The 70,829-nt window shown below is 48.2% G+C and overlaps 2 protein-coding genes and 2 pseudogenes across 2 annotated transcripts; 1 reads left to right on the top strand and 3 right to left on the bottom strand.

Moving 5' to 3' along the window:
* Positions 1 to 11,636: 11,636 nt before the first annotated feature.
* Positions 11,637 to 12,206, bottom strand: LOC139005252 (translocon-associated protein subunit gamma pseudogene; annotated as a pseudogene).
* A 15,949-nt stretch (positions 12,207 to 28,155) lies between these two features.
* ISLR (immunoglobulin superfamily containing leucine rich repeat) lies at positions 28,156 to 32,464 on the top strand. Its single transcript, XM_070430478.1, has 2 exons — positions 28,156 to 28,365; positions 29,164 to 32,464. The coding sequence occupies exon 2, from the start codon at positions 29,172 to 29,174 to the stop codon at positions 30,435 to 30,437; it is 1,266 nt and encodes a 421-aa protein (XP_070286579.1). The 5' UTR covers positions 28,156 to 28,365; positions 29,164 to 29,171; the 3' UTR covers positions 30,438 to 32,464.
* Positions 32,465 to 33,929: 1,465 nt separating this feature from the next.
* Positions 33,930 to 56,306, bottom strand: STRA6 (signaling receptor and transporter of retinol STRA6). The gene is made up of 17 exons (XM_070407551.1): positions 56,197 to 56,306; positions 51,114 to 51,180; positions 50,705 to 50,790; positions 49,358 to 49,497; positions 48,341 to 48,507; positions 46,836 to 46,958; positions 44,521 to 44,588; positions 44,272 to 44,348; positions 43,947 to 44,008; positions 42,872 to 43,034; positions 39,252 to 39,327; positions 37,923 to 38,056; positions 36,691 to 36,808; positions 36,507 to 36,608; positions 35,614 to 35,777; positions 35,145 to 35,294; positions 33,930 to 34,633 (listed from the first exon to the last, which is right to left on the bottom strand). Exons 1-17 carry the CDS (start codon positions 56,304 to 56,306, stop codon positions 34,464 to 34,466), a joined length of 1,977 nt encoding a protein of 658 aa, XP_070263652.1. The 3' UTR covers positions 33,930 to 34,463.
* LOC138999497 (U2 spliceosomal RNA) lies at positions 46,501 to 46,608 on the bottom strand (annotated as a pseudogene).
* Positions 56,307 to 70,829: the final 14,523 nt, after the last annotated feature.

Here is a 70,829-nt window from a genome sequence, read left to right as displayed (position 1 = left end):
CAATCAAGATGAACCTCACAAGACCCACACCTAGGCACATAATTATTAAACTGGCAAACATTAAAGACAAAGAAAGAATCTTGAAGGCTTCAAGAGAATTCCCATTAGACTGTCAGCTGATTTCTCAATAGAAACACTTCAGGCCAGAAGGGAGTAGCATGAAGTATACAAAATAATGAAAACCAAGAAACTGAACCCAAGACTACTCTATCCAGCAGGACCATTGTTCAAAATTGAAGGTGAAATAAAGAACTTCATAGACCAAAAAGGCTAAAAGAGTTTATTACCACCAAACCAGCACTGCAAGAAATACTAAAAGTACTATTGTAAGAAGAAGAAATAGAGAGAAAGAGAAGAATAGAGACATAAAGAATAGGATGGCAACAAATAAGTACCTATTAATAATAACCTTAAATGTAAATGGCTTAAATGCTCCAATCTGTAATAATAAAAGTGTAATAGGCTAATTAGATCCGACAGCCGAATGACCTTCCGGATGACCTTCTGGATGAAGCCGGGGCTGCGAGGGTTGAGCTCCATACATGAATTTCATGCATCGGGCCTCTAGTGTGTGTGTGTGTGTGTGTGTGTGTGTGTGTGTGTGTGTGTGTATGCTGTCTACAAGAGACCCACCTCAAAACAAAACACTCACATAGAATGATAGTGAAGGGATGGCAAAAAATTTTCCAGGCAAATTAAAATGAAAAGAAAGTTGGGGTGGCAATACTCATATTTGACAAAATAGACTTCAAAATGAAGGCCATAACAGGAGACAATGAAGGTCACTTCATAATACTAAAGGGATCAATACAACCAGAGGCTATAACTCTGGTAAATATATATGCACCCAATACAGGACCATACAAATATATATAAAAAACAAATGTCTGGAGGATTTTAAGGGAGAGATTGACAGCAATACAATCATAATAAGGGACTTTAACACCCCACTGACATCACTGGAGAGATCTTCTAGACGAAAAATTAACAAGAAAACAGTGATCCTAAATTACACACTAGATAAGATGGAATTAATTGACATTTTCAGAACATTTCACCCCAAAACTATGGAATATACATTCTTCTTAAGTGCACATGGGACATTTTCAAAGATAGATCACATGTTAGGATACAAACTAACTCTCTACACGTTCAAGAAGATTGAAATCGTATCAAGCATCTTCTCAGATCACAATGGCATGAAATTAGAAATCAACTACAATAAAAACACTCAAAAACATTCAAACATATGGAGGCTAAATAGCATGTTATTAAACAACTAGAAGCCTGTTGCACAAAATTTGTGCATGGGTGGGGGTCCCTAGGCCCAGCCTATCAGGGCCATCAGAGCCTATCGGGGCCATCTCACCCAGTCACAATCAGGACTGGGCTGGCCAGGGCCTGCCAGCTGCCAGCCAGGGCCTGCCGGATGGGGTAGGAGGGAAGTGGGGAGGGACTGGGGAAGATTGGCTGGCTGTGGGAGGTTGGCTGTGGGAGTGCACTGACCACCAGGGGACGGCTCCTACATTGAGCTCCCCCTGGTGGTCAGTGCACATCATAGCAACTGGTCAGCTGGTCATTTAGCTTAGGCTTTTATATAGATAGATGAATGGGTTACCAAAGTGATCAAGGAAGAAATAAAAAAATTCCTGGAAACAAAGGAAAATGAACACACAACAATGCCAAATCTATGGGACACAGTGAAAGCAGTCCTGAGCGGGAAGTTCATAACACTACAGGCCTACCTCAAAAAACAAGAAAAACTTCTAATAGGCTGTGTAACCCTACAACTTATAGAATTACAAAGAGAACAAAAAGAAAAGCCAAGAGTAAGTAGAAGGAAGGACATAATAAATATGAGAGCAGAAATAAATGGCAGCCCTAGGCAGTTTGGCTCAGTGGAGAGAGCAATAGAGCATTGGCCTGCAGAACAACAGATTCTGGGTTCAATGCAGGTCAAGGGCACGTACCTTGGTTGCAGGCTCCTACCCGGCCTGGGCCATGGTCAGGGCTCATGCAAGAGGCAACCAATCAATGTGCTTCTCTCCCATCAATGTTTCTCTCTGTCTTTCCCTCTCTCTTCCACTTTCCCTAAAAATCAATAGAAAAATCCTCGGGTGAGGATTAACGAGAGAGAGAGGGGGGGGGGAGAGAGAGAGAGAGAGAGAGAGAGAGAGAGAGAGAGAGAGAGAAAGAGAGAGAGAGAAATGACATACAGACAAACAAAACAAAACAAAAGATCAATAAAACCAAGAGTTGGTTCTTTGAAAAGATAAACAAGATTGATGAACCTCTAGCCAGACTCATCAAGAAACAAAGAGAGAGGTCAGAAATGAAAAAAATACAAAGGATCATAAAAAATACTATGAATGACTATATTCCAACAAAGTGGACAAAATGGAGATATTTCTAGAAAAATACAATCTTCCAAAATTCAACCAAGAAGAATCAGAAAACCTGAATAAGCTGATAACTACTGATGAAATTGAAGCATTAATCAAAACTCCCAGCAAACAAAAGCCCTGGTCTGGATACCTTCATAGGGAAGTTTTACCAAACATTCAAAGAAGAATAAACACCCATCCTCCTCAAACTATTCCAAAAAAATTCAAGAGGAAGTCACACTTCCAAGCTCTTTTTATGAGGCCAGCATTACCCTAATTTCAAAACCAGACAAAGACACTACAAAGAAAGAGAACTATAGGCCAATATCCCTGATGAACATATATGCTAAAATCCTCACTAAAATTCTAGCAAATTGGATCCAGCAACACATTAAAAAGATCATACACCATGACCAAGTGGGATTTATTCCAAGAATGCAAGGCTGATACAATATCTGCAAAGCAATAAGTGTGGTACATCATATAAACAGATTGGAAGACAAAAATCACATGATCATATCAATTGACACAGAAAAAGCATTTAACAAAATTCAACAACCTTTTTTGATAAAAATTCTCAGCAAAGTGACAATAGAGGGATTATACCTCAACATAATAAAGGCCATATGTGACAAACCTACAGCCAACATCATACTTAATGGGCAAAAACTAAAACCATTTTCCCTTAGAACAGGAACAAGACAGGGATGTCCACTTTCACCACTCTTATTCAACATAGTACTGTAAGTCCTAGCCACAGAAATCAGACAAGAAGAAGAAATAAAAGGCATCCAAATTGGAAAGGAAAAAGTAAAACTGTCATTATTCACAGGTGACATGGTACTGTACATAGAAAACCCTAAAGATTCCACAAAAACACTACTAAATTTAATAAACCAATATGGCAACATAGCAGGATACAAAATCAACACCCAGAAATCATTGGCATTTTTATACACCAATAATGAATTCTCAGAAAGAGAAATTAAAAAAACAATCCCATTTACCATTGCAACAAAAAAATTAAGATGCTTAGGAATAAACTTATCCAAGGAGGTAAAAGACCTGTACTTGGAAAACTAAAGGACGTTGAAAAAAGAGATAGAGGAAGATATAAACGAGTGGAAGAATATGTCATGTTCATGGATTAGTAGAATCAACATCATTAAAATATGCATACTACCTAAAGCAATCGACAGATTCAGTGCAATCCCCATTAAAATACCAACAACATATATTACAGATCTAGAACAAACACTACAAAAATTTATATGAAACCAAAAAAGGCCCTGAATAGCTGCAGCAATGTTGAAAAAGAAACACAAAGTTAGAGGAATCACAATACCAGATATCAAGTTATACTACAAAGCCACTGTAATCAAAACAGCCTAGTACTGGCACAAGAACAGGCATATAGATCAATGGAACAGAACAGAGACCCCAGAAATTGATTTAAGCCATTATGATTAATTAATATTTGACAAAGGAGGCAAGAGCATACAACGAAGTAAAGACAGTCTCTTCAATAAATGGTGTTGGGAAAACTGAACAGGTACATGCAAGAAAGTGCAACTAGACCACCAACTTACACCATACACAAGAATAAACTCAAAATGGATAAAAGATTTAAATGTAAGTAGTGAAATCCTAGTAGAAACCATAGGCAGTAAAATCTCAGACATCTCTCATAGCAAAATGTTTACTGATACATCTGCTAGGGTAAAGGAAACTAAGGAGAAAATAAACAAAAGAGACTACATCAAAATAAAAGGCTTCTGCACAGCAAAATAAACCATCAACAAAATGAAAAGAGAGCCTATTGCATGGAAGAACATATTTGCCAATGATACATCCAATAAGGGTTTAATTTCCAAAATATATAAAGAACTTATACAACTTAACAAAAGGAAGACAAACAATCCAATTTAAAAATGGGCAAAGGACCTAAATACACACTTCTTCAAAGTGTACAGAATGCCAAGAAACATAAAAAAGTGCTCAGAGTCACTAATCATCTGAGAGATGCAAATTTAAATGACAATGAGGTATCTCCTCACACTATCAGACTGGCTATCATCAATAAATCAATAATGACAAGTGTTGGTGAGGATGTGGAGAAAAGGGAACCTTAGAACACTGCTGGTGGGAATGCAGACAGGTGTAGCCGCTGTGGAAAACAGTATGGAATTTCCTCAAAAAATTAAAAATGGAACTGCCATTTGACCCAGTGGTCCCACTTCTAGGAATATATCCTAAGATATATTCCAGAAACACTAGTCAGAAAGAATACATGCACCCCTATGTTCATAGCAGCACAATTTACAATAACTAAGATTTGGAAACAGCCAAGTGCCCATCAGCAGATGAGTGGATTAAAAAACTGTGGTACATTTACACAATGGAATACTACACAGCTGTAAAAAAGAAAGAACTTTTACCATTTGCAACAGCATGGATGGAACTGGAGAGCATTATGCTAAGGAAAGTAAGCCAGTCAGAGAAAGATGAGCATCACATGATCTCACTCATATGTGAAACCTAATGAACAAAATAAACTGATGAACAAAATAGATCCAGAGACATAGAATCATGGAACAGCCTGATGAATTTCAGAGGGAAGGTGGGGATGGGTGGGGAGTGATTAACCGGGAGCTTATGATGCATATAAGCATAGCCCATGGACACCCACAGTAGAGTGGTGAAGGCCTTGGCGGGGGGGAGTTGCAGGGTGGAGGGGGTCAATGGGAAAAAAGCAAACAAAGAAACATAGGGGACATCTGTAATACTTTCAATAATAAGGATAATTTTTTTTAAAAAAGTGTCCACACAATCAGTAATTTTTCTGAGTATAGAATTCTAGATTTAAGACCATTTTCCCTTAGTATTTGAAAGGTCTATTTTATAATATCTGGTATGTTCCTCTCAGGAGAGACTATTGGCATTGACCAATCTTCAATGAGAACTGAACCCTCTCCTTACAATTTTGTACATCTGATGATGGGAAGAATGTTCCACAGACTAGCTTTGGGCTCCATACATTTCAAACTTTGTTTTTTCTCTACTATTCATATGCATAATTGCCAAATACCATAAGACAGAGTCACAGTATGACACATGTTTGGCCTTGCCTCTTCAAGTCACAGTGTCAAGTGGGTCAGCCCAGTGGGTGAGGGGAGTATTCCTAAACATTGTTTGTACAATCACATGACTATATAAGGAAGTGACTGAAAACCACATATACATTTGTCACTAAACCCAAACTAAATGTATCCCCAGCTCAATGTATTCTTTGTGTGTGTCTGTGTGTGTGAATTATATAATTTATTCATTACAATAACTCTCTAAGTAATCTGATAAATTAGGAGTACTATATTCTCCTCTCATCCTTTTATTACAGAAAAGAAAACTAAATCATAGGCAGTGCGAGTTCAGTTTTTTAAGATCATTTTTTTATTTTTCAATTACAATTGACATACAATATTATATTAGTTTCAGGTGTACACCCCAGTGATTAGACATTATATAACTTTCAAAGTGATCATTCTGATAAATCTTGTACCCATCTGACACCATGCATAGATATTGGAATGTTATTGACTATATTCTTATCTGATCTCAAATAATGCCTGCAGTTCCTCTTACACCAGTGGACATGAGCTAGAAATGTGACTGTTTTGACTAATCAAATGTGGCAGAAGGAGCATGTGACTTCTGATATTGGGTCTTAAGAGGCTTTGCAGCTTCCTCTTTCATTCTTTTGGAACCCCCTGACCACCATGCTATGAAGAAGTCCTATCTAACCTCCTACAGGACAAGAGGCCACATAGAAGAGAACATAGGAGACCCAGCCAATAGCCATGACCCACTGCCATGTAGTTTTGAGGACATCCTGGACTTTCCAGCCCCAGTTGAGCCATCAGCTGACAGCAGCCCTATGAGTGATCCCAGCAAGATCAGCAGAACTCCCTAGATTGCTAACCACATGATTGGGAGAGGAAGGGAGAGAGAGTTCCATTTATGTATGCATTCATTGGTTGATTCTTGTATGTGCCCTGACTGGAGATTGAACCCACAACCTTAGTGTATCAGAACGAAGGTCTAACCAACTGAGCTACCTGGCCAGGGCCAATTATTTTTGTCCTTAACCACTAAGTTTTGGAGTAGTTTGTCATGGAGCAATAAATAACAAACTTGTAAATCACGCACAACTGGATTTAAGCTCAGTTGCCATTGGTAACAACTTATTCACAATATATTGTACTATGTTTGGATCGCTTCCTAACGCCTTATTTTGAGTTTCCTATCTACCATACTTTTCTGTTTCCTCCTATTTCTTGCCGTTTTGTTAGATAGGTCAAGTTTATTGTGAGATGGGTTCCAGTCAGATGGCAAAGTAGGTAAACACTGAGCTCACTTCCTCCCATGAGCACAGCAAAATTACAACTAGATTATAGAACAGTCAACCTGGAGAACCTGATGACTAGTGAAACAGATGTCCCATTGTTAGAGGCACCTCTCACAGACATCATAAAGGTGTTATAGGACAGCCCCCTGACTTTGAGGGAGAGGGCTGTCCACAACCTTGATTGTGTCTTTTCATATAAATGAATTTATACAACAGACCTTGATTGTGTTGTGATTAAGCCAACTTATTAAAGCAATTAAAGTAAGCAAATTTATTAAAGAAGCAAGGTGAGCAAATCTCTATATCTGGTTTATGAAGCATAGACGGGCTCTCAGCTAATCTGAAGCTTTGGATGGTGGGGTTTGAGGCATTATATACCCTCCTGTCTATAGATCTTAAAATTCCTCTTCTGAATAATTCTCCAGGCCCCATTTTACTTTGCTGTGGCCCTTCCAGAATTCATGAGAAGCACCTAGCAACTTTAACTTGCCAAGGCTTTTTTCCCTTTCTCCTTCCCCTCTCCTTTCCTGCATTCTCTTGTTAGGGAGGCTTTTAACCATTTGTTCTCAAGTGTCCTTGGTTGTGGAAGATAATGGCTTGTTATTTACAAGCTGGCTGCAAATTGCCCACACTGTTTGGTCTTGTTTTAACTTTTCTGTCTCAGTTTCCCTATTCCTCCTGCCCTGGAATCCTGTAACACTATAACTAAGGATAAAAAAGAAGCCACATTGAGACTGGTAGGAGTGGAGACAAGAAAAGGTTTCCCCCCACACCCACATGTGGCAGTTGAGAATTGGGAGGGATATCTCAGCTACAGAGGCTCCCCTCTGGGGACAGAGGGTTCCCAGCCCCACAGTGGACTCTCCAGCCCAGGGCTCCAGTATGGGAAGAGGAGTCACCATAACAGGTAGCTTTGAAATGCAGCAGGGATTCTATCTGGGTGAGACAGAGGGCTGCGGGTGGGTCAGACATCCTCTTAAAAGGCCCACACAGACTTACAAACACTCACCCTAAGTTCCAGCAAAGGAAAACCAGCTTTAAAGGCACAACAGACATATGAAGAGAAGCTGAATTGTGTGGCTTCAGGATGTGGAACATCATTGTTCATGTGTTCAGCCCTCCACCCACACACCCAGCAGACCGGTGCCAAATCTGAATTTGCATTAACCTAGTGAATACCACTCACCCCATCCTGGTGACTCCCTGAGACACAGGCACCCAACTCATGCCCTGCCATTGGCTATTTCAGTGTCTGTGACACACAGGCCAGCCATTGCCTATGCCACAAACTTTCTTAAAAACTCTCCTTGCCTTGGCCAGTGGTTCAGAGGTTAGAGTGTTGGCTTGCACACCAAAGGGTCATAGGTTAGATTTCCAGTCAACGACATGTACCTGGGTTGCAGGTTCAATCCCCGGCCCTGGGCAGAGCATGTGCAGGAGGCAAAAAATAGATGTGTCTCTCTCACATTGATGTTTATCTATCTATCATCTATCTATCTATCTATCTATCTATCATCTATCTATCATCTACTATCTTTTTTTTTTATTTTTTTTATTTTTCGCTTAAAGTATTACAAAGGGTATTACATAAGTGTCCTTTTTCCCCCCCCCCGCCCTTTTTTTTTTTTTTTTTTAATTTTTCGCTTAAAGTATTACAAAGGGTATTACATAAGTGTCCTTTTTTCCCCCCCGCCCTTGACAAGCCCCTGCCCTCCCTTACCCCCCAGTGTCTTATGTCCATTAGTTATGGTTATATGGGTGCATACAAGTCCTTCGGTTGATCTCTTACTCCCCTCCCTCCTGTCCCTCAACCCTCCCTGGCCTTCCCACTGCAGTCCGACAATCAGTTTGAGGCAGCTCTGCCACTGTATTTATTATTGTTCAAAAGTTTGTAATGGTCTTAATTATCCATGAAAGAGTGAGATCATGTGGTATTTTTCCTTCATTGACTGGCTTGTTTCACTTAGCATAATGCTCTCCAGTTCCATCCATGCTGTTGCAAATGGTAGGAGTTCCTTCTTTTTAACAGCAGCATAATATTCCATCGTGTAGATGTACCACAGTTTTCTAATCCATTCATCTACTGATGGGCACTTAGGCTGTTTCCAGATCTTAGCTATGGTGAATTGTGCTGCTATGAACATCTGGGTACATATATCCTTTCTGATTGGTGTTTCTGGTTTCTTGGGATATATTCCTAGAAGTGGGATCACAGGGTCAAATGGGAGTTCCATTTCCAATTTTTTGAGGAACCTCCATACTGCCTTCCATAGTGGCTGCACCAGTCTGCATTCCCACCAGCAGTGCACAAGTGTTCCTTTTTCTCCACATCCTCTCCAGCACTTGTCGTTTGTTGATTTGTTGATGATAGCCATTCTGACAGGTGTGAGATGGTACCTCATTGTTGTTTTGATTTGCATCTCTCGGATGATTAGTGACTTTGAGCATGTTTTCATATGTCTCTTGGCTTTCTGAATGCCCTCTTTTGAAAGGTGTCTATTTAGATCCTTTGCCCATTTTTTGATTGGATTGTTTATCTTCTTTTTGAATCATCTACTATCTTTATCTCTCTCTCCCCCTTCCTCCCTGCCTTCCACTCTTCTCTAAAAAAATCAATGGGAAAAATATCCTTGGTGAGAATGAACAAAAACAAAAAACTCTTTAAGTTCTGCTGGCCCCAGCCACGCAGTGGCTGGCCTTGGCATACCTTGTACCTCTTGCTAAGCAGCCTTAGGCCCAGTGTGGGTGGCAGCCAGTCTCTGGTCACAGTGTATCCTCTCACAAGCACCTCGAGGCCTAGCACAGGCAGCTACCAACTGCAGATGGCTTTGTAGCTCCTAAGAGATGGCCCCATGATGGGCATAGGCAGTGGATGACATCAGTCTGCACCAGGGCCCCTCCCAATAGGCCCCAGAACTAACACACCTGGTGGCCTTCTTCAGACCACAACAAAGCATCATCTGATTAGTTCCACAAACAACATATCCAAAGGTTGATCTTGGCAGGCACCAGAGCCCTGCTGGGGTGGGTGAATTCTGCTCCATGTGGTCATCCCCTCTTTGAGGATCTACCCCACACACTAGTATGTAAAGAGCAATTAAGACTCAACTAAAACAGGAGGACATATACAAACCACAAAAGGAATATTCCTGGAGCACCCAGCTCAGGTGACCAGGGAGACTGCACCACGGGGCCCTATAGGACACCTACTACCTAAGGCTACCTTGCCAAGACTGGGAAATGTAGCAATCTACTTAATACACAGAAACAAACACAGAGAGGCAGCCAAAATGAGAAGAAAAAGAAACATATATCAAATGAAAGAACAAGAGAAAAATCCAGAAATATAACTAAATGAAATGGAGGTAAGCAACCTATCAGATACAGAGTTCAAAACACTGGTTATAAGGATGTTTGATAAACTTAGGGGGGGAAAGGTCAATTCAGTGAGAACTTTAGCAAAGAGAGAGAAAACAGTAAAAAGGACATAGAAAACATAACACAGTCAGAAATGAAGAATGCAATAACCTAAAAGAAGCCTACGCTAGAAGGAATCATCAGGAGATTACATGAAGCAGATGATTCAACAGCAATTTCAAATATAAGGTAGCTGAAAACACCCAATCAGAATGCCAAAAAGAAAAAATAATTTTTAAAAAGGAAGATAGTTTAAGGGACCTCTGATGCCGGAGGCTAAGAACAGTAGTTAGCATAATAAATGAGAGAAGTTCTGATGGACATCTTCAGCAGGGCAGAAGATCTACATATTATTACCTGCTTCCAAACAGCTGAGGGCAATTCCCCTAACATGATTATCCTTTATTGTTTACCAAACCTTACCTTTGATATGTATATCTGCTTTGCTAAAGGGCAAAATGTGTGAATAAAAAGCCGTGGGTCCAGACATTCAGAAAACCACTCCACTAGAGAGCTGGTTTCCTCCTGGCTCCCCAAAAATGCCTTCCAAATTTACATTTCTTGTCTAGTATCCATTTATGTCACAGTCCCTTCTCCAGATTCCTGAACCCTTGCTGCAAAAAGACTGCGGTACTCTGAGACAACTTCAAGTTTACCAACATTCACAATATAGTGGTACCAGAAGGAGAAGAGAGACAGCAAAGGATTGAAAAACCTATTTGAAAAAATAATGATGGAAAACTTCCCTAACCTGGCAAAGGAAATAGACACACAAGTCAGGAAAGTGCAGAGTCTCTAAAGAGATGAACCCAAAGAGGTTCATCTAAGACACATCATAATTAAAATGCTAAGGGTTAAGGACAAAGAGATAATCTTTTATTTTTAAGTTTCTTTTCCCCAAACTGGAGAAACCATGTTTTTAACTTTAATTGAGTTATTTCAAATCACAAATTCAGAGATTTGTAAACATGCAGTTCAATCCCACCCCCCAGGCAGAGGTAAGGGGAGAAAAGAGGATTCACTCTGATATTTATGGTTCCCAAAAAGTTGTAATATTGTACTTGGAACACACAGAACCAGCTATTAACTTCTTGCTACTATAGCTAATACTTATAGTTCAGTCCAGGTTACTGTGATCTCTGACAGATCAAGGAAACAAGTTATTTTCTCCTCTTGTGATTATAGCACATTGCCAGACACATTTGCCTTTTTAATAAATGTCCTGGTACTCTGAGTTTCCCTTTCAATTCATGTAATTTCAACAGTTTGTCAAAAAAAGAGCCATTAAACAAATATTGAATTACATTTTGTTGGGTCTTTCAAACCCTCAAGCTCCAGACTATAAAAACATCTTATGTGTCTCCCACCCCGACCACCCAGCTACTTTTCCATATACCAAAGACCACCCATAGATACAAAGCCAAGGGTGAAGCTGACATGGTCTATTTGGAGCCAGTAGACAGGAAGGTGATGAGACCTGATGAAGCACTTATGGACAGAATATAGTTCACTGTGGGGTTGAAGTTCTTCAATATAAAGAAGGATTCAATAATGACCAAGACCAGGAATAGAGTGTTGTTATAGAAGATGGAAAATGTTGTAGCTTCATAATCAGCAATTTCATTCTTCTTCCACAAGATTCTTTGATTTTTTTCCTTCTGAGACATCTTTCTATTATCAGCTTCAGACAGTTTTTGAGTCACTTCTTTGGAAACAGAATCTTCCCTCTTCTGTGCTACTTTGTGCTTGAGTACAAATTTCACATTTTTGTAGGCAAAGGCTACCAAATAAGTGCTTACAAGTGTCATCACACTGTACAGAACAGCAGACTGAATAAGATCCATATGCCATATTTGCCAGTATAACCAGATGGGGATGGCAGACACAATGAAGGTGTTCCCAAAGAAGAGTGCAGAGGACTTGGCTGAGAAGTTGCAACTGAAATCCTGAAGGAGCAGGTCCTCCTCGGACTTCTACTTGGAGCTGCCTTTCAGAGCCATGGTGGAGCCGTAGCTGGGAGCAAGCCAAAGAGATAATCTTAAAAGCAGTGAGAGAAAGGCAGTTAGTTACCTACAAGGAACTCCCATAAGACTGTCCACTGATTTCTCATCAGAAACTATGCAGGCCTGAAGTGATTGGCCTGAAATATTCAAAGTGATGAAAAGCAAGGACCTACAACCAAGATCACCTACCCAACGAAGCGATCATTTGGAACTGAAGGACAAATTAAGAGTTTCCCAGACAAGAAAAAGCTAAAGGAGTTCACCACCAAACCAGTGTTACAAGAAATGTTCAAGGGACTGCAGTAAGAAGAAGGGTGAAACATAACATAAATATCCTATATAATAAAAGCCTAATATGCAAATCGACCGAACAGTGGAATGACCGGTGAAACGACAGGTTGCTATGACACACACTGACCACCAGGAGACAGATGCTCAATGCAGGAGCTGCCCCCAGCCTGCAGGCCCCAGGCCAGCCAGGGCGGATTCTAGGCGGGAGCCCCCAATTGCCCCGCCAGTCGCCCTGCAGAGGGAGGCAACCGGTGGCAGCGGCAGGGGGTGGGGCCGGTGAGCAGGTGGCGCCAGGCTGGCCAAGGCAGGTGCCAGTGGGCTTCCGCCCCCCCGGCCCCGCCCATCAGTCTGCTGGTTGCCCCAGAGATTGGCCCTGATGGCTGGCCAGGCCTAGAAACCCTACCTGTGCACAAATATTGTGCATCGGGCCTCTAGTGAATAATAAACTGACAATAACTACATACCTCTCAACAATCACTTTAAATGTAAATGGATTAAATGCTCCAATCAAAAGATGTAGGGTGGCTGAATGGATAAGAAAACAAGACTCATTCATATGCTGTCTACCTGAGATCCACTTCAGATTGAAAGACACAGACTGAAAGTAAACAGCTTGGGTTAGGCTGCAGATTGAATGGGGTAGGATCTCAGGGAGTCACCAGGGTGAGGGTGAACAGTGTGAGCCAGGTTGATGGGGACTCACATATGGTGACTGCCTGTCAGCACTGTGACAGGGAGGTCTCAGTAAAAGAACAAAGACCTCTGTCAAAAACTTTTTGTCTGATAGAAAGCTGCCCCTGGTTCTTGCCCTGATGCCAGACAATTTAGTTCCTCCCTTATGTCCCTGGATCCTTTCAGGCTGCTGCCCCAATGCTGGAGCTCAGAGGGAATGAAACTGAGTAAGTCCCTGCAACAGCCCTTTAAACAGAACTGCCTGGGCCTCCAGTAGCCTCCTTATCACTCAGCCACAATCCCCGCTGGTTTTTACAGATTGAAAATCTGTGGACTTCTTTTCCCAGCACTGGAACCCTGGGCTTAGGGGTCTGGTGTGGGCCTGGAACCCCTTGCTCCTTATGAGGAGAGAGGGAGCACCACAGTTGAGATATACCTCCTGATTAAAAAAATACTGCATGTGGGTGTCAGACCAGCCTGGTCTGTGCCTCTGTCCCTTCTACCAGTCTTAGTATAGTTTCTTCTTTAATTCTCTAGTTGTAGGACTTCCATTCAGCCAGATTTCAGGTGGTTCAAATGATGGTTATTCTGTGGTTTAGTTATAATTTTGATGTGGTTGTGGAAGGATGAGTATTGCATTCACCTATGCCACCATCTTTCATCTAGACCAGATAAATTTAATTGATATTTTTAGGATATTCCAGCCCCAAAAAGCAGAATATACGTTCTTTTCAAGTTTATGTGGAGCATTTCTCAGGATAAACAACACGTTAGGCCACAAAACAAGAAGACTAAAATTATGTCAAGCATCTTCTCTGAACACAATGGTATGAAACTAGAAATCAATTACATAATGAAAACTAAAAAGCACACTAACCAATGGAGGCTAAAAAACATGATACTAAACAATTAATTGGTTTACAATGAGACTAATGAAAAAATCAAGAGATACCTGGAGACAAATACAAATGAAAACACAATTATCCCAAATCTCTGAGACATAGCCAAAGCAGTCTTGGGAGGTAAATTCATAGTAAGACAAGCCTACCTGAAGAAGCAAGAAAAAATCTCAAATAAACAATCTAATCTTACACCTAAAGGAATTGGAAAAAAAAACAACAACAAACAAAGCCCAAAGGGAGTAGAGGAAAAGAAATAATAAATATCAGAGTGGAAATAAACAAAATAGAATCTTAAAAACACCAATATAACAAATCAATGAAACCAAGATCTGTTGGTCCTTTGAAAAGATAAACAAAGTTGAAAAAAGAGAGAGGACCCAAATAGAATTAGAAATGAAAGGAGATGTCATAGCAATATCTTTACCAATACAGTGCCTAGGACAATGGAAACTAAGGAGAATATAAACAAGTGGGACTACATCAAAATAAAAAGCTTCTGCACAGCAAAAGAAACCATCAACAAAACAACAAGAAAGTCCATTGCATGGGAGAACTTATTTGCCAATGTTGTCTCTGATAAGGGTTTAATCTCCAAAATTTACAGGGAACTAATACAACTTAACAAAGGGAAGATAAACAATCTAATCAAAAAATGGGCAAAGGACCTAAATAGACACTTTTCAAAAGAGGACATACAGAAAGCCAAGAGACATATGAAAACATGCTTAAAGTCACTAATCATCTGAGAGATGCAAATCAAAACAACAAGGAGGTATCATCTCACACCTGTCAGAATGGCTATCATCAACAAATCAACAAACGACAAGTGCTGATGAGAAAAAGGAACCCTCTTGCACTGCTGGTGGCAATGCAGACTGGTGCAACCACTGTGAAAAACAGTATGGAGTTTCCTCAAAAAATTAAAAATTTGACCCAGTAATCCCACTTCTAGGAATATATCCCAAGAAATCAGAAACACCAATCAGAAAGGATATATGCACCCCATTGTTCATAGCAGCACAATCTACAGTAGCTAAGATTTGGAAACAGCCTAAGTGCCCATCAGCAAATGAGTGGATAGAAAAGTGTGGTACATCTACACAATGGAATACTGTGCTGCTGTAAAAAAGAAGAAATTCTTACCATTTGCAACAGCATGTATGGAACTGGAGAGCATTATGCTAAGTGAAATAAGCCAGTCAGAGAAAGATAAATATCACATGAACTCACTCATTTGTGGAATATAATGAACAACATAAACTGATGAACAAAAATAGAACCAGAGTCATAGAAGCATCGAACAGACTGTCTCCAACCTATGAGGGAAGGCGGGGGGTGAGGGGGTAAGATATCAACCAAAGGACTTGTATGCATGCATATGAGCATAACCAATGGACACAGCTGGGGGTGGGGGTAAGGGGATGTGCTGGGGGTTGGGGAAAGCTGGGGAGAGGTCAATGGGGGTGGGGGGAGGAAGGAGACTTATATAATACAGCCTATATAATAAAAGGCTAATATATAAATAGACCAAATGGTGGAACAACCAAATAACTGGTCGCTATGATGTGTGATGACCACCAGGGGGCGCAGGCGGAACATGGTGGACGTCGGCCTTGGCAGGTGGAGAAGGGGGGGGGGGGGGGGGGTGCGCCAGACCAAGGCAGGGTGCCGGTCACTGTCATTGGGGCAAGCCTCTGGTAGTTACTGAAAATTCTTTGCTCCAGCATGCCACGGTCCCGCCTGGCACTTGCACCTGCTGCCGACGCCAGTCCCACTCGCACCCGCTGCTGGCACTGGAGCCGCTGTTCACACCCAATGCAGGCGCCCAGTGCCGCCCCGATCTCCGGGTGCCGTCAGCGGGTGCAAGTCGTGGCTGCCAGCCCCAATCGCCCCTTAGGGCTTCTTCAGCTCCCCCTGCTCCTGAGGGGGGATTGGGGCTGGCAGCTGCCGAGTCTCCACAGTTGCCCATGGCTAACCTCTGCTTTGCCCTGACCACACTTAATCAGGAGTGACCCTCTCCTGCAGGTCCCTGAGCTCAGCTTCCTCCCAAGTTTGGGCAAGCACAAAACGGTGGCACACGTCCCCCTGCTCAGCCTCTCCTGAGAACTAGCTGATCATAATGACACCTTCCTATCAGACCTCACTGGTATTTTGCCTTGCTTGTTCAGCTTCCCCTCCAAAGACACTGCCTATGTCTGCTGCTCTCCTTTCCTCTACCCTATGAAAAAGAGCCTTTTCTTAAAAAAAAAAAATTGTTTTTTATTGATATCAGAGAGGAAGGGAGAAGGAGAGAGAGAGAAACATCAATGATGAAAATCATTGATCGGCTGCCTCCTGCATGCCCCACACTGGGGATCAAGCCCGCAACCTGGGCATGTGCACTGACCTCAAATCCAACTGTGACCTCCTGGTTCATAGGTCAAGGCTCAATCACTGAGCCACACTGGCCGGACAAAAGAACATTTTCTATTTGACATTAACACACTCACAGATCTCTGAAGTGGGTGTGTTCTCCCTATTGCAATAGTCTTTCTTTCTAATTAAAGTTTCTCCCTGAGTCTGGATTTGTGTTTGTTTGATAAGTAATAGACATTGTTTGCTGGGAATAAAAACTTGGATAACATCAGCAACCTGAAAGTGTACTCCTGCAGCAGGAGGAGTAGTACCTGACTCGCTGCTCTTTCCTAGCGCTTAGACTTCAATTGAAGCACAGGTGCTACTGAATATGTGTTTTCTGGATGGTTAGATGATGGATGGATGGATGGATGGATGGATGGATGGATGGGTAGATGAATGAATGAAGTAACAGTTGCTCAACTCAGGAAACAGAGAAGGAAGCCTGCCTTAGAAATGAGGTTTTCCCTGCTCACAGCTGTAGCTACCAGAAATTCTAGAACTACATCCTTCATCCTTGGAAATATGTGTAGTCACAGAGTGGGAAATTTTAAGTAACTTTTCTTTTTTTTAAATATTAGTTTACTGATTTTACGGAGCGAGAGAGAAACATCAATGTGTTGTTCCACTCATGTATGCATTCATTGGTTGCTTCTTGTATGTGCCCTGACTGGGGATTGAACAAACAGCCTTGGTGCAACCTTGGTGTATCAGGATGGTGCTCTAACCAACTGAGCTATCCAGCCAGAGCTTAATGTTACTTTTCAGAGAGAGCTACACCACGTAGAAGCAGATCTCTGAATGTCCTCACTCCTGGTGGAGTCAGTGACTGGGCAACAGTAATGGACTTGACATGGTTAATATGGTCTCACATGAAGTTAAAACAGCTGGTTGGAGATGCAAAAATTATTGCCAGGTTTTTTTAGTTTTCTGCCAGCCCTTGCCTTGCTGTCTTCATGTTCACCTTCTCCAACTTCTTGCAGCTGGATGTGTACACATGTCTCCGCAGTGGCCTGGCCCACCTATGACTAAGGGAGGAAGTAGGTCTGTTAGTCAGCTGCTCTTGACAAAGCAGGTCAATTAAAACCTGTTCACCGTCCCCAAGCTGCTGCTAAGGCAAGTCCCACCCCCTGGCGGCTTGGCTGGGCTCATTGATCTTTTCATCACTCTTGACTGGCTCTGGACTATTTCTGGATCCTATATCTGTCCCCACATTTCTGCCAGCTTCCTGGAGTCTATGACTTCCTGGGGGCATAGAAAACGACATTGTCCAACAGAATTAGCATCCCACTGTGGCAAAAAATTGACTCGTCAAAAGCAATTTGAGCACACATGAATGTCCCCAGTCACTGAACATCCCAATCACTGGTTTTTCCATGGAGAGTTTTACAAACACTTATTCATCATTAAGCATTTTTATGGTTTGATTTTAATATTGATAGGTTTTTCTCTTTATTCCTTTTACTTAAAAAATTATTTTTATATGGTTATTCCTTCTCTGGGCTATCTGATATGGCCACAAGCTAGAAAAATGTAATCATCCAACAGTAAGAGACATTTCCCCCCACTTGGTGGGTGCTTTCTGGTGTTCATGTGTGGGCAGAGGTTCACTTTTCTCCTCCCACTGGCCGAACCTGTAGCTAACCTGTGGTCAGGTGGCCTAGCCCCCTGTATTTCCCAGGAATCTTTCCAACCAGCTGACCTCTCCTTGTACGTCCCAATCTAACAGAGCACCTTCTGCTCCCAGGGGGCTGAATGGAGCAGAGTCATATCCTATCTGTGCACCCAACTTGCTCCGTGATCCGGGAATGCAGGCTATACCCCAGGAGCTGAACCTGCTCATATCCCTGCCCCCCTCAACACAGAGAATTGAGGATATTATGATAATGAAATTCTCCCATCACTCACATTACCAAACATGCCCCCACTTCTCTCAGTCACGTGTAAGGCTGAGAAGCAGCAGTGATGATTATAGCATCACCTCCTGCCTTTTCATCTACACAGATGATAAGTTGTGCATCAGTCAGAAAAGTCACCCTGAAAACCAGTTCTAGTTTGGGCAGGTGACACACTCTTATTTTGTTCCATGGATGTGCTTCAGTTCTCACAGTGTGGGGGGAGCATGCTGGGCTGTGAGCAGCAATCTCGCTGGGGAGGGAGGGATCTTGTTCATCACAGATGGAGGCTAAATCTCACAGGTCCAGAATGAGACAGGTATTTCTAAATCAATCAGAGTTTTTTATCCTCCAAAAAGAAACTAATGATGAGTTGAACATAGCAGCCACTGAATTAGCCTGGGCATATCACACAAACACATTTGTTATTATATTGTTTCTTTGATTGCTTTATGAAACTAAGTAAAGTTATGTGTCCTGATTCAGAGGTTGCAACTACTGTAAAATGTTCTGCTGAGAAAGAAATGGGAAAAATTTTGCTAGCAGATGTGGAATCCTATACGGTGCAGCGCGAACCCGGGCTGCTATTCCAGCAGGCATAAATCCTGCAATGTATCAAGCAGGGTTGAACATGTCAATGAAAAGCTGTTCTCCCCAACTCAGGTATTTTGATTTGAAAGATGGAGTTGCAAATTGTTGTCCTTATTCCTATGAAGATCTCCATGAAATTGAAGAACATATAAAGCAAAAGATTGTTAATATCTTGTCCAAATGCAAACTAGACTTTGCCATTCACATATTTGGCAAATGGTGAAAATGTAAATTTTGGAAAATTCCATTCAGTCTATGAACTTCTTATCAAAGAAAATTTTTTTAAGTCTTATCTACTAATTGTCCTGCACACCTGTTACATAACACTATTAAAAAGAGGTGAGATTTACCGATGCTGTTGAAACGTTCATAATGAAATTTTGGGTCACTTTTCCGTTTTCTCAAAGCATGCAGAAGCAGTTAATGAGTTTTTTATTGATTGATAGGTGTGGAAGGAGATAGACTCATTAGACACAGGTCTACACATGTCTTGTATAAAATATGTGAACGCATTGGCCTGTTGTAAAATGATATTTTCAAAGTGTGAAAACTTTCTGAATTTGGAAGTATATTGGGAATGAGAAGGGAGAAAGGGGTTACTGCAAAATGGAAAATTTTATACTGTTTCCCCAAAACTTTTTAATGATCTTTGAAGAGACCATAGAAAAAGGTAAACTCTGTGCACCGGACTAGTTCCATTAGGTACATGGGCTGTGCAAAGACTCACCCAGTGGAAAAATGACTAATTTATTGGAAATAAGACTGCTTTGGAAACAAAATGTTATCCCCAGTTAAAGAGAGTCAAGTTAAAAGGACTTTCTGAATTTTGTTACTAAAATGGAAACTTATTTGAACACCAACTTTAATTTCACAAGTTCAGGTGACCTCTGTGCTTCAAAATCATTTTTCTTGAGAAAAGAGGTTTAATGTGTGATGACCTTTGATGCACTTTGGAATGTTTTTAACTTAAGGACATTTAGACATGGAGAGCTTCTGTGATGAATTTATGGATGCAAAGAACCTGACTGACAAACAGCTGGCCTATGGAAACAAGCCTTTGGATACAGAGAATGGACATTTTTGGAGAGGTGGAAATTAATTTCCATAAGTCTAAAAATCTGCTGATGTTAGTAAGTGAAATCCAAAGTGTTTCATGCTCAAACACTTTTGCTGAGAGGGTATTTAGCGCGCTGCCATCACATTGAACTGACTCTAGGAACCGTGTAATGGGCGCCTGAAAAGAGCAGAGCTGAAAGTCAAACTAAATTTTACATTGGTCTCTACTCAGTTTCACCAGCAAAGAAAAGAAGGATGTTCTAAAGGCTGCAGGCAGTCAGAAGAAGTCTTATTGGGAGAGGAAGCTGGAAGAGTAAAAATACTCTATGCAACAAGGGACAGAAGGAAACATGCCATCTTTTTTGTTAAATATAGGTTATATCTGTTCAATGAATACTATTATGTTTATATTTTTCATTTTTAGAAGTCTTACATTTATGTATCTTGAGAGTATACAATAATTAATCTATGTGATTTAAATATCCAATAGAGCTTAAAAAGTTCAAATAAATTGCCATATTGAAGGATAGAAAGAGTTTTAAAATATTGTTATATTTTTCTTATACATAGTACTAGTGGCCCAGTGCACAAAATTCGTGCATTGGGGGGGGGGGGGGGGGGTGTACCTCAGCCCGGTCTGCACACTCACCAATCTGAGACATCCCTCTCGCATTCCAGGACTGCTGGCTCCTAACCACCCACCTGCCTGCCTGACTGATTGCCCCTAACCACTCTGCCTGCTGGCCTACTCGCTCCCAACTCCCCCCCCCCCCCCCGCCCCCGCCGGCCTGCTCACCCCCAACTGCCCTCCCACCAGCCTGATCACCCCCAACTGCCCCCCTGCCTGCCTGCTCACCCCCAACTGCCCCCCCTGCTAACCTGATCACCCACAACTGCCCTCCCCTCTTGGCCCCTAACCACCTCTACCTCTGCCCTGCCACCATGGCTTTGTCCAGAAGAATGTCCAGAAGGTCTCCTGGAAGGTCTCCTACTCTAATTAGCATATTACCCTTTTATTAGTATAGCTAGAGGCTTGGTGCATGGGTAGGGGCCAGCTGGTTTGCCCTGAAGGGTGTCCTGGATCAGGGTGGGGATTCCCTTGGGAGACCAGGTGGCCTGGGCAAGGGGCCTGTGGTGGTTTGCAGGCAGGCTATGCCCCATTGGGGTGTGGGTCCTCACTGGGGATGGTGCTGGCTTGGGCAAGGGGCTGGGGCAGTTTGCAGGCCAGCCACGCCCCCATGGGATGAGGGTCCCTGCTGGAGGGGCGTGGCCAGCCTGAGTGAGGGGCTGAGGGCTGTTTTCAGGCTGGCCACACCCCCTGCAGGTTGGGGGTCCCCGCTGGGGTGCCTAGCCAGCATGGGTAAGGGGCTGATGGCTGTTTGCAGACTGGCCATGCCCCCCAGCGTGGACCCTCACCCCATGGGGGCGTGGCCAGCCTGAGTAAGGGGCTGAGGGCGGTTTTCAGGCTGGCCACACCCCCTTCAGGGTGGGGGGGTCCCCACTGGGGGGCGTGGCCAGTCTGGGTGAGGGGCTGAGGGCTGTTTGCAGGCCCTCCCCTCAGTGGCCGGACCGGGCAACCCAAGCCTCCCTCGCTCAGGCTGGCTCTGTGACCGCCGCCCACAGGCCCTTCCTCCAGCGGCCAGCGAGGGCGGGTGGGAAGCTTGGCTTCCTCTGTTGCTGGGGGCAACCCAAGCCTCCCGCCTGCTCCAGCTGGCTCTGTGGCTGACACCATCTTTTCCCGCTAATTCGCATACTCACTCCTGATTGGCTGGTGGGTGTTGTGAGGTGATGGTCAATTTACATATCTCTCTTTTATTAGTGTAGATATTTTTATTTTTATTTATTTATTTATTTTTTTTATTAAATCTTTATTGTTCAGATTATTACATTTGTTCCTCTTTTTTCCCCCCATAACTCCCCTCCTTCCAGCTCCCACCCCACCCTCCGCCCCCACTCCCCACCCACTGTCCTCATCCATAGGTGCATGATTTTTGTCCAGTCTCTTCCCGCATCTCCCACACCCCTTTTCCACCCAAGAATAGTCAGTCCATTCCCTTTCTATGTCCCTGATTCTATTATAATCACCAGTTCATTCTGTACATCAGGTTATTTATTCACTTGATTCTTAGATTCATTTGTTGATAGATGCATATTTGTTGTTCATAATTTGTATCTTTACCTTTTTCTTCTTCTTCCTCTTCTTAAAGGATACCTTTCAGCATTTCATATAATACTGGTTTGGTGGTGATGAACTCCTTTAGCTTTTCCTTATCTGTGAAGCTCTTTATCTGACCTTCAATTCTGAATGATAGTTTTGCTGGATAAAGTAATCTTGGTTGTAGGTTCTTGGTATTCATCACTTTGAATATTTCTTGCCACTCCCTTCTGGCCTGCAAAGTTTCTGTTGAGAAATCAGCTGACAGTCGTATGGGTATTCCCTTGTAGGTAACTGAATTTCTTTCTCTTGCTGCTTTTAAGATTCTCTCTTTGTCTTTTGCTCTTGGCATCTTAATTATGATGTGTCTTGGTGTGGTCCTCTTTGGATTCCTTTTGTTTGGGGTTCTCTGTGCTTCCTGGACTTGGAAGTCTATTTCTTTCACCAGGTGGGGGAAGTTTTCTGTCATTATTTCTTCAAATAGGTTTTCAATATCTTGCTCTCTCTCATCTTCTGGTACCCCTATAATTCTGATGTTGGTACATTTGAAGCTGTCCCAGAGGCTCCTTACACTATCTTCGTATTTTTGGGTTCTTTTTTCATTTTGCTTTTCCAGTTGGGTGTTTCTCGCTTCTTCGCATTTCAAATCTTTGACTTGATTCTTGCGCTCCTCTGGTTTGCTGTTGGGAGTCTGTATAATATTATTTATTTCAGTCAGTGTATGCTTACTTTCTAGATGGTCCTTTATCACACCATCGAGGGTCTCATTAGATTTCCTGTACATCTCATCAAGTTTATCGACAGACTCTAGAAGCCTCTTGAGAGACCTCAAAAGTGTGGTTCTGAACTCAATATCCTCCCTTGATAGTTTTGTCCTGTTTCTTTGTCTCCGCATTTTTTACGCTTTCTTGGTACACCCCCTAGTGGTCTTTGTGCGCAGTCTTGTTGTAGTTAAGCCTTGATTGTTATAGTTAACACTAGAGGGATTTGACCTCCAGGCCGACTGGCTGTGATAATCAGCTGTGTCTGCAGTGGAAGAACTTGTGTCCTCTAGGGAGGTGCTAATCTAGCCTTTGCCTGAGGCTATCCAGCAAATGTCTTTGTGCAGGGCTTGGGTGGGGCGGGTCCCACGGGATCAACAGGGCGGAGGAGGGAGCAGTTATGGCTGCTCTCAGTCCGTCCCCAGGGGCTCTGCCTCTCTGTCCCAGCAATAGCTGCAAACCTCGGAGGGACCATAGCCAGACAGTCCTGCTTCTCCCGTTTGAGTCTGGGTCCCTAGAGACTTGCCCGGATCTGGAGCTCTGAGTCTGAGGCTCCCTCCGGATTGAAACAGACAACCACGCCCTCAGCCACCAGCCAGAGCCGCGCGCACTCCGCACCTTAGTATTTTACTTCAGCACTGTGCCTCCTCTGATTCTCGGTTCCTCCTAGTTGTACAACTTCCATTCAGCCAGCCTTCCTGTGGTTCTGGATGATGTCCGTTCTGTCTTTTAGTTGTATTTTTGAAGTGGTTGTTCGAGGCAGCAAACTCCGGCATTAACCTATGCCGCCATCTTGGTTTCTCCAGTGTAGATATTTTTAATTAGTCCTACCATTAGAACTAATTTCCACCGTTAAATGTTGTTTAGTTTAAATAATGGAATTTATGTAACAGAAAGTAAATAGTACAGAATAATATATAATTTCATATAAACACTTATTTTTCATATTTGTGTAATAATATTTTAAAAGTAATTATGTGGCCCGGCTGGTGTGGCTCAGTGATTGAGTGTTGACCCATGAACCAGGAGATCATGGTTTGATTCCCAGTCAGGGCACATACCCAGGTTTCTGGCTTGATCCCCAGTAGGGGGCATGCAGAGGCAACCAATTGATGATTCTCTCTCATCATTGATGTTTCTATCTCCCTCTCCCTTCATCTCTGAAATCAGTAAAATATATATATTTTAAAAAGTAATAGCATGTATGTATGGGTATAATTACTTATTTTATACTAGAGGCCCAGTGCATGGATTCATGCACCAGTGGGGTCACTCAGCCTGGCCTGTGCCCTCTTGTAATCTGGGACCCCTCGGGGGATGTCAGAGGCCCAGTGCACAGATTCGACCCGATCCCTGCAGGCCAGGCGGAGGGACCCCACTGGCCTCTAGTATGCATATAAGATCTTTGGTTAATCTCTTCCCACCCTCTCCCTCCCACCTTCCCTCTGAGATTCATCAGTCTGTTCCATGTTTCTATGCCTGTGCCTTAAGCATCTGCCCTTGGTGGTCAGTGTGTGTCATAGCTACTGGTGGAATGGTAAAGCGGTCGCTTAGGTTTTTATATATAGAGATTAGTGTGGATTTAGGGGGCATGGCATGGCTGTTTTAGATTATCTTTCTAAAAAGTAGATTACCTTACCTGTCACTCAGCATAATGCTTTTGAGATTCATCCATGTTGTGTGTCTCAGTAGTTCAGTTCTTTTTTTTTTTTTTTGCCAAGTTCCACAGTATGGATGTAACACTGTTGCTGTTTTTTTTTTTTTTTAAATCCATTCACTCACTAGCTGGATGGACATTTATGTTGTTTCTAGTTTTGGGTGATTGTGAATAATCCTATATAATCCTATATAATAAAAGCCTAATATGCAAATTGTCCTTGCTGGCTGTCATTCGACTGGGAGACTGGGAGTTCAACTGTTCACTATGACATGCTCTGACCACCAAGGGGTGGCACGGAACATGGTGGACGTCAGCAACACAGTGCTGGCAGCAGGCAGCAGTGGAGGCTCTGCCGGCCCCAATGGGCCACAATGAGAGCAGGACAGTGGAGCAGGTGAACAGGTGGCACCAGGCCTAGGTGGTGCAAGCAGGGGCCTAATTGCCCCGCCGATTGTCCCACAGACAGCAACCAGTGGCAGTGGCAGGGGGTGGGGCTGCTGCCTGGCCCCCAGGCACTGAGGGAGCTGGGCAGGGGGCTCAGCTCCGATTGATCACCCTGAGGGCAGGATAGTGGAGTAAGTGAGGGGGCAGCACCAGGCCAAGGCGGGGTGCCAGGCAGGGCTCCGGGGCTGCAGGCTGGGGGCACAAGCTGGGGCTGCAAGGCTGGGAGTGCAAGCTGGGGCCCGATCTCCACAGGCCACCCCGAAGGACTCCACACATGCACGAATTCATGCACCGGACCTCTAGTGATATTATAAATGAGTAGATATAGGTTTTTGTATGAACACATGTTTTATTTTCTTCAGTAACTACCCAAGAATGAAATTGATAGGTTGCATGATATATGCTTGTTTCACTTTGTGAAACTCCCTACTTGTTTTCCAGTGCAGCTATACCATGTTGCATTCCCCCAGCAATGTATGAGTTCCTCTGGATCCTTGATAATTTCAGTTTTAAAAAGACTTCTTTTTTCAGTCACTCTGATAGATGTATGGTGGTATTTCATTATTGTAACACTAAAGGCCTGGTGCATGAATTCTTGCACAGGTGGGGTCTGGCCAGCTCGCCCCGATGGGGCTTTTATTATAAAGGATGGAGTTGCCAACTTCGTCTTTTGGTCTGAAGAAGATACCTTTCATTATGGTGGCCAGTACACCTTTGTTTGACTGTTGAAAAGATGAATAAACTAAGGAGGGATGAGGTGGGATCCAGGAAGCAAGAAATCTAATCCAAGAGGTGACAGGGAGCCTGAGTAATGGAGGAGGCCATCCCTGCGAGCCTCCGGACACAGGCCTCTAAAGAAACCGAGCTGAGCGGGCCAGAGGCTCAGCGAGAGAGTTCTTCCAGAAGACCACAGAAGAGAAGTTCTTCCCTTGACAGAGGACTTTATGTGTTTACCTCTGTCCAGAGGAGATTCACCCAAGGAGGCCTCTGCCTAGATTGAATTAGTGACAGGTATTTTAAAAAAAATAATTTAAGCTAAGCCCCCACCACCACCTCACCACACACACCCTTCAAGAAAAAGACAAGTAGTAAGTCCAGGGAAAACAAAAGCTGTGAAAAAAAGATGCTAGTAAGGGCTCTGAAGAAAAAAACAGGGAGGTAATTAAGAGGGGACCTACTTTAGCCTTGGTGGTATCAGAAGGGATGCTCTGAGGAGGTGATGTGTAACGGAAGCCTGAAATGCCAGAAGGAGCCAGCTGCAGCAGAAGGGGCTGAGGTCTGGGAAGGACCTTTGCATTCTGAAGCCCTGGTGTGCTTTAGAGGAGGGGGTGAGGTGAGACTGTGAGCTCCTCAGAGCACCTGGGAGGTGGCATGGCCCTTGCATGAGTGAGATGGTGTATGGGCTGTGCAGAAGCACAGTGAAGCCCCTCTGCCAGGAAGCCCTCCCTGACTGGCACAGAAGTCGCTGATTTGCTGAACTCTGGATGTGTGTGTTTCCAGCTTCTGGTTGACCCACCAAATTTAGAACTTTCCCAAAATTCTCTAGCACAATAGTGATGATGCCAGACAGGGCTTCACCTGCAGTGGGAGGGAGCTCCGTTAGACTATAAGAATATCTTCAGCATCAAACCAGGGTGTTTTTCAGGCAGCACACTGCTTCCCAGAACTTCTGCAGCCTTGCTTTGTGGCAAGGGAATGAGGATGTGATGAGCTGGGATGGGGCTCTCTGGGGATACTTTCAGCCAAAGATGATACCTGTTTGTCCTTGGCCCTGTCAAGAGGGTAAGTTGAGGCATAAAGAGAATTCAGCCAGGTATACAGACAGAAGGAAAGGAAACTTGGGGAGGAGGATGAGGGACATGAGTAGACTTGTGCTGTGGAAAGCAAAAATATCCCATCTAGAAAGTTTCCAGGGGCTCCCTCATGTTTCGGCTTTTCTTCCAGCTCTCTGGTTTGGGGCCTCTTTCTTATCCTCATTCCCTCTTCCCTTGGGCATCTGTTTGAAGAAAAAGGGTCAGATATCCTCACCCTGAAGGCATATGCCCCTTTCTTACAGGTAGTGTTGGGCAGTGGAGCTCAGGGATTTCAAGCACCAAGGAGGCTACAGAGAATATTCCAGAAAGTGTGAAGTTCCTCAGCCTCACCTCTGCCTGCCAGGTGGGCAGTCCTGGGCGATGGAACCACCTCTGTGAACCTGGGTGTCATCTCATAGTCCCAGCAAAGGAAACAGAAGCTTAGCTGGTTCTTGTCCCCAGCTTCCTGCTACTGGGTAGGAGCCAAGTCACTTCCCTGTCTGCCTCCCTGGCCCTACCCACCCACCCTGTGCGATGGGGAGCTGGGGCTGAGACTGGGGACCTCCTTGGACAGCAGCCTGTGTTTAGGGCAGCCCAACTGCAGAGCCAGCAGGCAGGCCTGACACAGGGGAAAAGGATGTGTTTTCTTACAAAATCAGGTCTATTTTGGTTCTCACTGAAGCCTTGAAGCCCGGTGAGTGTTTCATACATTTGGGGCTTTCAGCTTTTCATTGAGACACACCCTTCACCCAAACAGGCACACAGATGCAGAGATTCCTACTCACTCCTAACACACACACGCGCACACACATACGCATGCCCAAATACACGCACAAACACACACACAGACCAAAACACACAAAGACAGTCTCACACCTACTCAAACACAAATACACTCAAACATTCCCAAACACACACAAATTCACAGTCTCACACCCACATCCACACAAACACACATACAAACTCATTCCCACACTGAGCTGTCACGCCCACATGTACATGCACATATAAATACATACATAACCACTCATATGGGCCCAGCTTAGAAAACGGCCTCCCACTTTTTCTTGTTTAAAGTGAGATTAGAAGTCTCTTACTTTCCTTGAGATTCAGTTTCTTACCCTTCCCACCTTAAAAAATCTTCTGTCCCATCTTTTCTTGGGTCCTGTCCAGCTAGTGTGTGCCTTTAAGGAAGTTGAAGCTGCTAAAAGTGAGAGAGAAAGAAAAAAAAAAGCCAAAAAAAATTTGGCATCTTCCCCCTCAAGTTTCTGGTGTCACTTATGAAACACAGGTCCTTGCTGCTGCAGAGAAGCAGTTGTTTTGCTGGAGGGAGTGTGCAGGCTGCCTGGGCTCCCTTCCTGCAGCCTCCTCTCAGCAGCTGGTCCCGGACTCTGGGTGCAGGGACCAGGCTGCCCCTTCCTCCAGCAGCCCCCTCTTCCCTTGTGCGCTCTTGGCCCTGAAGACTGTCCTGGCTAACTCTGGCCTTTGTTGCTCTAGTTCCATCTTGAGAGATACTCCTTGATCAAGAAAGAGTATTTGAAGGTAAGCCAGTGAGAGGAGGGCTCCAAGGGCCAGCAGGAGAAGGGGGGCTGTTGGGCCCAGGGGTTCCCTGGTCATTTCCCTGTGATTTAGGGTGCTTTGGACCTGTCCAGGGGCATCTACCCCTCCTACAATCACAGCCCCGGAAATCCCAGCAGCATTTGGGCGGAGCCTCTGGCCTCACCCAAGCCAGCTGAGAGGTCCCGGCAGGGTTTAGTTAGGCAGCTGCCTGGCATAGACTTAACAGAACAGGCCCTGGGGGTGATTCTGTAGAAAGGGTCTGGTGTCCACTGTGGTCAGGGCCAGGCGGAGCAAGAGAGGGCTGGGACGGACTGGGTGGTGTGCACTGCACAGGGGCCTTGTCTGGGCTAGGGCAAAGCATACCTCTTGGGGGGCTCCGGTGGAAGGGGCTGTGGCCAGGATGCCGAACTGAGGGCAGGAGGGAGGGTCTGCAGAGTGCTGGGGGAGGGGTGGACTGGAAAACAGATTTCAAGCCAGAAAGTCAGCTAGGAACTGGCTAAGGCAGGGAGAGCTCTCCACTTAGAGGAGGAGCTAGGGTTCTCTTCTATCCTGTTGTCATCTCTCCTGGCTGCATGATCTCGAGCAAGTCCTGGCCCCTCCTTGGGCCTCGGTTGACCGTTCTGTAAAATAAGGGTGCTGGGCTAAGTGGTGTTGGGTCTTAGCTGGCTTATGTGGGGCAGGGCCTTCTGATGGGGAAGAGCTCTGGGTTGAGCTCCGGGCTGGCACGACTGCCTTCCATGGGTCCTTGGAGTCACCTCAGTGTCATGTTCTCCCCTGCAGGAGGTAGGATGCAGGAGCTGTGTCTGCTGTGCTGGGCGGTCCTCCTGGGCCTGGGACAAGCCTGTCCTGAGCCCTGTGACTGTGGGGAGAAGTACGGCTTCCGGATCGCCGACTGTGCCTATCGCGACCTGGAGGCTGTGCCACCTGGCTTCCCAGCCAACCTGACGACATTGAGCTTGTCAGCCAACCGGCTGCCCAGCTTGCCAGAGGGTGCCTTCAGGGAGGTGCCCCTGCTGCGGTCTCTGTGGGTGGCACACAATGAGATTCGCACAGTGGCTGCTGGCGCTCTGACCTCACTGGGCCATCTCAAGAGCCTGGACCTCAGTCACAACCTCATCTCTGACTTTGCCTGGAGCAACCTGCACAACCTTAGCGCCCTCCAGTTACTCAAGATGAACAGCAATGAGCTGACCTTCATCCCCCGAGATGCCTTCCGCAGTCTTCATGCCCTGAGCTCACTGCAGCTCAGTCACAACCGCTTGCACACACTGGCTGAAGGCACCTTTGCACCGCTCACCGTGCTGTCCCACCTGCAGATCAATAACAACCCTTTCCAGTGTACCTGCGGCATCATGTGGTTCAAGACATGGGCCCTGACCACAGCCGTATCCATCCCAGAGCAGGACAACATCACCTGCACTTCACCCGATGTGCTGAAGGGCACACCGCTGACCCGCCTGCTGCCACTGCCTTGTTCAGCACCCTCGGTGCAACTCACCTACCAGCCCAGCCAGGATGGTGCCGAGCTGCGGCCTGGCTTCATGCTGGCACTCTATTGTGCTGTGGAGGGGCAGCCCGCCCCGCAGCTTCACTGGCACATCCAGACGCCTGGAGGCACGGTGGAGATCACCAGCCCCAACGTGGGTGCTGATGGGCATGCCCTGGCAGCCAGCAGCCAGCCACGCTTCCAGGCCTTTGCCAATGGCAGCCTGTTCATCCCTGACTTTGGCAAGCCGGAGGAAGGCACCTACAGCTGCCTGGCCACCAATGAGCTGGGCAGTGCGGAGAGCTCGGTGAACGTGGCACTAGCTACTCCGGGCGAGGATGTGCTGCGGCGCAGGTTCCATGGCAAAGCTGCGGAGGGTAAGGGCTGCTATACGGTTGACAACGAGGTGCAGCCGTCAGATCCTGAGGACAACGTGGTCATCATTTACCTCAGCCGCACTAGAGGCCAGGAGGCTGCAGAAGCAGGGGGCGGGGTCTCTGGGCAGCAGCCCCCAGGCCTGCTTCTGCTGGGCCAGAGCCTCCTCCTCCTCCTCCTCACTTCCTTCTAGCTCCGCCCCTACCCAGCTGAGCTGCAGCAGCCCCGGTGACTCCTCCCCCTGACTCCGTGGATGTCCAGGCAGGGGTCTGGGGCTGGCAGCTCCCAAGACCTGCATGAGGGATATCACATCTTCCTACCTCCTCTTCTATTCTCTTCCGGGACACTCGCCACATCCACTTCTAGACTCGCTCAATGCTAGTTGACTAGGTCAGAATTGGATCCCATAACTCATGGGTCTTCGGTATTCCTTGCTGCTAACCACATGGCCCATGCCCCCCTGTGTAGGCAGCGTGCTAACAGGTTACTACCTTACAACTGGGCAAGGCCTCACTGATGGAATCCAGGGATTGGGACTGACCAGCTGGCGAAGGCTGGGGGCTTAGGCCTTGGCAGGGAAATAGCCTGAAGTAGACAGGGCACAGGAGAAAGAAATGGGATATAGGGGCAGAGGATGGTGTGGCTTTGAGACTCTCAGTGACCTGCTTGAGCTCCTGCTGCCCTGGGGCGTTCCCTAATGACTTGGGGGCTCCAAATTCTCTGCCCCGTCTCAGACAGGACTGGAGGATCTGGGGGCCTTCCTCTTCTCACCCTTTCTTCTTTAGCCTCTGCCCTGCCATCCTGGACATCTGCTCTGCCTCTCTCTCCAAGTGTGCATCTGTTGCCTAGCCCTCTGAGGCGGCCAGTCAGCCTGGGGACAGCGGAGGAATAAATAGCATTTCTGATGCTCCCTGTGTCTGCCTGGAGTTTCATCTGATCTAGAAGTCCCTGTCAGGGGTAGGACCAGGAGCTGGAGAGTCAGGATGGCCAGCCGGCCTGTCCACATGGGACGGGCCTGTGAGACACACACTGACTATGCAGCAGGCGGTAGCATGGGTGGCCCAGTGGTAGGTGAGAGGCTGGGTCCCCAGCTGAGCTGAGTTGCAGATGTCCCTCCCCCCAAATTAGCCCATGAGACAAATGGGGACACTAGCTACTGAGGCTTCCCTGGGACCCTGAGTGGTGCTGTATGCAGTAAGGGTGTGAGGAGGCATTGTAGAGGCGGGGAAAGAAAGAGCCTGGATTGTGGTCTTCTTCCTGGTCCAGTCCATGGAAGAGATGTCAGGGAGTGTAGATGGAAGGGGGACAGGCTATGCAAGATGGAGAAGTGAGAGAAGGGAGGGGATGGGGGACATAGGACATAGAGGAGAGAGGACGGAGGGAAGAAAAAGGACCCAGGAGACTGAGGAGAACAGATTTGAGGGAGAAGCCAAAGGAAATGGATGTCCTTCCTCCCACCTTTTCAGGAAGAGGAAACGGCATTTCTGGAGGAAAGTCCTTTCGTAGGAGTCTTTCCCCCACAGAACAGATGGGCCAGTAACTGTCTTGGGGGAGGGGGCAGGTAGGATGAGGGCCTGGCAACAGCCTGCAGATCTCTAAGAATGGGGAGCAGGTAGATGGGGTCAGGACCTGGGGACTATAAGAACCCTGTATCTGTGCTGGGTCAGATGTATCTCCCCTCTGCTTCCATCCCCATCCCTTTCCAAATTGAAGGGTGCTACACATAGGACGACCCCATGGGAGAGGCTCTGCCACCTTTGCCCAGAGCTCTCAGGACTGCTGAGCGCAGCAAAATAGAGGCAGGGAGACCAAGGAGCCTGGGGTAGAAGCTATGAGCCTCGGAGGCTGGCCAGCCTCCCTTTCCCCTCCTCCTGGTCTGCATTGGGCGCTTCTCCACCCCCTCTTTAGCTTGCAGCTCCCACTGAACAGATGACACCAGCAGCACATGTCAAGGACTGTGTATCTGGTGGAAAAAACAGCAAGAAAAAGCTGAGCCCCTGTGCTGTGCCACCTTAAATAAGTCACTACCCATCTCTGGACTTTAGTTTCCTTAGGGGAAAAAAAAGACAGGCCCTGTCTCAGTTGGTTGGAGTATTGTCCTATACAGGGAAAGGCAACCAATCAGTGTTCCTCTCTCCCTCTCTCTCTTTTTCTCCCCCTTCCTCTCTCTCTAAAAAAAATGAATAAAAGTATATCCTCAGGTGAAAATTAAAAAGCCATATTTCTGAATAAAAGAAATAAATGAGTACAATTTTTTTAAAAAGATGAGGTAGGACATGGTAGTGCTTAAGAGTCCAGTTGACTCTGGTTCTCTAAGGCTTGATAACCCTAACCTGACTTGGACCTCTGATGTCTCTGGCTCCATTCACATTTGAGCAGGCCTGGCTTTTTGGAGTAGGACGTGGGCCCAAGACCTGAGTCAGGGGTGACTGGGGAACAGCTGTGCTCCAAATGAACTGGCTACTCTCCTGCTTTAAAGTCACCCATGGCACCCACTGCCTTGGGATGAAGCTGAGTTCCCCAGCCAAGTATTCATGGCCACTCTGACTGGCTCTCCCAGGTCCCCCCTCCCCTCTTGGCCTCCCTTAGAACTAATGACTTGTTCTCTAAATGTTCTGTGATGAGTCTTCCTCTGCACCTTTATTCATGCTGTTCCCTTGGTCTGGACACCATTCCCCTCTTCCTTACTTGGCTAAGTCAGCCTTTGAGACGGCTTAGGTACCACATCCTCCAGAAAGCCTTCCTGGATGCCCTGTCCCTGCTTCCCAGCGCACACTATGCCCCCTCCTCTGGCTCCCACAGCGCTGGGCGTCCAGTGTCCCAGCCTGATCACACTCTGTTGTGACTGGTTCCTTGTTTAGGGCTGAGGCCCAGTCTGCCCTCTCCTCCCTGTGATCCTGTCAGTCATGGACACAGGGCCAGGAAGACATTTTTCACGGCTGCAGTGGGGTCAGAGCCTGCCTTGTTTGCCCTCCTCACAGGCAGCCTTGAAGGTGGGTCCCAGCTCCCTGGTCCTGCCCCTGGTTTCATGTGTGTTTGGGGCTGTATTGGGGTGTAGGAACGTGGAGGAGTTGGTCTCCACTAATTGTGCAGACATTTTTTTAGGCCCCTCTGATACTGATCTCTGGAGTGGCCACATTTCCATCAACCTCTGTAGCCCCAGCCCACAATGGACCCACACCCTCACCTACACAGCTTCTGACCTCCACCAGTCTCCAGCAGGGAAAGGGCCACTTCACGACCCCCCACTGCCCTTCCCCTCTGCATCCTTGATCTTCCACCATCAGGGCAGCTCCCTCACTGCACGCCCCCACCTCCACACCTTAATTCACATTGTCCCCATCTTCCTTAAATCTCTTCTGCTCCCCAAGTCTTGCTCATTCTTGAGGACCCTGAATAAGTCCTACTTTCTAAAGCCAATGCCCCCATGGCTCAAGGGTGGCATCACAGGGTTCCTAATCTCTCCACCACCCAAAGGGATGCGACTAGTGGGAGGGTCTTCTCTGCCCCAACCCAGGGGGCCCAGCCCAGCATGTGACCAGAATACCCATCCCCACCCAAGCCCCATAAAATCGTGTGGGCAGTTTTCCCCACGTGACCCACCCCTACGGAGGACTATTTCTCAAGGACAAGTTTATCGCAGGGAGCACACTGACCTCTTTTATAATATCTAAAGGCATACCAACTACAAAAATATCAGCTCTCAAGTGTGGGCAGCTCAGTGTGGGGCCTTGTGCGAGCTATGACTTTGTTGCCAGTAGGAGCCCACTCGCTTTCTCCTGGGCTGCTGGAGCGAGGCTGTCCCAGCTAGAATCACCAATCCAGGTCAGCAGAAGGCTTCAGTGAGGCCCTGGAGGCTGGCAGCAGGGCCAGCGAGGGGAGGGACCTGGATGTAGCTTTCCTGGCTCCATTGGCTCCTGGACCAAGGGCCTAAACCATTGATTGCTTTCTTCAGAGCCCTTAGCTTCCCAAGGCCAAGGGAGCAGAATAGAGCCCTCTCTCAAGGCTCACAATGTAGACAACGTCCACACAACCACAGTGACCTCCAGCCTCGGGGGCTGGTCACTGGGATCCTGATCCTGGGATCTGCTGGCAGAGCTGGTGCTAAGCAGAGAGCCTACCATGGCTGGGGCAATGCTGGGAGAACCAGGGAAGGGATGGGCTGGGAAGAGGGGAAGCAAGCGCACAGATGGGGACACATGCCTTGGCGTTCCCCCCGTCAGGGCTGGGTGCCATTGGCCCGGGCACCTGACAGGGCCCTCTTCCGGAAGGTCTGTAGGGCTGGGTTGTGCAGCAGCGTGTAGGTCAGACCCCATCGAGCCCTGCCTTGGCGGGCTCTGGGCCCTTTTCCCTTGGCCACAGGGTCATTGATCTGCAGCAGCTGGATCCCTGAGAAGGGGAGACCTTCTGTGAGTCACTCATCAAACCCAGCCAAGCCCCCTGAACCCAGACCTGAACACAGTCTGAAAATCCCCTGGGTGAGTGGAGGAGGCTGGTGAGACTGGAGTTCCAGCTTAGTGTCCCCCTCCCTACTACACACTTCTCAGACAGTACGGGAGGAGGGGGGAGGACAGACTGCCTGAGAGGGAGAGGTGGAGGGTGGCCCATGGTGGGGAAAGACAGAGCTCCTTGGCAAGATGGCCATCTCCTTCTCTGTGAGAGGATGTGCGAGCATGCAGAGTGAGAAAGGGTGTGCATGGGCGCACATGCATGTACATGGTGGAAAAAATTACCAAAATGGACCAGGAAAATTCTCACTTCCTCTCTCCCACAGGCAGCTCAGGAACAGAAAGTGAGCATTTTCCTGCTCAGTGGTGCATGTTGGGGAGGGGTGTATCCCTCCTTCCTGGGAGAAGCTGTGGGTGGGCTCAACTCTCCCAACCCCAAAGGGAAGGTGCACCTTCTTCTTCCATTCCGAGTCTGAGGCCATCCTGGGGGGCCGGATGGGGCTGGGGCTTCTGTGTTCGCAGGAGCAGGGTACAGAAGGCTATCATGGCTGGATGCGACTGGTTGACCTCAATTTTCAAGAAGTTGCAGTATGTGCGATAGCCTGGGGTGGGCAGGGGATGGTGGCGCTCAGACAGAAGGGCCCAGACAGTCCCTAACACACACACCTACACACACACACACACACACACACACACACACACACATGCACCCTGCACACTCTGCATGAAAGCACATAGACACACCTGAGCACATGGCACATGCACTGCACGTGGGCCCACTGCACACACCGATGTGGCAGTCCCAGACATCCTCAGAGAACAGATTTGAACATAAACCAGGTCAGGGCATCAGGGCAGACCCTCCCTTACAGCTTGAGCAGCCTGAGCAACCCCCACCCTGGCCCTGCCCTGTGACCTTACCAGGGTCAAGAGTGGCAGCTCTAGGTGGCAGCAGGCTGAGGTCCATCTGACCAAGGTGGACAGCATTGTAGAGGGCAGAGAGGACCACTCGCCAGATGGCCACCATGACGCCCACCAGCACGTTGATGGGGAAGAGAAGGAAGGTGGCTGCATAGAGTGCGCAGCTAGGGTGAGGGAGAAGCAAGGCTAAGTCAGGCCCCCACGCCCCCAGCCCCTTCCTCAGCTGATGACCACAGCTGACGTGTATTTATTGAGTACATGCTGTTTATTGAGTATACTTTGTATGCACCCCATCCTGTGCTGGGCCAACTCTCAACCCAGCTGGCCCTCCTCACCACTCTGGGAGACAGGCCATGTACTCCCTCCTATAGAAGGGAAACTGAGGCCCAGAGAAATTGGGTGACTTAGCTAAAGCTGCCTAGCTAGTCAGTGTCAGAGTTAGGGTTTAAGTTCAGTTCCACCTGGATCTTTCTATGACCCCAGTGTCTCCCACCTCCCTTCTCTGGTTCCCTTGTCCATTGACTCCGAGTCTCTCTTGGGGCTAAGGTCTGCCCACAGCCTTACCATCTAACAGGGAATTAATGTTTCTGTTAATCTCCTTCCTGCAAAGAGGGAGGCACATGGTGTGGAGGACATAGAGGATCCAGGGGAGAGCAATGTTGATCTCAAAGCAGGAGAGGCTATGGGGTGACGCTGGCCCTGTGATAGATGTATGTGGAGTAGGCTTGGCCACTGCCCCATTCTCTGTGGGTAAGGCAATCTCTGTTTACTACCCACTGGGCTCCCTGACAGAGAAGGGAGAGATGGCAGTGGAGGAGGAAGGACACAGCTAAAGACATGAAGGAGAAGAGGCTGAGGACCTGAAAGAGCCACAAACCCAGGAGCTGCCTTACCGGTTGGTCAGCTCTGGCCATCCATGGTGAGTCTTCAGAAAGACCCAGTGGGCTGCCATGTTCTGCAGAGTTACAGCCAGGGCCAAGGTCAGCCAGAAAGGCCTGCAGGCGGAGTGGGAGGGTGTCACTGTTAGTGGCCCTCTGGGAAGGGGTCCCAGGGCCCTCAGCCCTTTGCCTCTCTTACCACAAGGACGCCAGTGATTGGAGGAGCAGAAGGTTACTGCCATGGAGCACGGGCATAAACACCAGGAAGGCCAGGGCCATGGTCCCCAGGAAGAAGATGATCTGCTGTGTCAGGAGCCCTGCCAGGATGAGGAGGGGACAAACAGCAGCCTCTGTAGGACCCAGACCACCCTGGCACTCCCAGGGGCCCAAAGACCTTGGGATTGGGCAGACCTGACTTCAGTTCCCTGCTCGGACGCCTCGCTGTGCCACCTGAGCAAGTTAGTTTACATTCCTGAGCTTTGGTTTCTCCCTCTGCAAAATGGGGAGAGTGGCCCCCACCACATAGGGCTGTTGTGAGGACCCAAGGAGATGATGTCTGTGCAACCCTTTGAAAACCAGTAAGTGCTTTGTCAATGTTATTTTCCCTCCATTGCTGCTGAGTCCTTGGGGAGCAGACTACATTTTTAAGTAATGCTTGCGTTCTTCCTGACCAGAGTCTGGAACACAGTAGGTGCCCCACAGTTGTCTAATGGAACAACTGCTAATGGTTTATGTGGGGACATGTGTACAAGAGGGCTTGGGAGGTACAAAGTCCACTGAGATGATCAAATCTACTCCTTGGTCATCCTTCTGCCCTCCTTCTGGAGTGCAGGGTGAGAACTGAAGGAACCAGCAGGGAGAGAAAGCTGCCCTGGCTCTCACAACACTGACCCATCTTCCCTGAACGTCAGAGGTTTTATTCACCACAGTGCCCTGGGGAGAACCAGAAAGTTAGGAGCTGGGAGCGTCCTGGGAGTTAATCTAGTCCAACTCCCTCAAGAACAGACCCCCTTTGCAATCCCCATCTATGGCCATGGAATCCTGCCTGCGTACCCCCAGTGACATGGATCTCATTGCCTTCTGAGACAGCCCATCATGGCATAGCCCTCCCTCACACAAGCAGGAATGTGCCTCCTTAAGCTCCCCACCTTCCAGTCCTGGGTCTACCCTCTGTGTAAACAGCTGGTGGCACCCCAGAACCATGCTCATGTTAGGGGCATCCTTTCCCCAAGGGCTCCTGTGTCCCCTAGCCCCACCTGAGTGAGCTTCCTGAGTGCAGGGAAGGCCAGGCGGGTCCCTCTTTTCACTCTTATCCCAGAACTTGCCCCAGCACAGGCAGGCAGTCAAGAACTGCTGACCACTCTCCCCTCACTCACTGGGGTCAGTGTCTGGGGCCAGTCAAGGCCCAGCAGGGTGGGCTGAGGGGCTCACCAAGGCAGGTAAAAGCAGTCTGGTAAGCGCTGAAGTTCATCCAACAGAATATGGCCTGGCGAGAGGGGTGAGGGCTCTGAGGCAGGGGGCCAAGGTCCAGGGCAGCCCCTCGGTGTAGCGCTTGCAGATTGGCCCTGGGATGAGGGTGAGAAGGCAGGGATCTCAGGAGCACATATACTCCCTGAATTCTTCCTCTAGGCTAGCCACTGGCTGAACTCTCAGTCTAATTACAACCCAAAGGCAGGGAAGCTCAGGGCTGTGGGAACCCAGTGGAGGCTACTAAGCCAGCCATGGGAGGTCAGGGAGGGCTTCCCAGAGGAGGCAAGGTCTGACTAGAGAGTCTTAAAGGATAAATAAGAGTAAGAGTAAGCTGGTGAGGTGGGGATCTAGGGAAACAAATTCAGGCCGAAGGTTCAATGTGAGCCAAGTCATAAAAGTGAGAAACAACAGAAGAGATGGAAAGTGACTCACAGCTCGGCCATCAGAGTGGGGGGCAAGGTTCCCCATCTATGGCCATGGAACCCTGCTTGCATACCTCCAGTGACATGGATCTCATTACCTCCTGAGACAGCCCATATTGGCACTCGAGCAGGAATGTGCTGAACATAATGCAATGCAGAGGCTTGAGGGCCTGGAATGCCAGCCTCAGTAGGGCTACCCCTGTGAGGAAAGATCCCTGTGGGACAACCTCTGAGGCCCGATGAATGTGCAGGTCGTAGGAACCAGTTCTCTGACATGGATCACCCCTCCCTCCCAACTAGAACCTTCTCTCTCTCTCTCTCTCTCTCTCTCTCTCTCTCTCTCTCTGCTCACATTTCCTCAGTGCTCCTTATCATTTACATGAATGGGCAAGGCGGGCAGCCTGACATTCAATGTCCCGTAACAATCTCTCCAGTGCCGGTCAGACCACCTCCTCACCCACACTCACAAGCATCAGGCTCACCCAGCCTCTGTGCCCTTGTCATGCAGTTCTCCTGCCCGTGGCACCCTTCCTCCCTCAGCTCCTTCGTCCTCTCCCATTCCCAGGTGCCTCCTATCAAATCCAGCCCACCCAGGTGGCCCCTCTCAGTATAGGCAAACTCACACTTCAGCCCCTACTCAGTCATGACCTAGAATCATTCACAGATGGTTACCCACTCAGATTGAACCACCAAGCTTCTCTGCCCAACACAGGGCAGCTGACTCAGTGGCAACCTGGGCCTGCAGAGACCCTCCCTCCCTCTAGCCCCAGGGCTTTCCCCACAGCCCTTCTGAGTCAGGGGTCCTACAAGCCCATAGACGCTGACCTCCTCCCCACTTCCACAATGAGGGACAGAGCCAGCCACTGACCTGTGTGTCACCAGTGAGCGAGTCAGCATGAGGAAGGTGAGTGAGCAGGACAGGACCAAGGCTGAGATGTAGCAAACTGGAGGGTGAAGAAGAAGCAAAGTGGGAGGCCATGGCTGGAGGCTCTCCTGGCAGCCTCCAAACTGCTACCAGGGTGTGCCTGGGGGGAGTTACCCTGCCACACACCCCACTGTGAGCAGAAGCCTCTTGCCACATTCCCTGTTCTCAGACCCAGTGTAAGCGGACAGCCCCGGCTGGCCGATGGTGCCAGGTGACACAGGGTGGCCAAGATGAGGAGAGGCCCCTCTGAGGTTGTAGACTTGATCCTCACCCGGGTCTTGCTTCGTCCATTGCTGTGTGACTTCCAGTGAGAGATGCATTCAACCTGGCATCTGCCTCCAGCTCCACTGCTCCCTGATCGTGTGGCCTCCAGGTGTCATTTCATCTCCCAGCCTAGCTTGCTAATGCTGGGCACACTGCTGTGCTGCCCATCTCACAGCATCATGTGAGCATGAAACCCCATCTAGGCCTGCATCAATGGCCTTTGTTCCAGGCACGAGGATGCACATGCGCTTCAGTGTGGCCTGAGTCCATCAGAATGAGGGGAGGTGACCACTGCTACCCATCTCTACCCCATCCCCCTGGCCACCCAGCCATGAGCACAGATCATGAGTTTGCTGTCTCACCAGCAGCTGGGGGGGAATGCCTGGTTGTGAGCAAGCCTGGTAATGAAGCAGAGTGAGGATGGAGGCTGTACCCCTTTCATCTTACATCCACACCCAGCCTTGCCCTGCACGCTCAAAGCAGCCCTACAGGAGAAGCACGTGAAAACATGGAACCAAGAAAGAGGCCGAGACTCTGAGAGGTCTGCCCCACCAGCCACACTGTAGGAAGTGGTAGAGCCAGAAGTGTAACCATTCCCAAGCAGACCCAGAAAGAGCCAGGGTGCCTGCACCCTGCTCTCCTCAGCCAGCCCAGGGAAGTGTTCCTGGTTTCCTGTTCCACAAGAGCAGGGCCGGTGGTTGAGGGGCAGGAGGTGCAAATGCACGTGAAAAAGGCAAGCACTGGTTCCACATTAACTACAGGTGCTGGAGAAGGGCACTGGCAGCATGTTCGGATCACCTGGAGATATTAAAAGCCCCATGGCCCAGGCTACACCCCCAACCAATTAAATCAGAAGTTCTGGGGGTGGGACCCAGGCCTTAGCTTTTGTAAAAACAACCCTGGCGATTCTGGCATGCAGCCAGCATTGAGAACCACTGTAATGGGGGCTTTCAGAAGATAGAGCCTTAAAGGTTTATTTCAATAAGCAATTGAGTGAAATCAATCAACCAATTGACATGTATAGAGTGGCTGCTACAGTGGTTCTCAAACAAACTGTAGGCTCACATCAGAGTCACCAGGGTTTCTGAAGTCAGGCCTGGAGCTTGAGCCTTGGGGTTTTTAAAGTTACCAGGCGATTCTTGGGAAAACTGCTCCAGAAACCGGAGTCTCCCTCCCTGCCTGACCTGGGCTCACTCCTCCAGGGGCAGGAGGTGGTACTTTTCTGAAGTGAAGCTGGGAGAAAGCTCTGAGCATGCATCTGCCCTTCAGGAGCCAGTTCTGCACCAGCAAAGATGCATTCAGACTATTTCTGCCAGGAGGTAAGGGGCCTGCCTGCTGAGCATCCCGGGGCCCCAGGCCCAGCCTTTGATCTCCATCTACCTCCTGCTCTACATCTTTTCAATTGGTTCCAAACTTGGGTCCCTCCTAATCCTGATGCCCATAAGGTCTTCCTGCACTTGGCCTCCTCTGGGACACTGCAGCTGTTCCCTTCTGAGACCTGTTTGGTGGATCCATCTGTCTTCCCCACCAGATCTAGGGCCTCAAGGACAAGGCTGCCTTTGTTGCTGCAGCACCGTTTTGCAGACAGGGAATTTGAGGTCCAGAGAAGTGCCTTGCCCAAGGTCACACAGCTAGTAAGTGACAGTGCAGAAATTCTAATCTAGTCCGCCTGGCTCAGAGTGAACTTTCTGTGACCAATGCCAGGTTTACTAACCAGGTGCTGGGGAGGAGAGGGTGGCAGCCTTAAAACAGGCCCTCAGCGCTCAGATGGCATATTAGCTCCTTAGGCTAAGAACACACCAAAGGGTCCCAAAGCCAGATCTAATCTCAATTCCACTCTGGCTTGCTGACTGCTTTGGACATATCTCTAATGCCCCTAGGCTTCGGTTTTCCTCATCTTCAAACTACGAGAGTAAAGGCTGCCGTTTGACCCTGCATCTGAGAAGATTCAAAACGGGAACCTTTGGGTGTGGAAACCACAGCATGTGATTACAAACGCCAGGCATATTGAGTAGAAGCAGAATCCATTGTCCTGGGCCTGTCACTTCCTGCCTCTGATCCTTGATTCCCTATTCTGAGCTATGGCATCAATGATGTTAACCTAACAGGGCTGTTGTGAGGTCTGTGCTTGGATGTGGACTGATGTGAGTCATGTCTACTCCTGCCTGTGGCCCCAGTTGTAGCCAAGTTGGAAAAACTCCCTGGAGATGTCATTTCAGCCCACCAGAACTTGTCACCTGTCCAGCTTGTAGGCCTTAGTTGCAATCCAGGGCAGCCTCTGGTATGGGAGGAGAATCGCTCAGGAAGGTGGTGAGGCTGGTGTCAGGAAGGAAGCAGTACCGTACACACCCCTGCCCTTCCCCATTCCCTACCCCTCCCCGCTCTCAGCCCCTCCCAGCTCTCAGCATGCCTGATCTGTGGATGAGGATACTGATGGTCAGGAACAGTGGCAGCCTAAGCTCCAAACATCACATGTTACTCCTCAGAAGCCAGGGTACTCATACCAGCCAAGGACTCCAAAGTCAGCAGAGAGTGCAGGACCCTTGACTCCTGACCACGAGGCTTTGGTCTCACAGTGGTGGAGAGAGTCCCAGCAGGGGCATCAGAAGGCTGAGTTCTTTTCTGCCTGACTACCACTTGAGGTGAGCCCTTTCCCATTGTTGAGCGGGGACACTTCTCAGTCTCCTCCACAGGGCTATTGGGAGGGCCTGGAAGGTGGGGGAGGTGGGTAACAGAGCTAAGGGATGAAGGAAACTTCTAACCCCAGAAGGGAAGGCTGGTATGGTTCCCCAGCCTGGGTCTCATTGTCAAGTGAGGGAGGGAGAAAGGACATGGCCCGAGGACAGGGATTGGGAGAGAAAAGGCATCCGCTGAGCCCAATCCCACCCACCATGAGAATGAGCTCAAAATTTGGTGCTCCTTCCATCCCCACAGCTCTACCTCCTCTTTTCCTCCCCAGCCTCAGCAAAGGCCCCAACCTGCCACCTCAGCTCACACTCCATGGCCTTCCCCATCTCCAGCCTGCAGAGCTGGGCAAAGCCACTGTGGGTGAGGCTGGGAGACACCACACAAGCTGACGAGGGGCTACTGAGATGACCCCTTCAGGTCTCAGAATCTTAGGACCGGAAGCCCCAAGCCCCAACCCCCCAATTTGGAGATGACATTATTGAGACCCAAAGAAGGGAAGGAATGTGTCCAAGGGCGAGCAGCTCAGATATCCCACTATCCCACCCAGCTCACATTCTCCCCCGCCGCCCCCCCGCAGGCCCTCAGGGACCCTCCTCCCCCGGGGACCTCACCTTCCAGAGCCCACAGGTGGTACTTCACCAGCTCCACCACCTCCTGCCTGTCCTCTGAGAGCACAATCCCAAAACCGGCCAGCAGGTAGGAGACGTCCGTGGTGATCCCCGCCCTCACTTTCTGGATGGTGGGTACCACACCCACCAGCAGCAGCAGGGCCACCTGGAAGAACCCCAGAATGAGAGCACCAGGGTCTGGCTGTGCCGAACCAGGCACTCCCATTCCAGGAAAAGTGTTTTCTGAGTCACGGGGAAGACTCTCGGGAGCACACTGGCTGCATCGTTCCTGGCACCCGTCAGTGTTCTGATCTGCCCCCAAGAACAGTGTCCTCATGCCTGTGGTCAGCATGTTACAAACAGATCCAATCTTAGCTAATAGGCCAGAGGTGTGCTTTCAGGCAGCACAACTGTACATCTACGCCTGTCTGTCAGTCTATATCAGTTATCTATCTTAAATTTCAGAATATAAAATTTCCAACTTTTCTACATTGGAGAAAGCCGTGTCCTATAAATGAGCAGAGGCATTGCAGCTGGACAGGCTTGGATTCAGACATTGGCTGCCCTGAGATATTAGCTGTAGGAACTTGGCCAAGTCAAATTCACCTCTCTGAGCCTCCATTTCTCCCCTCTGTAAAATAGAGAAAAATCATACCCACCTCCTGAGATTTTGGTTGGTTGGTTGGTTTGTAAGGGGTGGTGGTGGTGGTAGTGGGGATTTATCAAACACATGTTATTTCACTAAATCTTCCCAAATTCCTAAAGATGAAGGTAATTTCTTCCACTTTTAGCTGAGCCAATGGGTTTAAGGAGGTTGACTAACTTATGCAAGTCACACAGGAGGTAAATAATGAAGCTAGGATGTAAACCCTTGTTCATGTGACTCCAAAACTCATGCTCTGATTCTGTGTGAGTCCAACAAGAGCCAACGCCTTCTCCCTCTGGGTAGGCCAGCGTTCCCAAGACATCAGAAGCAGCTGGGCAGGATTGTGGGCCACGCTTTTGGAGAGCTGAGCTGGGCCTGAGCCATCCAGACTTGGGAGTCCGGAGGCAATGGCACTGCAGAGGCAGGACATACCTGGTAAATGGCCGTCCCTGTCAGGGTGGCTGAAAGCACAAGCGTCAGTGGGAGTCGGAATCCTGCAGTTCCCAAAAAGAAGGGCATGGTGAGCCTAGCACCACCCAGACCCAGGAGCTCCCACACCTCCCCGGGGGCCCAGGAAAAGGGCCAGGGCTTATAGGACCCTGGACCACCAAGGCCAAGTCAGGCCAGGGGCTCGGGGCTGTTATTCCTGATGACAGAGTTCTGAGGGTGGCAGGAGCTGACCTGCCACTGTAGCTGCTTTGTGCATGGGAAGGGGGAGGTCACCTGTCACTCTGGACCTCAGCTTCCCACTCCATACCTCGCTGTGGAGTGTAGATGTAGTGTCTGAAGCAGATCCAGGCCTGGGACAGGAAGCCATGCTTGGATGTGTGGGAGCTGCAGAAAGACCCAGGAAGTGGAGGGGACTCAGGGGAAGCCCCTGCCCCGAGACCCAGAGTTTTGTCAATTCCTCATCTCTGTCCCACAAGCCTGCCCATTGCCAGCCTCCCAAACAAGCCTGCCTAGCCAGCCCTGCCCACTGGCCCAGAGGGTGTGCCTAGAACCTCACCTGCTTCTCAGCTTCTTCAGGCAAAGGAGGGTCCTCAGATATTCCTCAGGGTAGCTGCTTTGCAGCCTCTGGGGGGACAGACAGATGAGACCTGCTTTGAACCATCCCTGGGACCCTGGCTTAAGGTACCACAGTGGGCACCCAGTAGGTGCGCCATGAAAACCTCTTGGTTGTGGTGGAGTGCAGAGAAGGGCCAACCTGTGGGATGAGGCCCATATCCCCCAACACTGCCCTTTCCTCCTCCATAAATGCAAGATTAATTGGTCTCCTATCTAAGAACACTCAATGCTGGGAAGTTCTTCCTAAGGTCTAGCTCCATCCCTCTCCTGCTTTACTCAGTCACATCTCATCATTGTTTCCCTCTTGGCCCTCAGAACTCTGCTGAGACTGGGGCAAAGAGAGCCTATGTTCCATGGGCACATCCCTGATCAGGACGCAGGATGGGGCCGTTCCAGGTCAGATGCCCAGGCCTCTCCTTCTACTCAAGGGAGAGCACAAGGGTAACAGGATTTGTCTAAGCCACATTCCAGGCCTTAAGCTGACTTCCAAGTGGCAGACCAATGGGAACAGGGGGTGAATCCCTGCCCCCATTATTAGGAGAATATAGGCCATTGTCACCTGTTGCCATAGCAACTCTGGGATCCAGGACAGGTGTGAGTCAGCTCAAAGCTTATCTGTGTCCTTTGAGGCTTAAACCTCTTTGACTAAGAGCCAAAGAGGATTTTATTTCTCCCAAGATTTCTCAAGAGGAAACACATGCAATAGGGGGAGAGGCAAGGCAGAGAAGATGCCTGGAAGAGGAGGGGGACAGATTCAGCAAGGCAGAGCCTGGTGCACGTGTATCCTGGGGAGCTTGCTCCCCTCTTCTGAGCCAGCTGTAAGAATGGGGACAACAGGCTTCCCTAGAGAATAAGGAGGAAGTAGTAACACTGCTGTTGCTCTATGAAAGCTAAACCCAGTCAGGTGAGCCCATGGGGACCCAGGGTGGCCCCTGTAGAACCTGAGCCCACTCTGGCCTCTTCTCCCCTCATCCTCCATTCCTCCTCAAGGACCTCGCTCCTTCTTGAGCTTCAGTCCCAGGCCCTCTCCTGAGCTCCAGGTCATGGTTCAGCTGCTCATCAGACCCTCAAAATGCAAACTGACACAACTGTGCATGGTCCCCTGCACTCCTGCTCTCATCCAGTGCTCCATATGTCAGCAATGGCACCACCACCTCCCTGCTCTGACCTGGATGTCATCCTTCAAGCCTTTCCCCCCATGAAAAGTAACCAGATTTTTTACTCTGTGTCCTCAGACTTTCTCAAGGGCCTCTGTGGAGCAATTTCCTCTTCCTCCTCTTTCACCAGGAAGAGTACCTGACCCTCTCTACCCGCCTTCCATGCACTTGGATGAGCCCCTGTTGTTCCTTTCACCTTGCTGTAGACATGTGCTGCTGCATCCAGCTCCCCCGCTCACTGGGAGCTCCTGGGGTCAGATGCGGTCAGTCAGCTTCGCATCCACAGCACCCAGCCCCGGGCCTGGCACTTGGTAGGTGCTCAGAAGTCTTCTTAATAAGTTTATCATATCTCTTGACACAATGTGCCCATCCATCTACCCCAAACTTCAGAAATATTTGCTGAGTGTTTATTGTGTACTAAGACCTGCTGGGTGTTGCCAATCAGGCATGAACAAAACAGAGGAAACCCATCTCTGCCCCTTTATTCATGCTCTCTCCTGTGCCCACAGAGCTTTCTCCTTATTCTTCTCTCCCCATTCCAGATCCTGCCTGTCCTTCAGGCCACTGCTCAAGTCTACCTCCTCCAGGAAGCACTCCCCGCTGCCACACCCCGCCCCCCCCCCCTCCCGCATCTGACATTAGCTGACTGAGAGTTGATTCATTCCACAATTCCGCCCTGAGTGCTTCTTGGATCATGGCAGTCTCTGCAGAGCTCCTCACAGAGACAAGGCTCCTGACTTGTCTCATGTCTCCAGTTGGATCCCAGTGGTTCAGGATCAGAGCTATGACTTACTGCTCTGGCCCAGTTCTCCTTTGTTAACGGATAAGAACAGATACTACACTTGATCTTAGCCAAAAGGCAGAGAAGTGATGCAGTTCTCCTTTCTTGAGTCCCTGCTGTGCACATAGCTCAGTGCCCCAGGCATCTTGCATTCCATCCCAGGGCCTGGCCTAGCCTTTGCCTTAGGAGGGAGGACTAACCAGTTACTTGGCAACTTGGAAAACCTTTTCTGAGGCCTACTGCATGCTGGGTCCTCCACCAAGTATCACCACATATAGGGGACCAACAGACAGGGGGAGCCCAGCCCAGCCCCTTTACCTCCAAGCCCGCTCCTGTCCTATGGCTGAAGCTTCTCACAAGCTGCACCGGGTACCAAAGGCTCAGGAATCCAAGGCCCAAAAGGAGAGGCATGGAAGCCAGCAGGGAGTAGTACTTGTAGATCTGTATGGACAGACAGATACCAGACACACCTACCTTCTGCCTTCCTGCCCAACTGAAGGCCAGGGTCCATTTCCCTTCCAACCTCACCCAGGACTCTGAGGGTGGTCTGGGCGCCATGGAAAGGCTCTGGTTCTACCACCATCACCCACCCCAACCAGGGCACTTAGGACAGTCACTCCCACTTCACCTTCTCAGGCCCTGCAAGATGCCTGCCCTTTCCCCAGGCTCTTGGACTCCCATGGCCCTTAGAAGAGCCAAAAGGAGGAGGTTATATAACCCCCTCCTCCCAACCCAGGGAGCTGCAATGGAGCCTGAAACAGGTATACCCACTTTCTGTGTTCCTATGTTCCTGACACTTTGGACACAGGCCCCTGAAAATTAGACAAAGGCCTAATTTTGTCTATGCACAGTTTGCAACATGGTCATCAGGGAAGTACATGCCCTACCTCCTGGCTTTGAGGTATTTGTCCCTGAAGTCTCAGGGCTGGACTTCTCATATATTCACTCACTTATTGGTTAGTCAATCCTTTTTATTGTGAGCTTAGTATGTACCAGGTTCTGGGTGGTGAAAAAAATCAATCAAGTCCCTGCTCTCAGAGGAACCAACTAATCTTCACCTCTACCCTGAGGGATTGGTAATATCAACTCCATTTACAGAGGGGAAACTGAGTCTCAGGAAGTTGTCATGGTTTCCTCAAAGCACTTAGTACCATGTGGAATCATTCTGTACATTTGTTTGTTTACATCTCCCCTTCTGAAATAGCAGCTCTTGGGATGCCAAGAACCTCGTCTGCCTTGTTCACAGCTGTATTCCAGTGTCTAGAAATGTCCCTGGTATGGATTTTGTGCTTCGAATATGTTTGTTGAATAAATGAATGGATGAGTGAATGAATGAATGAAGCTGGATTCAAACTTGAGTTGTCCGACTCCTAAGCCTACATCTCCACCCTTTGGGCTCTAGACTGGGCAGCTTCACATCCCTAGCCAATGGCCAGTGAACCAGGTAAGGTTTTGGAATTCTCTGAGACCATCCCCTACTCAGTGCTTGCCACCCTCCATCTGTCTTCATTTCCCCTCCAGCCTGGCCAACAGAAGGCTAGGGGATCAACAATGGGGGGATTTCAGGCTTCCTTTCCATCTCCTCTGCCCCATCTCCTCCCTACTGCCTCCAGACTAGAAGCCCTTGTCAGCTGGCCAAGCTACCTTGTCCCATAGAGGGGCTATGTGGAATGACATCTGTTTTAAGGAGTGGAATCTCGTGTACAGTGGAAGGTGGCAGGAAAGCCCAGCATACAAATAGAGATGAAAGGAGCCATGCTGATATAAGCAGCTCCTCCATGTCCTCAGCCCCAGGCCCTTATGAATCAAAATAAGAAGGTTACCTTGGGCGCCTGGGGACACTCTGCCTTCTGCCAGACCTGGACACCAAAGTGAGCCCAGGACAGCACACTGCCGAGCAGGTGGGCGGCTGCATGCCTGACTGTGGCACAGGCGGCCAAGGAGTAGTAGAAGGCAGGGTAATAGAGCAGAGCCAGCATCTTCCAGGGTCCTGGAAGGCAAGAAGGGCAGAAAGAAATATCTATAGAGGGGCAGGTGTGGACTGAATCCAGTCCACCCAGACCTCTCTCATGTCTCCATCTTCCAAGTCCCTCAGGTGGTTCAGTAGGCAAGAGCCTGGTGTTCAAATCCAGGCTCTGACTAGTATCAGCTCTCTGATCTTGAGCCAGTTACCTCTTGGAGCCTCAGTTTTTCCATCTGTAAAATGGAAGTAATAGTACTAAATTAGTAATGACAAAATAAGAAGGTCTACATACAGTGCTCAGCATGGTATCTAAGTTAGTACTAAATATACAAGCTACTATTTTATTATTATCTCCTTCTCTGACCCTCAGCATCCTTCACTATAGAGTGGGGCTAATGTCCACACTCTGTGGAGTCATTGTGAAAACTGGATGATCTAAAGAGGTCATGCCCCATGCCTCTCCATGGCAGCTGTCCTTGTTACCATCACCTTCTTGAGCTCAGCTCAATTCTCCTGGACCCCTTCCTGGGCCACTCCCCGCCCTCCTTCATTCTCACTGGGGGGTGGGGGGGACCTGAGTCTGGGGGACTCAGCCTGTGCCCATGCACAAGAGAGTTCCCTACATCCTGGAGGTGGGGTTTGTACAAGAATAGAGGAAGCAAATAGGACAGTATTGACCCAATGTCTGAGACCAACAAAGGGAAGCTTCAGGCATTGTGGAGGGACAGTGGGCGAAGTAAGGGGACAGTGTCTTCTTGGCAGTGGCTCATGAACAGAACGGGGAGCAACTGGGTTCACTGTAGAAGAGCCCTGCTCCGATATTCCGGATTCCCACCCCAACCCCATCCCATCAATCTAGGTCCACACCACTGGGTACCTCGGCTGGATGGTGAAGTCAGGGTGAGGAAGGGCAGCGGGGTCTCAGTCGAGGGCAGCAGACACAGGGAGCTGAAGAGGACCATAAAGATAGCAGCGGGCACGGTCCAGGGCCCATCCATAGTCAGGAAGTCCACAGGGCTGGGGCAGCGGCAGGGACAGGACAGGAGGGAGTTGTCAGGCCCAGTACCCCAATACCTCATGCCATGTCCCACAAACTGGGGAAGTAGAGCCAGTCCCACTTTCCAGCCCACTTTCCAGATAGGGAATTGGAGGCCCTTCATCCATTCATTCCACAAACATTTGTGGAGTGCCTTCTATGTATCAGGTTCTGGGCCCTGTGGCAAAGTGACTTGGGAACATCCCCCAACACAACAACAACAACACACACAGGAACAAGCCTAACAACAACAACACACACACACACACACACACACACACACACACGCACACACAAACGAACAAGCCTGAGCACAGCTCCCTCCACCCCCCCTGGCAGCTCCAGGAAACAGCTGCCTCCACACTAATTGCTCTGTCTGGGCTGGCAGACTTTCAGAGAGCTCCAAGAGTCACAACATCCTTGCACAATGTCAACGCCCTGGCCTGAGTGTGACCCTGGGGCAGAGGGCAGACAGAGGACACAGCTGTCCTAGGCATCACCTCCCTGGCTCAGGTCAGGCCACAAAGACCCTCTGCTTCTATGGTCTATCTTGCCCTCATGCCCTGACACCTCCATCCTGCTTCACTCTCCCCCAAACCCTCCCCCAGTCAGGGTAGAAACCCCAGTTCCCCCACAAAGTCAGCATGTAGGACCCACCTTGGTGTGCAGCCCCAGCCTGAGGTGCAAGGTTGCCTACATTGGGGCTCCACCCACCACCTCCCCCAACCCTTTGGTGTCTCCCACATAAGTGTGACCAGGGTCATCTCCTCAGGGTCATTTCCTGAGGGTCATCACTGTTCCCGGCTCTGGGGTTGCAGGATGAAGAGTCACGGGGAGAAAGTCCGGCAGTTAGCATCAGGATCCAGATGAAACCCTCAGGGGAAATGAGGGTCATGATGGTGTGAAGTGATCATGGTCTGTCCAGACCATGAATCGCCTGACAAACTGTGTCCTGGAGCTGGGCCCTGTTGGGTTCCAGTTCCTTGGGGATTGGAACAGGAGCAGGTGAACCTGAGTGGGCCCCTCCCCCTCCCTCTGGTCATCCCGACTAAACCTGAAGATCTGGGTGGGGATAGGGAGTGCCCCAGGCTGAGAGAAGAAGGAGTGTCCCGAGGCCAGAGCTGGTACCTAAAAATCACCCCCCAAGCTGGGCCCCCTGAATAGGGGTGCCCAGGCCACGGCACCAACCTGGGCAGCCCGGACCTGCTGTGTCCGCCATGGGGCCAGAGCTGCCGGCACCTCACCAGCAGGGCCAGCAGCAGCAGCACAACCACCTAAAGGAGAGCACAGTGGAGGGTGTGGGGTGCCCAGGCCTTCCCTGATGGGCTGAGTCTGGGGACTTGGCCTCGCTACCCGGGAAACCCCCCCATTCCCCTGTGCATACTCATGTGGCATCTTGGGGACTGGCCAAGAGGTGACAAAAGTCTGGGATGTTGGACTTCGCCTGCATCCTGGTTTGGGTTCCAACCCTGCGAGAACCCCCTCCCACATTTTGGGCTCCCAGGTGCTCCCTTCATCAGCCCCAGCAGGGAACACCAGTCACATTGCCCAGGCTGGCAGCATGTTGCAAGCCAGTTTGGACTTAGGTTAGACTCACCGACAGCACGGCCAAGCTGGTATGGAGGAGGTCAGGCGGCACACTGGGGTGGCAAGAGGGCACTACCCTGCAGATCAAGTGAAGGCTGGTCATGCCTGAGTGGGGACTCCCCAGGCAGGCCACCAGGTCTGGGGTTCCAGGTTGTTTATACTGGGGCTCCATCTCCTTCAACCCTTTGATCTCTCTTACACAAGCCTACCCAGTTCTGCCTTCTTGGGGTCATTGGGCCCTTCTCCAGGGCTCTCATGCTCCTATGGTATGCCAGCCCTGTGCCAAGCTCTGAGATTCCAGGGCTAGAGGAGACAGGGGGCTCCCAGGAGAAGACTCGGAAGAAACAGATTGGGCCAGCTGGGCTGAACCTCTCTTCTTTCTCACCCAGATCCTTCCTATCCTTCAAGGCCCACTTGATCCCTGCCCCCCCCCCCCCCCTTCCAGGAAGCCTCCCTGATTGTTCCAGGCATCACAGACCTCTTCTCAGAACTGTGACTGAGCATACTGCCTAGGTCAAACAATCACGTATTTGGTCCTACAATTTGCCCTCCATTCACTGGTATCTGAGTTTGGTCTGTGTCTGGCTGGAATGATCTTCCTTAGTCTTTCAGGACTTATATCTCTTCCTGTTTCCCTTTCATTAAGGGCTTCTATGTACAGCTGAGCAGTTTGCACACTGCACAAGGATGCCCAGCCAAGGGAATGAGTGTGGTCTGAAATCCAGGCCACACTGCTCTCAAGCACTGTGCCTACTGAGTTGCATTCATCTAAATGGGGGTCTCTGTTTCTAATTACCACAAAGGCTTCCATGGCCTGGCAGAGGACCTACTCTGGCCGTAGCTGAGTACAGAGGTGGGTCCATGGTCGAGATAAAGAGATCAATGGGCACAAGAAAGGCTTCCGCTTCCTCAACTGGACCATGGCAAAGAAAGGGTAGGATTCCTGAGCTCAGAGCTGGCCCTGGACTTGGCAGAGCAGACAGGACTGGTCTCTGGGGAGGAGGAGACTCCTGAGTTCGCCCAGCTAGAGCCTGGGAGGACGCCTGTGAGGGCAAGGCCTGCAAGGTGCTGCAGCTGGGCCCTCCCTGCCCAGGAGGGTCAGCCAACCACCTGGGCACCCTCTTGCTGTGTGAGAAGGAAGACTCCTAAGGTCTTGTCTGCAGGTGAGCTCAGAGCCCTATGACTCCTCTGGAACAGCCTAGTCTTCCCAGAGCTTGCTTTCTCTCAGAAAATCCCAGAGGGTGAGAAGCAGGAAAGAACCTGGTCGCTGGGCTTGTCCTTGGGGTGGAGGGACAGAATAAGTCTGTTTTGTGCAATTTCTTGGCCAGGGCAGAGCTGGCATCTTTCCAAAACAGAACTGTATTCATGGGTAGGGCAGGTGCCATGTAGGGAATCAGGTTCCCACTGTCTGAGCTCAGGCCTTACACCCCCCACTTCTAACTCTGAGGCCCCTTACTCCAGCATATGGGGTGGGGCTTCGGGTGAGAAATGGCCTCTCTCAGTCCAAGAGTTCATAGCCACCTTTGTAGGCCCTCTCAGCGTGCATCTCCGCATCTGACTAGGTCCTGCTCAAACCTGTCCCCCTGCTAGCCAAGGCAGGGGCTCAGCAGACTGTCCCTGGAGCAGCGTGGCCATTTTCCCACTTACCCCAAACCTAAAGCCCCCCACATGGATCCTCTCCAGGCCCTATCTTGGGGAACCCCTGGCCCTTTTTGTATCATCTGGGCCCTCCATCTACCCCTTAGCTCAGTTTGGCTTAGGCTCACGGACCCTCAAATGACTGAGGTCTGAGCAACAGAAATTTGGCCAGTGGCTCATGGGCCGGTTTTGTGCTGTGGGACAGACAGAATGGCGCAGACACAAGGAACACCACCACAGGGAGGGTGGGGAGCTTGATCCTGGAAGACACACAAGCAGATGCTACAGGATGCAGAGGAGGGAGAGAACCTTGGGGCAGGTGTCAGAGGCAGTGGTGTTTGCTTTAAGTTTGAAAGATGGTTAGGACAGTGTTCAGGATTTTGGGAAATTTCTTTTTTTTTTTAAATCCTCACCTGAGAATATGTGTGTGTGTTTTGTTGTTGTGTTTTTTTGTTTTGTTTTTTATTGATTTTAGAGAGAAGAAGGGAGACAGTGAAAGAGAAACATCGATGTGAGAGAGAAACATTGATCAGTTGCCTCCCGTATGTGTCCCGACTAGGGATTGAACTCACAACCTAGGTATGTGTCCTGACTGGAAATCGAACTCACAACACTTTGGTGTACAGATGATGCTCAAGCTAAGAGAGCCATTCAGCCAGGACAATTTTAGGAAATTTGTTGCTAGACTTGAATATAAATAACAGTAGTTAGTACTTACTAAGCATTGACTAAGTGCCAGGCACTGTTTGTTTCATGGATTAACTCAGTTATTACCTAAGAGGTATATGCTATTGTTATCCCTCTTGTGTAGACAAGAGGGCCTCGTCTCAGAGAGGCTAAGTGTGTTGCCCAAATCACACAGCTAGTCAAGTGGCAGAGTCAGGATCCAAATTGAGATAGCCTGGCTCTGGCACCTGCCTCTGACTGGGAGGGGAGCAGTTAAGGTGAACCATATGAAATTGCCATTTCTGTACATCAGAAACAGTCGAATATCAGCATTTGCAAATGGTTCCGCATATATAGTTGCTGGGGAGTGGAAATGGCAGGCTGTATCTCATCGGCATTTAGGAGGAAGAATGTACACGCCTTGATGTGGAGAAGCAGAGGGAAGGCAGGTTTCCGGAATGACTGTGGTGAGCACCTGAATCAAATGAGGCCCAAGGATCTGAGGCTCGGTCTTGAACACTGAGGGACAGAGGCCGGCTGCAGTGTGGTGAGGACATGGAGACAGAGAAAGAACCAGGCAACTGTTTCTAGAATTCAACTCTGAGTGGGAGCCTCAAGGGGCCCCATCCAGAGGGGAGGACAGAACACATCTCTGTGGGTGAGTGGGAAAGGCTGACTGCCTGGGGGAGGTCTGGGGCTGTGAGGTCCCAAGAGACCTGGAGCCCTGCTTCCTGACTTCCCCCACTCACAGCAGAAGGTCCTGCAGATGACCCTGGCATGGCCTCACCCCTCCCGTAGGAAGTCCATGAGGAAAGCCTCTGACTCCGCCTTCCAGGCAGCCCTTTGAAGCCATGGGGGGGTAATGACATTCTTGGCAGCTGCCACAGGCATATTTGTGTCCCCAGGCTCTGGCCGGGATGCTCAGTATTGATGATGGGTGGATAGCATGCAGGCACACGTCAAGCTGGGCACATGACTGGCCAGAGGGACCTCTGCAATGGAAAAGGCCAGCTCAGCTTATGCGGATCAATCCCTTGCCCATGGGACACCCAGTGACACATCCCGTCCCCATCAGACTCACCACCCCTGCCCTGACACCATAGGGGCACATGGATAAGTGTGAACAGGAGATTGAGTCCATCCCAGCCATGGTCACCAGAGCCTACCAACCCAACTCCCAAGCTTGCTGGGGCACACGGGGGCACAGAGGGGAACCACTGTCAGAGCTCCTCAAAGCTTTGGTACCCCATCCCCTGGGATGTCTGACTCACACAGGGTGACGAGGTGAGCCCAAGTTCACTTCCTTGGGATTCCCCTGGGCTACGTGCTTCCCGCTCCCACCTTTGAGGGGGTGGGGAGAGGAGGCAGGCAGCTTGACTTGGTTTGGCTAAGTGAGTAGGTTCAAACAAACTTCTTCATTCTTCCCTGCAGTGGGAGAAGGGAGCTCTGCATTCTAGATGCCACCCATATTAGAAGCAGTACTCTCCACTGCCCCGCCCCTGCCATACACCAACTGTCTTCTAGGGCCATACCTAAATACCCAGCCACAGATCTGCCCCAGGTGCGAGGCCCCAGCCAATGACCAGACCAGGAGGCACCTAAGGTTACAGCTTCACATTAGGGCCTTAACCCAGGTCAGGGTCTGTGTCCTCTTGGGGCTCCTGGGCCCCTCCCCATTCTGCTGCTCCTCCCACTCCATACATGTGCAGCAGGGTCAGGGGTGGAGGGACAGAATAAGTCTGTGCAGCATGTGCAGAGAAGGAGAGGAGGGACACACCCTTGCTGACAGCAGGGTTGGAGTCCAGAGTCCCACAAACAGCTCCTTCCTCCAGGCCTGGGTGGAGCTCCGCTCCTGCCAGGTGACCCAGGGCTGGCCAGGCCATGGCCCAGCCCCTGAGAAGGCTTAGGAACATTTCTCCTTCTCCAGTTTCTTGTTGATGAAAAACAGATGTGCACACATCTGGCAGGGCAACCCCCCAGCCTCACCTTTCCAGTTCCCCCAACCCTCAGAGCAGGGAGGTGGGGGATGGGGCCAGGGATGGAACAATGAGGGGACCACTGGGCTCTCATGTGGGGGCACAGCATGTGGGGGCACAGGGAGGCCCAGCTCCCCACCAGGGTGCCCAGACTAAACAAATGTAGAAATGGTCTGGGAAAAGGCAGCTGTGGCCTGCCTCCTCAGGGGACACTAGGCTGCGTTGAGGCAGCCTCCCTCCCCTGGCTGACCCCAGCACTCCTGCTAAAAGGAACAGGACCGCTCAACCTCACAGATTCTGAGGCCAGCCAAAGGAAGCAGGCGTGGCCTGTTTCTCCCCCCACCCTTGGTTCTCTGCCTCTTGGTTCTCTGCCTCTCCCTCCCCCAGCCTGCCCAGAGAATCTGACATTTGCTAACGCCACACCCCAGATGGTCATCACAGGGCCCAGTAAACCCTTTAAGGCAGGCCCACCTTCCCTCAACCACTCACCCAGCACTCTCCATCCTGGCTACAGCCGTGTCACCCATTTTAAGGATGGGGCCCAGGAATCAACTTTAAACACACGACGCAGGTGCTTTTTAGGTGACTAGCCTGGCCAGTTCCCCACCTCAAGTATCTTAACACATTGACAAGGGCTGTTGTTCTCATATAACTGATGAGGAGACGCAAGCCCAGAGAGGCTGCCCTTTGCCGTGGGTCACACAGCAGATGAAAGGCAGAGCCCATCTTAGCAGCCCTTGCACAAGTCTTCCCTGTTCCCCATCAGTGTCTCTGCCACACCGCCCGCTGGCCAGAGCCAGGGCCTCCACTTACCCTTCAGGCTGCAGCTCCTGGCTGTCCTGGGGCTCATCGATGTACCAACTGCCGTAGGAATAGTCCTCTGTGGTCCCAGAGGAGGTCTGGTTCCCTGCTGCGCTGGACATTCTCTGGCTCTTCTCCTCTGACCCCCAGACAAGAGGGGGAAAAAGTCTACAGATGTGAAAAGAGGCTTAGAAAAAAAAATAAAGAGAAAGAAACCCAAACAAAGAAGTGTTTCTCTTTAATCCTCAAGGTTACTTTCTTGCTTTTAGCTCTCTGGGAATGTGGGCCTGGGAGGCTGGCACGGGAGGAGGGGAAGGGCTTCTCTTGTCCTTTCTTGTTACCTCCCGCCCAAATTTGCCTGGTGCTGCAGGGTGCTATCCCTTGAGAGTAGTCCTCCCTTGGGGTCCTGGAGCTCTTGTCTGTCTGTCTGACCACCAGCAGGCCTTTGTTCAAAGGACCATTTTCAAAGAAATTGTGTCCAATCAAGACCCTCTCTTCCTTCCCCCTCCTCAAACCCACCAGACACACTCTCAAGGAAGGGCCAGGGAGGAAGGAGCTGCAGAGATGAAAGGGTGGGCGGGCTGCTGGGCGGGCTCAGCAAGTCTGCTGGACCCTCCCAGCTGAATTCCTGGCCCCTCCTGCTCTTGGAGGTCTAGCCCAATCTCCCCCCACCCGCTTTTTCAGGCTTTCTCTAGACCACCCCTTTGGGCCTCTGTGGTGGGAACATACCATGATCCTGACAAAGACACCTGGGAGGGGGATGGCGCTGATCTCCACTGGTTCCCAGCCCAGGGGGTGTGGCCAGGAGGAACCTGCCCGGACTTCAAACACAAGTACCTGCCTTCATGCCTGCCCCAAAGCTCCCACACCTTTGCCCACCATATCTGCAGTACTCCATGCTCACTCAAGTCCAGTCTGGCAACCTGGCATTTTAGCAACCCAAGGAGACAGGTGGGGCTGGCAGGACGGAGGCTGGGAGGGAGCCTGTGCATTCCTTCTCCCTGGTTTCCATGAAGGACACAACATGTGTCTCATTGGTAAGACTTTCTTTTTCCACCTTGATTTCACAGGGAGATAACTCACCCCCACAAGGCAGAAATTAATTCTTTCAACAGGAACCAGACCCATGGGTAGCAAGAAGAACCCCATCTGCCTCCTGCCCCTTCCAGGATGTGGAGTGAGGGTGAGGAAGACAGGGCCTGGGCAGATGCTGGGGATATCTCTCCATCCTGTCTCCCCTTAGAAGCTGCCCCCCATCCCCGCCTGCTCCTTTCCCACTCCTTGTTCTAGCAGAGGTAGGAGTGGGGTGGGGGGCAAGATGCAGAGAGCAGTTAGTTCTCAGGCCCCTACCCCTGAGTGGGGGTCAGGACCCCTGAATCTTTGAGGGTCTGTGTCCTTCCCGTACCCCACAGGGGCCTGGGCCCTGGCCCTGCCCAGCTTAGGCATTTGTCCAACAAGCTTTTTTAAAAAGACATTTATCCATTTAGTCTTTTAACATAAATTCATTGAACACCTACTAAGTGCCAGCACTGTTCTGGGCCCTGGGATGTGAGTGTTTATAGTTCAGGGGACACAGATGAGTAGAAAAATGACCTCAAGTGTCTCAGGGTCATAAAGGGAAGGCAGAATGCCCTGACATGTCCCATGGGAAACTAAATTTGGTCCAAGGGGGAGGGAGTAGTCCTGAAGGAAGTAATCTTTGAGTGAAGCAGACAGTGGAGGGTTAGATGGAGGGTTAGGACGTGTATTCCCAATAGAGGGAATAGCATGTGTGAAGGCTCAGAGGGGACAGGGCTTAATATCCTAAAGGCTCCCATCCAAATTCAGTAGGCAGACCCACGAGGCCTTCCAGATGCGGGCCTAGTGCTCTGTTGTCCTTGACTCCTCCCTCTCCTTCCTAAATGGTCCCTCTTCCAGGATGAAGGCTCTGACCACCCCTCCTCAGCCCATAGAGATGTCAGCATCTGCTGATTCAGAGCTAACCATGAACTTTACTTGATGCAGTGCCCCCCAAGGGACTTCCCGTGGTATCACCCCCTCCCCAGGGATAGTCCAGTGCCCAGGATATCCCCTCCCTCTTCAGTGGAGCAATGCAGAGGTCACCTCAGGGCTGGACTGAGAAAAGGAAGTAGATCCAAGAGGCAAGAGCAGGATTTCTATGTCAGTGGGAAATGCCCTACCTGGGTTTGGGGCCTGGCCTCGCCCTGGGACCCCAAATGAGTCACCTCTCTGGGCTTTAGGCTGTCTCTGTTCCAGGAGGGGTGAGCCATCTAGCCTGGAGACTCTTTGGTTGTGGGCTCTCCCCTTCCTACCTTTAATGACTTTATGACCCAAGAATGTGGAGCCAGCACACTAGTCACTGGTTGTAGCAAGAGGTCAAAAAAAGCAGCTGTGACTGCCCAGGCATCCCCCACTGGCTTATACCCACACTCCTGGCCCCCAGATCCCTCATCCAATCTGGTGGGGGCAGGGAGGCAGGCTAGGTCAAAGATCCATGGGTACTGGGTGAGCACATGGCTCAGGCTGGGAAGGGGACCCCACTTCTTGAGCCCAAAGTATCTCCTCAGCTTGGAGCTCATATCTGCAAATTGGGAGGGTTGGCTCTGAGGTGTTAGGCCTGCAAACTGGCAAGGAAAAGTGAGGAGGAGAGAAAGACGGTAAGAGGTGCTCCTAACGAATTTCTCTGAAGGCAGAGTCCAGGGCCTGCCATCTGGACATGGCTTTACAGTGGGACTCACACCTGAAAGAGTAGGAGACCAGCGCCTGACACCAGGAGAGGAGGGGCCAGAGAGAGGAGGCACTTGGGATACAGACTGCAGAAGCTCAGAGAGGAGGAGGCAGGACGTGGAGTGAAGAGATGGCTTGGGCAGTCTTGAAGGCTTCCTGAGGGGGCCTGGAGCAAGGCCCTAAGATCAGACAAAGTTAGCAATGGTAGCTGGAATGAAGTTTGTCTTAGGAGAGCTGAGAATGGGAGAGAGCAGGGCAGCAGTCAGGGTTACCCAGCTGTGGCCCATTCAGATGAGGCTGATACTATATCCAAGGATCAGCCCAGGCCAAGCTGGACTCCCAGTTGGGCACAGATTGGGGTGGCTAAACCCTGTTCACTGTGGAAAGGGGTCCCCAAAACCTCCCAGGCTCTAAGCAGATAACGACCATGTGCCATCTGGGCCTAGCACAGAGCTGCCATGCCCCTCAGGCTGGAGCTGGCCCGTGGAGGCCTTGGGACAGAGTTTCCTTTGTCTCTATGTTTTTGTTCAAGTTGATTACATCTGAGGAATTTTTGCATCTAGAAACAGAGGCCCACGTGTGTGACTTCCTCAGCCTGTGGTTATCAGAATTTTCAAAGGGCAAAGTGCTAAACTTAAAAGGAGTGAGCCAGAATGAATGGGAAGTCCAGGAGGAGCCCCAGAACTCAGAAACACCCCCAAGGACCCCCGAATTCCCCAGAGGACCTCCAGAATCTCAGCAATATCCCCAGAATTTTAGTGACATTGCAAGAACCCCAGAACACCAATATCACCCCATGAATCCCCAGAACTTCACAAACACACCAGAACATCTAAAACACCTCAGAACCTCGGTCATATCCCAAGCACCCGCAAAGTCTAGCAAATCAAGCATGGGTTGGGGCAAGATGGTCAAAACCATGATGAGTAGTTGTAGAAGCCAAGAGACTCTCCCAGCCTAACCCTTGAAGCCCCGAGTCTTACAAAAGTTCTACACCACCCAAACCTTCGTAAAGCCTCAGGCCCTCATCAACACCTCCATCTCTGCAGCACAGCAGAGATCCCCAAGGAGTGCTTTGGTCCAGGAGTGGAGGGACAGCCCATGTACCTGCTTGTGCAGCTTTGCCCCCTGTGAGCCCAGAGATAAGGCGCCAAGGTGGGTTCAACCCCATGCAGGCCAGAGAGCTCAGGGTCTGCCCGCATCCACACAGTGCACTCATACACATGTATGGAACTGCCCCCAGCACACACAGGTGCCTAACCCGCCCCAGATCCAGCCTGATCCCATTCTGTGCCTGTAAGGCAGTATTGTTGGCTGCTAAGCTCATGTGATGAGAGTGTGGCCAGCTCCCTACTCCCTACCTCCCTTGTCTCATAAGAACATCAGAAGTATCATGTGACATGCCCTTTCTGGAACCCTCCGGCACCCTCACCAACAGTGTCATCAGAGCATAAGGTATGAGTGTGGACACTGGTGAGGAGGAAGAGGAGTGGAGCAGCATGTCCTTCCCCTCACAGAGGACTACGCCAGAACTGACCCAGAGGAGGGAGGGTAGGGAGACATATTTCTGCTCAGGACAAAGGTAGCTTTCCTACTTCACAAGGTAGTGAGCCCCCCATGGTGGGGGCAATACAGAAGAGATGGTAAGCCCTAGCTGTTTTTGCTCAGTGGATAGAGCATCAGCCTGCAGACTGAAGGGTCCCGGGTTTGATTCCAGTCAAGGACACATGCCCAGGTTCGATTCCAGCAGGGGGTTTGCAGGAGGTGGCTGATCAATGATTCTCTCTCATTGATGTTTCTAGCTCTCTCTCCCTCTACCTTCCTCTCTGAGATCAATAAATTATATTTTTTTAAAAAGAAGAAGAGATGGTACAGAAGATTTTCTGCCTTCAGAGGATTGCCCCAAAGGCCATGACAATTCCCCCAGCTATAAGAGCCATGGATTCGCCCTTGGGTGGTGCCACCATAGTCTGGCTTTGACATGTTGGCTTCATACTGCCCTCCTTCCTCACTTTGGACACTATGGATGAAAAAGGGGCCACATACTAACCTGACCAATTCAGGGAGGCCTGTATGGCGGCTTTACAAACTCAGAGTAACCACATATGATGGTCTGAAATTAAAACTTTCTAACTAAAAGCAGGTCATGACAGGTCGTTATGTCCCAGGCCAGTATTTTTCCCTAACAAAGGTCAATCTTTATCTTAACTGAGCCTGTCTGATGTTGTTTTTTTGCATCTACAATAACATACCTTTGGAATATCAAAGTAATTTCTTTTTTTCCAGACCCCTCAAAACACAACCACTGCACCTGAGCAAAGACCAGGATCCCCTCATTGTTATTGTTATCATGTTAATTGTTGACTGTTAACTATCCTATATGCACTTTGTAAAAGAGTTATGTGTCCATTCATTTTACTTTTTATCCAATCCCAGAGGTTTCTCCACTTTGTTTTCTCTCTCCTCCCTAATCTATCATCATTGGATTTCTTGTAACTCCCTTATTTATGTCTTCCCCTTTGATTCTGATGTATAAAATAGGCAGTAAAACTGCTGTTTTCCAGAGCATTTTCTCAAGCCGTTGAGATTTTGCTTCCCGACAATTGTTAGTTTGGCTCAACTAAACTCATAAAAATTCTTACAGGTCTGGACGTTTCTTACATTGACATTTACTTGGCACAGTCGGTAGGATTCCCACCCAGGACCACCTGAAGACTTGGACCTATGCTTTGTACCAGCAGGGGCCCATTGTTGCCCACCAGATCCTTGTTTTGCTTCGGGTGAACTTGGGTGAGTTTCACTTGGAATTTAAGTAAGAGGTCCTGCTTTTATTTGAGCCATTTTTTAAAATCCTCAAGGTAGAAATAAAGGTTAAGGGTCGAAAAAACCCAGGCTAAGGCAGGACAGGAGGAAAAATGGGTGGCTGGTTTTTAACTTTGGCTTTCCAATTGGAATTGCTTTCTGAGAGTCTGAACAAAAACCTTTTACCACATAAATGAGAGCTTGAACTTGTTTGGCTCCAAAAATAAGGGGCACTTCCTCCCTCCACTATGGGTTTTCTTAGGTGACTACGAATCTTTGTGGAGGTGTGTCAGGGGCATTTCCCCATGATGTGCAGGAGCCCTATAGGGAATTCCACCTCAACTGTAATTAGTCAAATGACTCATCTGGGGACGCACACATAAAGGCACATAAAGGTTGATTGCCTAGTGCTTGGAGTCCTCATGACTGTATTACACAGCTGGGGACAGAAACCAAGACACATAAGAGGGTTGAATGCAACTTGGGTGCTGACAGCCCCTTGGAGTCAACCCAGAAGCAACACATGTCAAACCACCACACAATATCCTTAAAATTTGTTCAGACTCTGCAGATAAACAAAGAAAACTAAAATTAACATGGGCAATCATGCCTCCAGGGCCAGAAACTCCCAGCCTCCATTAGTACTCCTGCAGTAACACGATAAATAGGAAGCCTTTACTTGCAAGTACTCACAGAAATACAAAGATTTAACTAGAAATGATATCAATATAAGATGGTCAAAATGAAATTTTGGAGGAGGAGCACCTAAATTAATTTTTGCATGTAAAATTAGAAAATGCCAGCTTTAAAATTAAACTGAATGGCCCTGGCCAAGTGGCTCAGTTGGTTGGAGCACCAAAAAGTTGTGGGTTTGATTCCTGCTCAGGGTATATACCTAGGTTGCTGGATCAATCCCAAGTCAGGGAGAGTTTGGGAGGCAGCTGATCAATGTTTTCTCTTGCATAAATGTTTCTCTCTCCCCCCGACCCTTCCTCTCACTCAAATAAATAAACGTGGCGAAGCATAGGACGGGAGTTGGCTGAAGGCGCCTGCCCTTGCCTTGACTTTTCCAAACAAGTCTGAGACCCCGGTGTTTTACTAGAATCTTTATATTTAGACTACAAAATGTCATTGCTTAAAGGACATCACAGACGCATGTGTTTTCTCAAGGATGCTTACCTTAGTTAATTTTAGTTCAAGCTGTTGTTACAATAAAAGCCTAAGGAGGCAGGTGAACAGGGCTGTTTGTGCCTATAGCCAAGCAGTCCCTTAGCCTCTCTTTCACAAAAACCTGTGTCAGAGTAATCCATTCATCTGTTGCTCAGGGTCTGCTGTTCAGCCCCAGAAAATAAATAAATACATACATACATACATACATACATAAAATTGAAAAAATGGGAAATATATGTTGATTTAAAAATTAGAAGCTTTTAAGAGGAGTACAGATAAATTCCTGTCTCTGAACATACTGTCTTTGCACTAAAGAAGGCTTATGGTCCTGGCCAGTGTTGCTCAGTGATTAGAGCGTTGGCCCATGCACCAAAGGTTCCAGGTTTCAATTCCTGGCCAAGGGCACATACCTGGGTTGCAGCTTCTATTCCCTGGCACCAAGCCTCCATCAGAGAGTATGTGGGAGGCAACCAACCCATGTGTCTCTCTCACATTCATGTCTCTCTCTGGCTCTCTCCTCCCTCCCTTCCACTCTCTCTAAAAAGGCAATAGAAAAAATATTCTCAAGTGAGGATTAACAACAACAACAACAACAACAACAACAAAAGGCTTCTGAAGTTAATAAATGCCAACACACCCTCTACAGCTCCACTATATCCTTTGCTCTCTGAGCTTCCTTGTCCAGACTTAACCCCTCACCCTCCTTTCTTCCTTCCCCTTCTATTTTCTCTATATCTCCTCCACTACCACTCTCTACTGACCTAGGGGAAAAGGAGAATAGGAATTCAAACAAGGACAATCAAGGAATTCTAGCAGCTTTCTTTGGAGAAAAGCTGGTCTCAGGCAAAGGGGAACCAGCAATTCTATGAGTCCCTTGGATGAGAACAAAATTAAGGAATCTACCTAAAGATTTCACCATTTTTCTCTAGGACCCTGATGCGTTCACATAGGAATTGGATTTAACTGTTAAACATGTGATCCTGACTAATCTGACCTTTCCAATTAATATACCTACTGGTTTCTGGGAGAAAAAGCAACAGAATTTCTAAATAGCGTTTGCTGGGAAACTCCTGTAGAAGAGTCTAATTTTATTGTAGAGAGCCAGCTCACCTTAAGAAGGGTTATAAAAATCTGAAATGGGATTGAGAAAGAGAAAAGAAACTGAAAGAAACATAAGGTTCCTCAGAGGACTATAAGAGGGTGTTTTCCCTTCTCCTTACTAATAGTTTAGGAGAAATTAAATTACCATAAAAAGGGGACATTACTAAGGCCCTTGTAGATATTGGGGCTACTTTATCTATTCTTAACCACACCCATCTAAGATGCCATCTCCCTTGGAGTAAAGTTTCTGTGAAAATAGTAGGGATATCTAATCAACCAATGACTTTTTTTCAGTGTTTGTTTTTTTTTTTTAATTTGTTGTTGACAGTATTACAGATGTCTCCCAATTTCCCCTCCTTTGCCCCACTCCACCCAGCCCCTGCCTCACCTCAGGCCTTCCCCACACTATTGCCTGTGTCCATGGGCTATGTCTATATGCAAATATGTTCTTTGGTTCATCTCTTCCCATCCCCTCCACCCCCATCCACTCTGAGATCTGTCATTCTGTTCTATACATCCAGGTCTCGGGACATATTTTGTTTGTTACTATATTTTATTCATTAGATTCTACATATAAGTGAGACCATGTGATATTTGTCTTTCTCTAACTGCTTTATTTCAATTAGAAGGATACTGTCCAGGTCCATCCATGTTGTCTTAAAGGGTAAGAGCTCCTTCTTTTTTTACATCCGCATAGTATTCTATTGTGTAAATGTACATCTTTTTATCCACTCATCTACTGATGGGAACTTGAGCTGTTTCCAGATCTTAGCTATTGTAAATAATGCTGCTGTAAACATAGGGTTGCAAATATTATTTTTTATTGGTGTTTCGAATTCTTAGGATATATTTCCAGAAGTGGGATTTCTGGGTCAAAAGGCAGTTCCATTTTTAATTTTTTGAGGAAACTCCATACTTTTTACAAATGTGACTGCACCAGTCTGCATTCCCACTAACAGTGTAGCAGGGTTTCCTTTTCCCCACATCCTTGCCAGCATTTGCCTTTTATTTATGAGTGGTAGGCATTCTGGCAGGTGTGAGGTGATACCTCATTGTGATTTCAATTTGCTCTCTCTGATGATTAGTGACATTGAGCATATTTTCATGTCTATTGGGCATCTGCATGTCCTCTTTGGAGAAGTGTCTATTCAGGTCCTTTGCCCATTTTGAAATTGAATTATTTGTCTCCCAGGTGTTGAGTTGTATGAGAGTACTTTGTATATTTTGGAAATTAGCCGCTCATCAGATGTATCATTGGTGAATATGTTCTTCCATAAGTGGGTTCCTTTTAATTTTTTTTTTTTTTTGGTCGTTTCTTTTGCTATGCCAGTTTTTAGTTTGATGGAATCCCATTTCTGTGTGTTTTTTTCTTTGTTTCTCTTGCCCTAGGGTGTGTATTGGTGAAAATACTGCTATGTGAGATGTCTGAGATTTTCTTCTAGGATTTTTATGGTTTTGTGACTTATATTTAAACCTTTTATCCCTTTCGAGTTTATTCTTGTGTATGGTGTAAGTTGGTGGTCTGATTTCTGGTTTTTGCATGTACCTGTGCAATTTTTCCAACACCATTTATTGAATAGAATATCTTTCCTCCATTGTATTCTTGCCCCCTTTGTCAAATATTATTTGACCATATTGATGTGGGTCAATTTCTGGGGTCTCTGTTTTGTTCCATGGATCTATATGCCTGTTTTTGTGCCTGTAACAGGCTGTTTTGATTATGATGGATTTGTTGTGTAATTTGATATCCAGTACTGTGTTCTCTCCAACTTTGTTCTTCTTTCTCAAGATTACTGAGACTATTCTGGTCTTTTATTGTTCCATATAAATTTTTGGAATATTTGTACTAGAACTGTTAAATATGCCATTGGTATTTTAATAGGGATCTGTAGATTGCTTTAGATCTGTAGATTGCATTAGATCTGTAGATTGCTTTGGGCAGTATGGACATTTTAATGATGTTAATTCTTCCAATTCATGAATATGGTATATGCTATCACTTGTTTGTATTTTCCTCTATTTTCATTTTCAATGTCCTATAGTTTTCCAAGTACAAATCTTTACCTCCTTGGTTAATTTTATTCCTAAGTAGCTTAACTGTTTTGTTGCAATGGTAAATGGGATTGTTTTTATGCTTCTCTTTCTGAGAGTTAATTATTGGTATATAAAAATGCCATCAATTTTTGGATGTTAATTTTGTACCTGATCATTTGCCAAATTCACTCTTTTGGTGGAGTCTTTAGGGTTTTCTATGTACAATATTATGTTATATGTGAATAATGACAGTTTACTTCCTCTTTTTCAATTTAGATGCATTTGATTTCTTCTTCTTGTCTGATTGCTGTGGCCAGGGCTTCCAGTACTATCCTACTATAATAAAGAGGGAATATGCAAATTGACCATCACTATGCCACAAAGATGGAGGCGCCCACAGTGGAGGCAGGGGTTTCCGTAACACAAGATGGCTGCGCCCACAGCGGAGGTTGAGTTCCTGTAATGAGCCTTAACTAGCAATCAGCAGGGACCTGAGGCTGCGCCCCCCACCCCCATGGGGCTTGACAGGGGACCTCAGGCTGTGCCCCCAACCCTGGCGCCAGGTCAGGGGACCTCAGACCACAACCCCCACCCAGCAGGGCTTGATGAGGGACCTCAGGCCATGCCCCCAAACTGCCAGGGCTTGACAGGGGACCTCAAGGTGCGCCTCCCGCCCCGGTGCTGAGTAGGGGGACCTCAGGCTGCTACCCCCCGCCCCAGCACCAGGCTGGGAACCTCAGGCCGCACCCCCTGCCCTGGTGCCAGGCTGGGGGACTTCAGGCTGCACTCCCCGCCCCAGCACTGGGCCAGGGGACCTCAGACTGAACACCTGCCTGGCGGGGCTTGACAGGGAACCTCAGGCCACACCTCCTGCCCAGCGGGGCTTGACAAGGGACCTCAGGCCACACCTCCTGCCCAGCAGGGCTTGACAGGGGACCTCAAGGTACATCCCCCTACCCCAGTGCTGGGCCGGGGGACCTCAGGCTCTGCCCCCCGCCCAGTGGGGCTAGATGGGGGACCTCAAGGAGCGGCCCCCATCCAGTGGAGTTTGACAGGGGACATTAGGCCACACCCTCCGCCCGGCAGGGCTTGCCAGGGGACCTCAAGGTGCACCCCAACCTTGGCCCAGACTGGGGGACCTCAGGCCACACACCCCACCCCAGCACCAGGCCAGGGTACCTGAGGCTGCACCCCCCCGCCCAGCGGGGCTTGACAAGGGTGGGACCGGCCAGGTCTGGATCTAGCCCAATTGGGTGGGGGGTGGGGAGTGGGGGCAGCCGGGTCTGGATTTCGCACAATTTTGAGGCCCACGTGGATGGGTGGGGACTTGACTCTGGGTCCCATGGTGCGCCCCAGACTCTGACAGGAGGAAGATTTTCATATACATTTTACTAATTTTCTTTCATCTCTGACACTTCTATTATAGAGAAAGGGCAAATAGCAATATTAAAATATTTCCTCTAATTAAACCCCTTTTAATGTGCACAAATTTCATGCACTGGGCCACTAGTGTTGATTAAGAGTGGTGAAAGAGAACATTCCTCTCTTGTCCTTGATCTTAAGGGAAATGTTTTCAGTTTTGTCCATTGAATATGATGTTGACTGAATGTTTGTCATATATAGCCTTTATTATGTTGAGGTATGATCCCTCTATTCCCACCTTGCTGAGAATTATTATCACAAATTATTGCTGGATTTTTTCGAATGCCTTTTCTGCATCTATTGATATGATCATGTCGTTTTTATCCTTCATTTTGTTTATGTGATGCATCATGTTTATTGATTTCTGGGTATTGTACCAGCCTTGCATCCCAAGGCTAAATCCCATTTGGTCATGGTGTATGATTTTTCTAATATACTGCTGGATTCGATTTGTTAATGTTTTGTTGAGGATTTTAGCATCTATGTTCATCAGGGATATTGGCCTGTAATTTTCTTTCTCTTTAGTATCTGTATCTAGTTTTGGAATTAGGATAATGTTGGCCTCATAAAAAGAGCTTGAAATGCTTCCTTTCTCTTGAATTTTTTGGAATAGTTTGAGGAGGATAGGTGTTAGTGCTTCTTTGAATTTTTGATAGAACACACCTGTGAAGTCATCTGATCCAGGACTTTTGTTTGCTTAATTGATTAATGCTTCAATTTAATTAGATGTTATCAATCTATTCAGGTTTTCTGATTGTTTCTGATTGAGTTTTGGAAGACTGTAATTTTGTAGGAATTTATCCATTTTACCAGGTTGTCCAGCTTGTTAGCATATAGTTGTTCATAGTATTCTCATACAATCCTTTGTATTTCTGTGGTGTCAGTTGTTATTTCTCCTCTTTCATTTCTGATTTATTTGGATTCTCTCTCTTTGTTTCTTGATAAGTCTGCCTAAATGTTCATCAATCTTGTTTATTTTTACAAAGAACTGGTTCTTGGTTTCATTGGTCTTTTGTATTGTTTTTTAAGTCTCTATGTGATTTGTTTCTGCACTGATCTTTATTATTTCCTTCCTTCTACTCACTCTGGGATTTTCTTGTTGTTTTTTTTCTAATTATTTTAGTTATAGGGTTAGATTGTTTATTTAAGCTTTTTCTTGTTCTTGAGGTAGGCCTGTAATGCTATGAACTTACCTCCGAGGACTGCTTTCACTGAATCCCATAGATTTTGAGTTGTGTGTTCATTTTCATCTGTTTCTGTGAAAAGCCACAACCAGTGTGGCTTTCAGGTTCAAAGGCTTGGAGAAAGAGCTGATGCACAAATTAAAACACAAGACAAGAAATATAATTTTGAAATGATGGGGGAGCCAGGGAAAGCTTCACTGTGGTAGTCAAGTTCCACTGAGTCTCTGTTCTGGTCTGCTTTTATTTACTATAATACACAATTGACTTTTAGGAATGCAAACAGACATATCAATGGTAATGTTTAGTAAACAGTAAGATTATCAGGTTGGGGGAGTTTGCTTTAGGCCATTGAGTCAGCAGTAGGTAATAAAATGCAAATATTCACCCTGTAAATATGAAAGAGCCCAAATTCAGCCTTCTGACAGGACTTCTCGCATTTATATTCATTACTGTTGATCTTGGTTCTCAGCATGTTTCCAAGAAGTTTTATATTTCTTCTTTGATCTCATTAATAACCCATTCATTGTTTAAGGACATACTATTTAGCCTCCATGTAACTGAATATTTTTTTAAATTCTTTATTAGTTAAGATATTACAAATGTGTCCTTATCCCCACCATTAACCGCCCCCCCCCCCCCCCCACACACACACACACTCATGTTCTCATCCCCTTGTTGTCCATGTCCATTGGTTTGGCTTATATGCATGCATACAAGTCCTTTGGTTGATCTTTTCCCCTTACCCTCTCCCTCCCCTACTTTCCCTCTGGGGAGTGATAGTCTGATCGCTGTTTCTCTGTCTTTGGATCTGTCCCTGTTTGTCAGTCTACGTTGTTCTCTATAATCCACAAGTGAGTGAGATCATGTGGTATTTATCTTTCTCTGACTGGCTTATTTCACTTAGCATAATGAGGTTTTTCATTATAGTTGATTTCTAGTTTCATGCCATTGTGAGCTAAGAAAATGCTTGATATGATTTCAATCTTCTTAAATTTGATAAGACTAATTTTGTGTCCTAATATGTGGTCTATTTTGAGAATATTCCATGTGCATTTGAGAAGAATGTATAATCTACAGCTTTGGCATGAAATGTTCTGTAAGTATCATTTAGATCCATCCGATCTAGTGTGTTATTTAAGGTCAGTTTCCTTGTTGATTTTTTTTGTCTGAAAGATCTACCCAGTGGTGTTAATGTGGTGTTAAAGTCTTCTACTATGACTGTATTGTTGTTGATCTCTCCCTTAAAGTCCACCAAGAGTTTTTTTTTATATATTTAGGTGCTCCTATATCGGGCACATATATGTTTAAAGGACTATATATCCTTATTGGATGAATCCCTTTAGTATTATGTAGTGAACTTCTTTATCTCTTTTATGCTCTTTGTTTTGAAGCCTATTTTGTCAGATACGAATATTGCTACTCTGGTCTTTTTTGTTTTGTTTCCATTTGCATGGAATATTTTTTCCATTCCTTCACTTTTAGTGTGTGAATCTTTTGTTCTGATACAAATCTCTTATAGACAGTATATATATGGGTCATGTTTTCTTTTTTTCCCCTTTATTGATTAAGATATTACAAATGTGTCCTTATCCCTGCAATGTCCCCTCATCCCTCCAGTCCTGCCCTCACCTTCACCCCCTGTTGTCCACATCCATCCCTTATGCTTATATGCATGCATACAAGTCCTTTGGTTGATCTCTCCCCCTCACCCCCACCCTCCCCTATCTTCCCTCTGAGTTTTGAGCATCTAATTGATGCTTCTCTGTCTCTACATCTGTTTTTGTTCATTGGTTTAAGTTGTTCATTATAACCCACAAATGAGTGAGATCATGTGATATTTATCTTTCTCTGACTAACTTATTTCACTTAGCATAATGCTCTCCAGCTCCATCCATGCTGTTGCAAATGGTAGGAGTTCCTTCCTTTTTACAGCAGCATAGTATTCCCTTGTGTAAATGTGCCAAAGTTTTTTAATCCACTCATCTGCTGATGGGCACTTAGGTTGATTCCAAATCTTAGCTATTGTAAATTGTGCTGCTATGAACATAGGGATGCATATATCCTTTCTGATTGGTGTTTCTGGTTTCTTGGGATATATTCCTAGAAGTGGGATCACAGGGTCAAATGGGAGTTCCATTTTTAGTTTTTTAAGGAAACTCCATACTGTTCTCCACAGTGGCTGCACCAGTTTGCATTCCCACTAGC

This window comes from Myotis yumanensis, unplaced genomic scaffold (assembly GCF_028538775.1).
Source record: "Myotis yumanensis isolate MYYU_CA2020_CCGP unplaced genomic scaffold, mMyoYum1.0.hap1 SCAF_1, whole genome shotgun sequence".
In the NCBI taxonomy this organism is placed as follows: Eukaryota; Metazoa; Chordata; class Mammalia; order Chiroptera; family Vespertilionidae; genus Myotis; species Myotis yumanensis.
This window is presented reverse-complemented; position numbering and strand designations above follow the sequence as displayed.

Bases quoted from the DNA above. Each gene is read 5' to 3' on its own strand.
- ISLR (XM_070430478.1), top strand. From the start codon at position 29,172: ATGCAGGAGCTGTGTCTGCTGTGCTGGGCGGTCCTCCTGGGCCTGGGA.
- STRA6 (XM_070407551.1), bottom strand. From the start codon at position 56,306: ATGTCCAGCGCAGCAGGGAACCAGACCTCCTCTGGGACCACAGAGGAC. The intron at 49,498-50,704 runs GTTGGTGCCGTG...CCGCTGCCCCAG, and splicing joins AGCAGGTCCGGGCTGCCCAG to CCCTGTGGACTTCCTGACTA. The intron at 44,589-46,835 runs GTAAAGGGGCTG...CTGTCCCCCCAG, and splicing joins GGACAGGAGCGGGCTTGGAG to AGGCTGCAAAGCAGCTACCC.